Source organism: Euphorbia lathyris, chromosome 3 (assembly GCF_963576675.1).
Source record: "Euphorbia lathyris chromosome 3, ddEupLath1.1, whole genome shotgun sequence".
In the NCBI taxonomy this organism is placed as follows: Eukaryota; Viridiplantae; Streptophyta; class Magnoliopsida; order Malpighiales; family Euphorbiaceae; genus Euphorbia; species Euphorbia lathyris.
The window spans coordinates 48,262,024-48,325,045 of record NC_088912.1 but is presented as its reverse complement, the minus strand read 5'-3'; the positions used below and the strand labels follow the sequence as shown (position 1 = coordinate 48,325,045).

Below are 63,022 nucleotides of genomic sequence, written 5' to 3'. Positions count from 1 at the left end.
TTTTTTAAAATGATGAAATGCAATGACCTCTGGAAACTCAAGTGTAATTAACAATGGAGCAACATTTTAAAACTCAAGTGCCAATAATGCAGGTGATATTTTCATTTCCTTATCAATTTGGCTTGCTATTTTTTTTTCATTTTTTAACTATTTTGTTTTAGATAAATTCATCCTTATCTCTTAATTTTGAAATTGTAGATGGCTTGCAGTGAAATTCCAGTTACCCAAATTGCTGGTCAAACAAATACTCAATCTAATGCTGCTCCAAATGCTCAAACTGCAACTAAGCCCCCTTCTCCAAATGCTCAAACTGCAAGACCAGCTATTGCAGTGGTGGAAGGTGGTCAACCTGCATCAAAAAGGACAAAGAAGACATCAGATGTGTGGGAGTACTTCATTCCAATTACAGACAAGGATACTGGTATCACTAAAGCTGCTTGCATGTTTTGTAAGTATGTGTTTTCTGCTCCATCCAAAAATGGTACCTCGCATTTGAGGCGCCATTTGGAGAAGTGTCCAAAACGTGTGAACAAAGATATCAAACAGTTTTTAGTTTCTGATTCTGGTGGTAATATTTTAAAAAATTACAAGTTTGATAGTGGAGAGCTTCGTAGATGCATTGCACTTTTTGTTGTCGAAGGTAGTCATTCTTTTTTGTTGGTTGGAGAGAGGGGTTTCAGACGCATGATGTCTAGAGCTAATCCATAGTTTAATGCATTTAGTAGGCAGACGCTTAAGAGGGATTTGATGGCTTTATATAAGAGTGAAAAGGATAGGATTAAACAAATGATTTTGAATTCTAATAGTCGTGTTTGTTTAACTACTGATAATTGGAGAAATGAGTACACTAGGTAAGATTATATTTGCATTACAGCACATTTTGTTGATAGTGAATGGAAATTACAGAAGAGGATATTGAGGTTTAGGGCTTTGACACCTCCCTATGATGGTTTGTGTATTGCTGATGAGTTATTTTCTTGTTTGTCTCAGTGGAATATTGAGGAAAAGGTTTTGACAATCATAACTGATAATGCTAGCTATAATGATTCCATGATTGGTAATATTAAGCGTCGTCTTTTGGCAAAAAAGTGTCTGATTCGGAATGGAATGTTTTTTCAAATCTATTGTTCTGCTCATATTATCAATCTTATCGTGTAATCTGGTTTGGATATAATTAGAGATCCTCTTGAAAAAATACGTGAGATGATTGAGTGTGTATACATGTCACCAAAGAGATCAAAAAAGTTTTTTGAAATTGCTCAAAAGAACTTTCAATTGAAAACCACTAAGAAGTTTAGACTTGATATGCCTGTGAGATGGAACTCTACTTATATGATGCATGATAATATCTTGTATTACATGGATGCTTTGATTTATTTTGGTGGTAGGGATCATACTATGGGATGTTATGGACTTACAGGTGTTGAGTGGGAAAATTTGAGTGTGATTCACAAGTTTTTGAAAGTTTTTTATGATGTAACTTGCATTTTTTCTGCTGTTAAAACTCCAACTTCAAATCTGTATTTCAAAAGTGTTTGGATGATTCATAAAGCATTGTTAGAAGTTGTTAATGGAGAAGTTAATGTTTTGAGTGGCACTATTTCATCGATGCAGGCCAAGTTTAATAAGTATTGGGGTGAATATAATGAAATTTTGAGTTGTAATGCTCTTTTAGATCCTCGTTACAAAGTTCAGTTTCTGCATTACTGTTATGATAAGATTTATGGAAGAGATGAAAGTGTTCTTTATGTTCAGAAAATTGTTGCTAGATTGCACATGTTATTTGAGGAATACAAGGGTTCAAATGTTTCTAGTGTTAAACCTGCTACTGCTAGTAATTCTGTTGGGAATATGAGTGATCATGATGATGAGCTTTTTGGTGATTATTCTATTTTTATATCTGAGACTTCTAGTACGGTTGAAAAGTCACAAGTTGATCTTTATTTGGCTGAGCCAACTTGGGAATTGAATGAGGATTTAGATGTCTTGGACTTTTGGAACAAAAGCTCAGTGTGGTATCCTGAACTAGCAAAATTGGCTCGTGATCTTTTATCCATTCTTGTTAGTACTGTTGCATCTGAATCTTCTTTCAGCACTAGTGGTAAGATTATTACTAGCGCTCGAAGTTCTTTGAAATCTAATACTGTTTAAGCTATTATGTGTCTTAGAGATTGGATTAAAGGTGAAGGTATCATATTTTCATTTTTTTTCATATAAACTGTATTTTTCTAGATTGACATGTAATGATATTTTTTTAGGCCTAATGCACAAATAACCCCCTGAACTTGTCCAAATGTTGCAACTGCATCCCTCAACTTTCAATTGTAACAACTTACCCCTTAAACTTGTCCAATTGTAAAACATAACCCCAAATTGAGAATTTTTTTACCCCGTATTTAAAGCAACCGTAAAAAAAATTCCGGATTCGTATCACGCCAAAGATCTGATTATTATACTCAACGAGCATTGCAGATTTTGTATTTCACGTGTTTCTTCAATTGCAATCCATGTCAGCAATTTGGGGTTGTGTTTTACAATTGGACAAGTTTGAGGGGTAAGTTGTTACAATTGAAAGTTGGAGGGAGGAAGTTGCAACATTTGGACAAGTTCAGGGGGTTATTTGTGTATTAGGCCTTTTTTTATAATTTTTACATGCAGATGAACAAGCAATCAATAAGGATAATTTTGAAAGCTCTAGTGATGATGGGTCTGATGTGGATGAAGGTGAAGATTGTGGGCTTGATTTGTTTTAGGTAATTATCTTATGATTAAACATTCTGCAGTAAATTGATTAATTTTGTTGTTTCAAGTTAATTTCTCTTTACTTATTCAATATATTTGCTTTTCCAATTGAAATTTTACAGTAACTAAATAATATTATTTCATTTTTTTAATTGCAGGTTCATGTTGAAGAATTTGGATGTGGATTGAAGACCAAAAGCAATGCTTGTCATTTTGTGTTGTTGATAGTTGTAGATGATAAATTTTGGTTTTTGATAGTTTTGAGCCCTTATGTTGCATATATTGATATGGATCATAACTATTTTGGTATTTTGGTTTTTGAGCCCCTTTTTTTTTGCACATTTTCATATAGGGCTTAACATTACATATGTTTTTGATATACCATGTCTAATCTTGGTATATTTTGGTTAGATAGGAAGCATTAATATTGGATATGGTATATTAGATAGCATGGGAAGAAGGAAGATTGAATATTTGATATTTGACTGATATTGGATATATAAAATTATGAAATCAGTTATATTTTATGAATTGTTTGTTGATTAAATAAGATATGCTATAAGAAGATATGAGGTTAAATATCAGTTTGCTACTTAAAGTAGTGTGGGTTATGTGCTGTTTGTTTTTTTTTTAGCAAAATGGGAAAACAATTCAACTTTGCCATTTTATTTTCTTATAGATTTTGAAATAGTGTGGGTGGGCTGGGCTGGGCTTGGGATTTGTATTTTTGGCTCAAGCCCAGCCCGGTCCAAACCCATACTTTGAAAGTTGTGGGTTAAGTTGGGCTTGAACAGAAGATATTATTGCTCAGCTCGGCCCAGCCCATGAACAAGTCTAGTTCAAATGAGGGCTTTGAATGTAGAGTTGAATTGTGAAAATGAAGGAGTGTTATGTGCAATGTTGAAAGTGAGACCAATTCTTAGAGATAGAATTAGAGAAGCTCAGAGTCAATATGAGTTCTTGGAGAGGATTAAAGATAAAGTTGTGCGAGGAAAGTGTACTGATTACAAGATTACAATAGATGGCATGCTAATGTTTGGAGATAGAATGTGTGTTCCAAATATTAGTGATATTAAAAATAAGATATTAGAAGAAGCTCATGATTCCTCCTATGCAATGCACCCTGGGAGTACAAAGATGTACAAAAACCTTCGTGATCATTTTTTGTGAAAATGGATGAAAAGAGAAATAGCTGAATATGTGAGCAGATGTTTGAGTTGCCAACAAGTCAAAGCCGAACATCAACGACCTGCTAGTACTTTGCAACCGCTTCCTATTCTTGAATGGAAGTGGGAGCATATTACAATGGATTTTGTCAGTGGATTACTGTTGAAACACCTTTCCACATAATTTTGATTTGACAAAATTGTTTAAGTATAATTAAAAACATATTCTAAACACACTAAGTTTAAATGCTTTGATTTGTTCTACTAATGTGTTTGTTCAATGTTGAGTTAAAAATTGCTTATAAGACATAAGGATTAAAAGGCCCAAGCCCAATACAAGAGTCAAAGCTCAAGTCAAACGGTTCAAGACAACTCGGCCCGCGTATGTCAAAACGTTGTCGTTATGGACAAAACGCAATTCAGCGGAAGAAGGATCTAGAAGACCTTCAGGGAACAACTTCGGAACGAAGCTGCTGAGTTGATTCGACAAAGCGTACAAGACAGCAGCTGGCTAAGGAAAACTTCCAGACAAAGTGTTTCCACTTTGGGTAAAGTTCAGACGACACAGTATGCTGTCCAGTTGACTTTACCATAAAAGGAGAGACACTCTGCCGAGCTGACCAAAAGCTGACCGAGGACAGAAGATACTCAAATCTGATTGGCCGAGAGCTCTGAGCAAGTCAGGATGACAACGACAGGAAGCCGTTTCCCTCCAACGGTTATTTCGAAATTCGAAATGACCGATGCATCAAGACGTCTCTATAAATAGTGCCATCAGAAGCTTCATTCAACACAGAACTTGATCAAGCCATTACGCTGACCAAATTTCTACGCAAGTTCTGCAAACAAAAAGCAAAGCAATCTTACACTAAATTTCATATCTTTTGTGTAAAAGTCTAGAGTGATTATTCAATCATCTAAGGTGTCTTAGCAATCATTGTTTAGGACAAACACTTATCATTTCTAGAGATTAGAAAGGAGAGGCTGAGTACTCGGTTATAGTACTCAGCGAGAGATTAGGATTGAGTAGAGGTATAAAGGAAGGTACTCTTGTTATACTCAGTTGCTAAGATTGTAAAAGGTTTGAGGCTCTACCTTTAAAGAGCTCAGTAGAGGATTCGAAAGCTCGGAACGTGTTCCGGGGACAGGACGTAGGCTTAGAAGCCGAACCTGGATAAATCTGCTGAGTAACGCATTTTTTACCTTAAACTCCTTATATATATTGCTTGCTTAAATAACCAAAAACTGACAAAGTAAAGAGGTCAAGCTGAGTTGTGCGCATCAAACATCTGAGCTTAGGAATAGACTCTAAGTGTTATCTCCTTGTAACCCCCTCAAATTCAGCCCTCCTAAAGTGTAACTTAATCAATTTAGGACATATGAATTCATTCATTTAAGTCCTAACTCAATTAACCAATCGTTACATCTTAACGATACACTAATCGTCTACTAATCGCACGATAATCGCATTATGCATACGAAACTTCTAATGACAATGCGATGAATCTAAAATGTATGTATTCAATCATGAAAACATATATGAATGCGGGAAGATGTATATGTTAGGGTTTTAGGGATGTTACACTCCTGACTCAAGTTAAGAAACTGACCTAGTCACCAGTTGACTAAGCCAGTATCTTGCTGTTTACTCAGCGCCGCTGTTAAAACCTTTTCTCTTAAGAAAAGAAGTCTGCCCTAAATTAGAAAAAAGTTTAAATAGTTCCTAACCCCCCATTGGAACTATACTTGTAACGTTATAAGGGACCAACAATTACCTCATACGCAATATGGTAATGATGCTATATAGGTAATTGTAGATAAATTGACGAAATCAGCCCATTTTCTGCCAGTGAAGGTAACTTTCTCATTAGAAAAGTTGGCATAATTGTATGTCAAAGAAATTGTGAGACTTCATGGTGTGTCAGTTTCTATTGTGTCTGATAGGGATCCTCGTTTTACATCAAGATTTTGGCCTAGTTTTCAAGATGCATAATTGAACTTTAGTACTGCCTTCCATCCACAGTCAGACGGTCAAAGTGAGCGTACAATTCAAACTTTGGAGGATATGTTAAGAGTTAGTATTCTGAATCTCCAAAGTAGCTGGGATGTGCATTTTCCTTTAATGGAGTTTGCATATAATAATAGTTATCAGTCTAGCATTGATATGGCACCTTATAAGGCATTGTATGGAAGAAGGTGCAGGACTCCGTTATGTTGGTCCGAAGTGGGTGAAAGACAGTTATTGGGGCCTGAGATAGTGCAATTGACGACTGAAAAGGTACAAATTATCCAGCAGAAATTGAAAGAAGCTCAAGACAGACAAAAGAGTTATGCAGATTTGAAACGTGGACCAATTGAGTACATTGTGGGAGATAAGGTATTTTTGAGTCAGTCTCCCTAGTCAGCGGACTCAAATATAACTTACTCAGCGTAGCTCAGCTATGTGACAATGGGAGAAAAGTTATATTTGATGCTACTGGATGTAAAATATACGAGGGTAAAACAAATGAGTTAATTTTAACTGCCCCTCGCATAGATAATGTCTTTATGGTAGACTTAGAGAAAAAGTTTTCAAAAACTGTATGCTTAGTATCAAAGGAAGAAAATTCCTGGCTATGGCACAGGAGACTTGGTCATGTAAGCATGGACCTCCTAGCCAAATTAGCAAGAAAGCAATTGGTTGAGGGACTGCCTGAACTTAAATTTGAAAAAGATCAATTATGCCACGCTTGTCAAGCTGGAAAACAAACCAAACAATCTTTTCACAGCAAAAACATTGTCTCAACTAAGCGTCCGTTAGAGTTACTACACTTGGATCTCTTCGGTCCAGTCCAGCCGCTGAGTCTGGGTGGAAGAAGATTTTCCTTGGTCATTGTAGATGACTTCTCTCGGTACACTTGGGTCATCTTGCTGAGTAGCAAGGATGATACCTTTGAGACATTTTCAAATTTGGTTAGAAAAATTGAAAATGATAAAGACCTAAAATTGGCTCACATCCGAAGTGATAATGGTGGAGAATTCAAAAACCAAAAGTTTGTTGAATTCTGTGAAGCCAGCGGCATTGACCACAATTTTTCTGCTCCTAGAACACCTCAACAAAATGGGGTTGTTGAAAGGAAGAACAGAACTCTGGTTGAAATAGCCAGGACAATGCTGGATGAGCATAGGCTTCCAAAGTATTTTTGGGGAGAGGCTGTTAACACAGCGTGCTATATTCTTAATAGGGCTCTAGTTAGACCTATATTAAAGAAAACCCCCTATGAACTTTGGAAAGGACGAAAGCCCAACATTGGATACTTTCGTGCCTTTGGCTGTAAATGTTTTATTTTGAATACCAAAGATAGCTTAGCAAACTTTGACTCAAAAGCTGATGAGGCTATCTTTTTAGGCTACTCAACAAACAGCAAAGCATACAGAGTTTTCAATAAACGAACTCAAGTTTTAGAAGAGTCATTACATGTTGAGTTCGACGAGACTAACCCTGCAGGTAGATACCAGCCACTGACCGAGGATGATCCACACTCAGTAACCGCTGACCAAGAACCAGCTGCTGAGTCATTTACTAAAAGGCTGACCAAGAGTAAGAGTGAACCTAAGATTGTTTTCACTGACCAGTCTACTTCTGTAGAGATTGTTAAAACACGGACAACACAAGACAAAAATCTACCTAAAGAGATAAGGATTCCAAGAGGGCACTCAGAGAGTGCAATCCTTGATTCTGCTGGGAATACCCTGATGACGAGGAATCAACTCAGGAGGTACCTCAGCAATGTAGCCTTCGTCTCAGTTCAGGAACCTAAGAACTTCACTGATGCTGAGGAAGATGAATTTTGGATGAGTGCAATGCAAGAGGAACTCGACCAATTCAGAAGAAACGATGTATGGGAGCTAGTGCCACATCCAAGGAGTCAGAAGACCATTGGAACAAGATGGGTCTTCCGCAACAAACTGGATGAGCAAGGAAATGTAGTCAGGAACAAAGCAAGGCTTGTAGCTCAGGGCTACAGTCAGCAAGAAGGTATTGACTACGGTGAGACATTTGCCCCAGTGGCAAGGCTAGAAGCTATTAGGATCTTATGTGCATATGCATCTTACATGAACTTTAAATTATTCCAAATGGATGTTAAGAGTGCATTTCTTAATGGAGTTATAAACGAGGAAGTTTATGTTAATCAACCTCCAGGGTTTGAGGATCCAAAATTCCCAAACCACGTTTATAAACTCAAAAAGGCTTTGTACGGCCTCAAGCAAGCACCACGTGCTTGGTATGAGAGGCTGACCAGTTTCCTGCTAACTAGAAATTATGTCAGGGGCAAAGCTGATACAACCTTATTCATTAAGAGAAAGGGTAAAGATACCCTGCTGGCTCAAATTTATGTTGATGATATAATATTTAGTGCAACTAACGAATCAATGTGCAAGGAATTTAGCAAACAAATGCAGACTGAGTTTGAAATGTCGATGATGGGAGAACTCAACTTCTTCCTCGAACTTCAAATAAAACAAGGAAAGAATGGCATCTTCATCAGTCAAGCTAAATATGCCAAGGAGATATTAAAGAAATATGACTTGGAAAATTGCAAGCCAATATCCACTCCTATGGGCACTGACACTGTCCTCTGCGCTGACGAGAATGGTAAGTCAGTAGACAGCAAATTGTATTGAGGTATGATAGGCTCTCTACTTTACTTAACAGCCAGTAGACCGGACATTCAGTTCTCAGTATGCTACTGTGCTAGATATCAATCTAACCCTAAGGAATCTCATTACATAGCTGTAAAAAGAATCTTTAGATACTTGCAAAGCTCAGTGAACGCAGGTTTATGGTATCCCAACACTCATGGCTTTACACTCGTTGGATACACTGACGCTGACTATGGTCGAGACAAGCTAGAACGAAAAAGCACCTCTAGAGGATGTCACTTCTTAGGAAGCTGTCTTGTATCTTGGTTCAGCAAGAAGCAGGCGTCAGTAGTCTTGTCTACCACTGAAGCCGAGTACATTGCTGCTGGTCACTGTGTTGCTCAAGTCCTATAGATTAAGCAACAGCTTGAAGACTATGGTGTTCAAACAAAGACAATTGAGGTCAAATGCGACAACAAAAGTGCAATTGATCTATCAAAGAACCCAATTCAACACAATAGAATGAAGCATGTCAGCATAAGGCATCACTTTATTAGAGACCATGTACTCAAAGGTGAGATAAAGCTGACCTACGTCCCAACGGATGAGAAGCTTGCGGATATCTTCACAAAGCCACTGGCTCGTGAACAGTTCAGCATACTGAGAGAAGCCATTGGTATGTTTAATCCTCTTCAGTAAATTCCTGTTCTAAAATGTAAAGTTATGCTGAGTGAATTACTATGCTGAATGATTTATGCAAATGCATGCTGAGTGATTGTTATGCTGAGTACTTAACACAAAATACACATCAATACTGAATCAATATGCACACCGAGTAGTAATCTTAAACTGAGAAATCATCCTTTCATATACTACTGACCACTCAGAATTCAAAACGCTTAGTATTCTAAACGCTGAGTGTTAGATCCGTTGCACTTGATGCTTAAGCACGCGAACAACCACCTAGGATGACGTACGCACCGAATGTGTCATAAATGCCAGGATCTTTGTCGGTTGACAATCCCAAGGCAAAACTGACACATGGATTCGATAAGATCCACTCTTCACCGCTATAAATAATGGGTAAATCCTCATTCTTTATTTTCTTTACACCTATCGAATTCTAAGGCAAAGCTTTCTCTCTAAAAACTCTCAAAGCTTCCCAAACTTGTTCTGAAACTATGACTAAAGTTTCCGTCAACATCTCCGGTGCCGGTCACCCTAAGACCAGCTCCGATGAACCCTCCAGGCAAACTTCTGTGCCTAAAACTACCAAGGTCACTACGCCGAGTAAAGGAAAAACTGGGCAAGCTACCTCCTCTAAAGAAAAACCGACCAAAACCAGAACCTATAGCAAGGTCTTTGGTAACATTAGCGAATGGAAAGTGGACTTCTCACGATGGGTCTCTGAGTCCGTCGTGACTTCCGAGCAACCCTTCTGCGAATGGATATCGCAAAATGGATGGACCGAGCTATTCTCTATTAGGGATCACACTTATCCTGACCTAGTAAGGGAGTTCTACCACAATCTCCGTGTTGCTGATGACAACCAGGACTATCTGGCAACTGTGGTAAGAGAAAAGACCATATTCATAAACCCTAACTATCTGACAAACTTGCTGAAGTTGAAAAATGAAGGAGCAAAGCTGAGAAGATCTGGAGATCATGACGGTACTGGGTACGAAGTCACCTTCTGTAAACCTGAAGGCCACTCAGGAGAAGTCTCCAGTTCTTCGATGGGTCAGCATCAAAAGATGGCTCACTATCTGCTGACCTACTTCATTTATCCTAAGATCAACTGCACCACCTCAGCAACGAATTTTGAGCAATGCTTCATCTGGCATATGCTGACATACAAACCGATCAACATGCCAGTATTCCTAATTGCTGGGTTCCTACGGAGCACCGGAACTCTAAGGCTGGGCTCGCTCATCACCAGGATCCTCATTGATCATCAAATAGACCTAACTGATGAAGTTAAAGCCAGAGGATCTGAAATCACAGCAGCTTCCCCTGAGGGCTTTGAAGTTCAATCAGCCTCTGAAGAAAGGAAAAACTGTTGCTGCTGGTGAACAACAAGCTGAGGAAACAGCTGTCCCGAAGAAAGGGAGAAGAACTAAGGCTCCAGCTGCCCGCAAGAGGAAAGCTGTTGAGACCCCTTTAAAGAAGGCTGAGCCTAAGGCAAAGAAGCCTAAGTCAGTTGCTGAACCAGGTCAGGAGAGACCTAAGTCGGCTGAGAAAAGAAGCAGGCAAGATGAGCCTGAAACTGAGGAAAGAACAGATGCTGATGTGCAGCCTCAAAAGAAGCAGAAGTCTTCTTCACTGACTCCCATTGATGCTATCCCTACTGACATTCTTGTTCCTGGTGACTCTCACTACACACAGTGTCTAGGAACTATAGCTGAGCATCAAGAAGATGAGGTGCATTTGGACAATCAATTCATTGCACAAGTTGAGGAAGAGTTAGATGGTGACAGTTCAGAAGATGAAGAAGAAGACGAGGCCAGCGGTCAGGATGACGCTGAGGACAATGAGGAGACAACCAGTGAGGTTGAAGCTGAGCAAGCCAATACTGAGTTGGCTGCTGGAGAAGAACAAGAACATGACCAACACAATGTTGATCAAGTACAAAAACAAGCTGACCAGCTTAATGATGATCAAGAAGCTGATCAAGAAGAAACTTCTCAATCTCACTCAAGAGAGTCTATCCAAGCTGACACTCCTCCTCCTCGCAGAAGAAGATTGGTTAAGGCAGGTCAGACGACAGTCAGTGACATTCTTATTCAACAACCAACCCTTCCTGACTTTGTTATTCAGAAGCAACCAAGGACCCCTCTGCACTTAAGCCGAAATTTTTCAGAAAGCAACCATCCTCTACTCCACCGGCTTCTCTAGAAAAGCAAGCCTCTGTTTCTTCACTAAAGGAACATGCCGACTTGAATGCTTTCGCAAATTCTATGAGTCAAGTGGAATCAATTCCCGTCGATGCTGTCAATCCAAGTCTTATGCTGACTCAGAACATTCCTGCTTCAGTTAGCACCGACAGCATCCGGATTACTTCTTCTCCAATCAACACCTCTGCCGATCAATCAGTTCTACCTGAAACTCAAGTGCAGATTGGAAACTCACTTCCAGTCAATGACCATGTCATTCCCTTGACTCCTCTTCCAACGGGTCATACTGATATCACTGGACAACTTAATGAAGGCTCTCGAACCTACTTAAATGCCACTGGGTCTGGCAAAAGAATAATCGACTCAGTGCAAGCATTGATCAAAGACCTTCAACAAACTACTCCTCCTACTGCTGGGTCTTCCACTATTGAGACAACTCAGCTTTCCCAAGTCACTCAGCTTCTCAACGAAGTTAAGGGATTCAAGGATTTGCTGAATGTCATCATTACCTTTCAAGCACAGCAAGCTAAGCAGGATTCCATTGCAAAGCTGGCTGAGATCCAGCTGACAACAGTTCAACATCTCAACACTCTTCAAGAACAAGTTCAGACCTTGTCAACTGCGAACACACGCTATGCTACTTCTGATGAAGTTAAAATGCTCTTTGCTCAGCTTCACACCGAGCAAATCAAAACCAACGAGCAAATGGTCTCCTATTCTCAGTGCTCAGTGGAGCAAATTGGTGAGGCCGTTCGATTGCTGAATCTGAACAAGCAAGAGATGGATACTGACACTATGAAGCAAAATGAAATGTTGTCTATCACCAGACAAACCTTCAACCACATACGTCACAGCAATGTTCAGCGTCAATACTATGACACCTACTTACTCAAAACATTCCATCAAGTCATTGCTGGTCTGACCGATGCACTTACATGGATAGGCAAATCTCAAGCCTTCACAGTCAGCATGATCAGCGCTGCTGAGCTTAATATACCCGCCGAGGTCTCAGATAATGGAGTGGCTATTTTTGATGGTGTCAATGAAAGCGCCGATAGACTTAAAGCGCTGTCCACAGAACTGACCAGAGCCGTCTTAACCGACGCCTTTAGGATTCCTCCTCCCGATGTTGACAAAACGGGGGAGAAAGAACAAGCGAGAACACAGTATGAGTCTAGTCAGTCCAAACAGAAGAGAAAGAAATAGATATAGGCTAGCTCAGTATAGGCTAAGTATGTAGTCTCTATGCCTGTCTTGAACTTTTGTTTGTAAACGCTGACTACCTATATTAAATATCAATACTTGCATCTTCTGTTCAAACTCTGAGTTATGAATTATTTTTATACGATGCTGTGTATTATGTCATTATGTATCTTCAATTAAATCAGCTATGTTTAAAGGCTTATAAAATTTATTGATTGAACCCAATGCTGATAACATGTTTGACATTGACTTGAATGTTTATAAAACATTGTCTTATAAAACTCATTGAACAACAAATTACTCAGCGCCCTCTGAATGATAAAACCTTCCGCTTAAACACTGAGTAAAATAGAATATGTTCCATGAGCTGACCTATATCTGAAAACTGACCTTAGACTTACTCGATTAAACCTTCAATTGTTTAGAGTAAAACTAAGTCAGTAGCTCAACCCTTACAGGGGAGTTTGCTAAGTTATATTAGGTCAACTATTATGGGGGAGCTCAATACTGAGTTTTTCGCTGAATAGTTTTGCCAACATCAAAATGGGAGAGTTTGTTGAAACACCTTTCCACATAATTTTGATTTGACAAAATTGTTTAAGTATAATTAAAAACATATTCTAAACACACTAAGTTTAAATGCTTTGATTTATTCTACTAATGTGTTTGTTCAATGTTGAGTTAAAAATTACTTATAAGACATAAGGATTAAAAGGCCCAAGCCCAATACAAGAGTCAAAGCTCAAGTCAAACGGTTCAAGACAACTCGGCCCGCGTATGTCAAAACGTTGTCGTTATGGACAAAACGCAACTCAGCGGAAGAAGGATCTAGAAGACCTTCAGGGAACAACTTCGGAACGAAGCTGCTGAGTTGATTCGACAAAGCGTACAAGACAGCAACTGGCTAAGGAAAACTTCCAGACAAAGTGTTTCCACTTTAGGTAAAGTTCATATGACACAGTATGCTGTCCAGTTAACTTTACCATAAAAGGAGAGACACTCTGCCGAGCTGACCAAAAGCTGACCGAGGACAGAAGATACTCAAATCTGATTGGCCGAGAGCTCTGAGCAAGTCAGGATGACAACGACAAGAAGCCGTTTCCCTCCAACGGTTATTTCGAAATTCGAAATGACCGATGCATCAAGACGTCTCTATAAATAGTGCCATCAGAAGCTTCATTCAACACAGAACTTGATCAAGCCATTACGCTGACCAAATTTCTACGCAAGTTCTGCAAGCAAAAAGCAAAGCAATCTTACACTAAATTTCATATCTTTTGTGTAAAAGTCTAGAGTGATTATTCAATCATCTAAGGTGTCTTAGCAATCATTGTTTAGGACAAACACTTATCATTTCTAGAGATTAGAAAGGAGAGGCTGAGTACTCGGTTATAGTACTCAGCGAGAGATTAGGATTGAGTAGAGGTATAAAGGAAGGTACTCTTGTTATACTCAGTTGCTAAGATTGTAAAAGGTTTGAGGCTCTACCTTTAAAGAGCTCAGTAGAGGATTCGAAAGCTCGGAACGTGTTCCGGGGACAGGACGTAGGCTTAGAAGTCGAACTTGGATAAATCTGCTGAGTAACGCATTTCTTACCTTAAACTCCTTATATATATTACTTGCTTAAATAACCAAAAACTGACCAAGTAAAGAGGTCAAGCTGAGTTGTGCGCATCAAACATCTGAGCTCAGGAATAGACTCTAAGTGCTATCTCCTTGTAACCCCCTCAAATTTAGCCCTCCTAAAGTGTAACTTAATCAATTTAGGACATATGAATTCATTCATTCATTCATTTAAGTCCTAACTCAATTAACCAATCATTACATCTTAACGATACACTAATCGTCTACTAATCGCACGGTAATCGCATTATGCATACGAAACTTCTAATGACAATGCGATGAATCTAAAATGTATGTATTCAATCATGAAAACATATATGAATGTGGGAAGATGTATATGTTAGGGTTTTAGGGATGTTACACTCCTGACTCAAGTTAAGAAAGTGACCTAGTCACCAGTTGACTAAGCCAGTATCTTGCTGTTTACTCAGCGCCGCTGTTAAAACCTTTTCTCTTAAGAAAAGAAGTCTGCCCTAAATTAGAAAAAAGTTTAAATAGTTCCTAACCCCCCCCTTGGAACTATACTTGTAACGTTATAAGGGACCAACAATTACCTCATACGCAATATGGTAATGATGCTATATGGGTAATTGTAGATAAATTGACGAAATCAGCCCATTTTCTGCCAGTGAAGGTAACTTTCTCATTAGAAAAGTTGGCATAATTGTATGTCAAAGAAATTGTGAGACTTCATGGTGTGTCAGTTTCTATTGTGTCTGATAGGGATCCTCGTTTTACATCAAGATTTTGGCCTAGTTTTCAAGATGCATTGGGAACTAAATTGAACTTTAGTACTGCCTTCCATCCACAGTCAGACGGTCAAAGTGAGCGTACAATTCAAACTTTGGAGGATATGTTAAGAGTTAGTATTCTGAATCTCCAAAGTAGCTGGGATGTGCATTTTCCTTTAATGGAGTTTGCATATAATAATAGTTATCAGTCTAGCATTGATATGGCACCTTATAAGGCATTGTATGGAAGAAGGTGCAGGACTCCGTTATGTTGGTCCGAAGTGGGTGAAAGACAGTTATTGGGGCCTGAGATAGTGCAATTGACGACTGAAAAGGTACAAATTATCCAGCAGAAATTGAAAGAAGCTCAAGACAGACAAAAGAGTTATGCAGATTTGAAACGTGGACCAATTGAGTACACTGTGGGAGATAAGGTATTTTTGAAAGTATCACCGTGGAAGGGTTTACTCTGATTTGGCAAGAAAGGAAAGTTGAGCCCTAGATTCATTGGTTCATATGAAATTGTGGAAAGAATTGGACCTATTACATATCGTTTGAAGTTGCCTCAAAATCTTTCAAACATTCATGATGTTTTTCACGTGTCAATGTTGCAGAGGTATAGAAGTGATCCAAATCACATTATCCAGGAGCAACCAATCGAACTTTCAGAGGATTTGACTTATAAAGAAGAACCAGTAGCAATCTTGGCTAGAGAGGAAAAAGTGTTACAAAATAAAACATTACCACTAGTGAAAGTATTGTGGCACAGACATTCTCGGGAGGAAACAACCTGGGAAAGAGAAGCGGATATGAAACACCAATACCCTCATTTGTTCACTTCTTCGGGTAAGTAAAATTTCGAGGACAAAATTCTCTAAGGTGGTGAGAATTGTCACGTTCATGTCCTTAATTTTTATTTATTATACCCCGAACCCTAAGTTATATTATATTCATCTTAGGATTAGTCGATTAATTGGGTGTTACGGGTATAGTTTTGAGGGTAATTGCACATTTTTATAACAATTATAAGTTTAGGGTAAGTTTTAAAAGAAATTAGATTTTTGGAGGACCAAAGTGAATAATTATCCACTCAAATTAAGGCCTATATATAGCAATAATTCATAATTATATATCATTTGATCAAAATTCTTCCTTCTACATTGTTCTTCCTCCTCCATTCTCTCTCCATTCTCCACCACCTTCCACCACCCACCAAAATAGGGCAGCTCCACTGTTTTAGGTGTTGCCGGAGATCTAACCATTCAAATCACATAGAAGCAACTTCTGACCGGAGGGATTTTGATTTTGAGTAGTGTACAAAGAATACAGGCTAGGCAGATTTGGGATAAATTTAGGGGTTTGGTGGTGGTGTTCTCAAATTTAGGCTAAGGTAAGTAACTATCAACTAGTTTTTGGTTTGCATGTATAAATATATGTATATTGAGCTATAAATTTTCATGAATTTGTCTCCTAAGGGTTTTCTTAGAAATGATTTGAGTATTGGTTGTTGATTTGAGTTTGTGTTCAAGTTTGAAGGAAATGAGTTCACAATGGTAATTTGGACTATTTTAATTCATACCTTGATGTTAAACTGATTTTCTTAAGAGTTTGATTATTATTTGGTTCAATTGATGTTGAATTGGTTTCCTTAAGAGTTTGATTATTATTTGGTTCAATTGATGTTGAATTGGTTTTCTTAAGGGATATTTAGTTCAATTGATGTTGAATTGATTTTCTTAAGGGTTTAAGTGCTATTTGGGTTCAATTGATGTTGATTTGAATTTCTTTAAGGGTTTTAATGATATTTTGGTTCAATTGGTGTTAAATTGGATTTCTTCAGGGGTTCCATTGCTATTTTGGTTCAGTAAATGTTGGATTTCGATTTATTGATGATTGTAGTAAAGTCTGATCTATTTGATGAGAAAATGTATACAATTGAAGTTTGGTTGGATTTTGGGTAAAGTTTGTATCCATCAGGAGTAGTTCGGACAGGTGGTTTGATATTTGAAGACCATGTTCAGTGAGGAACATGACCTGTATACACAGTCTAAAGACATAGTCGGGTATTGACAGCGAAGTGTTGGGTAAGACCAATACGGGATTATGCATGGTTAAAGAGACGTCTCGATTATGTTTGCATGTTGTAGATTGATTTACAAGGGGATACTCGGTGATGGATACGATGTTGAATTTGATTCGAACTTTGATTTTTAGTAAATGTTTATATAAAAATCATTACATTTTGATTAAATTTGATTTGAGATTATTAATTAAAATTATGTTTTAATTGGATGTTGTTTACAAGTTAATAAGTTTAAGGTTTTGTTTGGTTAAATGTTTTCACAAATGTATACATATAGCTATTTTACGTAAAAACTAGTTTCTATAGTTGATAGTTGCTTACTGAGATTTTTGTCTCATATTTTCAAATGTTTTAATGTTTTTAGGCGAAGAAGTACGAGGTACTGAGGGAAGTGTTCGACACTAGGGCGAGGATTGGATACAGCCACGATTATCCAAGTCATCTTCTAGGGTATTGCATATCATTTTGTACATGTAGATATAGGTTTGTTTTGTGCTTGTGAGTGTTTAGGCACCCGAGTTGCCAATTTTGAAAGGATAAAGAAGTTGTGGTGTGTTATTTTGGTTTGAATGTCCAATTATGGTGTTAATTTGTGAGGTTAGGAAAATTAAAAGTTAACATGTTAGAATTGGGGTAATTTTCTATGTTTCAAACTCGTTTTGGTAAAACGCACGAGAAAATGATTCGTAATTGGAATTTATAAGTGATTTTCAAGCTTTTACAAATGTAAAAGTATATTATGAAAATGTTTTTAAGTTCAAATTATAATTGTATTTCTTAACATTTGATTGTGAGATGTTACTTTCGACTCGTTCACGTTTGTGGTAATGTCTCACTGTCATATCCGATTCTATTTTGGATCGGGCTTGACATATTTTATTACAAATTTAATTTATTTATTTGATAATAGTTTGTTTCCGTTATACATGATTTTTGTTAACTTTCAGCCAATTTCAATGAGTTTGTTAAGATTTGAAAGTCATTGTAAATAATTTTTAATTTTAAATTAGTTTGATATTTCGTTTAGTGTTTTAATTGAAATTTAATTAATTTTTATTGCTTCCAATGGATTTCTAAATACATATATTTGTGTGTGATTGCAATGTCACCTTTTTTTTTTTTGAAACTGTATTGAATATTAATTTCCATGTCTTATTATTTATTTTAACCCTATAAGCGAGTTATAACATATTTCATTCATTTTCATAAAATTTCAACTATTTTAATTACATGAAATGCTGAAATTGAATGAAAGTGGGTGAAATTGATGTATTAGTTACTCTAATTCATTTGATTGTTGAACTTGTTTTGCTTTTAATTATTTTAAAATATGTTGACATCGTTTTTAGATGATTTTGATTGAGAGAGTTGATGTTTTAGTAGGTGAGAATTGTTGTTTTTTCTATTATTTATGTATTTCTGTTTAGGAGTTTTTTTAACTCGATTTTATTAAAAAAAATTGTGTTAGATTTTTGTATTAAAAAATCGAAACAAGTTGAAGAAATTATTATCAAAATGTAATAATTGGATTTGAAATAGAAGATCGGTGTTCGATTGATACTTTTTTTTTTCACGAGAGTTTATATGGATAGAATTCTATTATGGAAAAAAATTGAGAGTCATTTTCTTATATAGCGTTTATATAGTGTTTGGTATTTAGTGGTTTGAAAATTGGATCGGACCGATCGGCTTGATTAATTCGACCATGAATCGGTTAGGTCTTCAATCCGGTTAGTGTTGATTTTAGATGTTGTTAAATCGGTCTGAACCGTGTGAATCGGTCCGATTAGTTTTCATCAATGTTTAATTAGAAAAAAAAATATATGTAGGTAATGAAATTCAAACTTGAGTCACTAAGTAATACTATACAATTCTTACGCTAAGATAGTTTTTCATATGTGACTAATAACAACAATATAAATCTATATATTGTGCTCAAACTAAACATAAAAAATTATAAAAATTATTTAATATTTATTTTTTTATATATTTAAAAGTTAATTTATTTTTGTAATTTAAATAAAGTTTACTCATATTTAAATTTATATATACACAGGATAAAATTTACAAATCAAGTAAATTTTATAATTTAAATTAAATTAAATTATATTATATACTTTATATGTTTTATACGGTAGTTTTCATCTGGTCAGTGACTGCCCAAGTGAATTTGGTCTGTCATCGTTAGATCTAGACTGTATAAATCTAAACCATACAATGTTTTTTTAGAGAATTTTGTTTGTTGCATAATACATGACGTTTTGATTCAATCGATGCACATTAGTTGATTTTTATCCAATATAACCTTATTTAAGTTACTTTTTTACATTGGAAATAAATACAAATTAATTAGTAGATGCAATTAATACAAGAGTAACAAAATCTTTTTGTTAAAATTAATTGCATTTATTAATTTTTGTGCATTAACCTTAAAAGACATCTCTTGTAGATCAGAGAGAAGATTATTTATGACATCATCAGATTTAACCAATTCGAATCAACCGATTGAACCAATTCACCCATGAACCAATTGTCACCCCAGTTTGACTTCCAGCCCAATTTTTAAAACATTGATATTTTAGGAATGTTGGAAAACAATATTTTACTGGAAAACAATATTTTACAAATATTGGTTTTGGTTTTCTCGTATTTATGACATTATTTTCGTAATTGGAATTTTTGGAATAAAATTACTGTTGTTTTAGGATGACAATGAGTAAGGTACCCGCAGACAGTGCCAATCCCAATACCAAACTTTTACCCATTTATTTTTTAATTATCCTAACGAGTATACTTTTTGCATCTCATACCCGTCCCATTTAATTCGTGGGTACACACGAGTATCCTTACCCTACATAAAACAAAAATATTACAAATTTAACAAAACATAGATTTAATAAATTATCCATAAAACATCACAAATTCTAAAATTATAAAATTCTTCCACTAGGATACGAATGATTTAGGATTTCTTTTATATTTTGATTGAAATTGATAACCAGCTCAGTATATTAAGTTATATATATTTTAACATTAATAAATAAGAATAAAATAGTTTGGTCGTATCATTCAATGTTGAAGTATAATAATATTTTTTAATACACAAAAGATTTATAATGGGTACCAAGTACCCTGTGGGTATTTTTATACCCGCCACAGGTAATGTTTTTGATCTTATACACATCTCATATCTTTTTATATAAGATACGGATAGTCCCATTAGGACCGGGTAATATCAGGTAAGTGAATCCAAAATAAAAACTGTGAGTGTTGAAATTATCATGGGTAAAATACATGAATATCATAATTAAGTAAAAAATTACAACTAAATCATATCAATAAACTTAATTCTTAATATGTCATTATTCTCTATATATTATGATTTTATACTATAATTTAAAAAATTTAGACTTCAATTCATAAATCATAAGCCCTAGAAAATATATTCTAGACTTCTAATTTATAAATTCTAATTCTTAAAATATATTAAAAGTACTAATGTGACATAATAAAAAAATTATGACTTACATAGTTGTAAATAGTTTTTAAAAGATGAATTTCTATGTCATTTTCCCAATTATTATCATTTGATTAATAATCTTCAGTTCAAATTTGAAAAATGGATCCGGTTCATTGGGCCTACAGTAATCTAAATAATTGCTGTGAGTGTAAATTTAGCATTTGCATTTCCCTCCAAAAGATTGAACTCTCCCTCTCTCTCCCTCCAAACCGCAAAATCAACGCCACAAAACCTCTCAAATCCGTGGACCATTCCTACAGTTCTAAGATGTCAAGCCATGAAGAGGATCTTGACTTACTCCTTTCTCTCCAAGATCGAGTCTTGGAAACCCCTCCTGCTTCTCCATCGAATCTCCATTCTTATTCACCAGGTATTCCATCTCTATTTCATTATAAACACTATCTGCCTCTCTTTCCCTCTCTTCAAATTTTCCTCAATGTGTTGTTAGCTCTTTCCTGGCTTTGTGTAAACTTGAGACCCTCTTCTGCAGTCTCTATTGTTAATGGGTTTAGTTTTCATTAAATTTTGTAATATTTTCCCTTAGGGCAACCGAATGTTCTAATTCTCTTACGCTGTATTTGGCAGAAGAACCCTAGAGTAAATTGGGATAATGTTTGATTGTGTTTATTATCAGGGAGACGGATAATGTTTTGCTAATGTGAACTTTGATGGTTTTGAACTTAAGGATTCTGATGATTTCAAAAAGTTTTAATTAATTCATTACATATTATCTTTCAGAAACTAGATAAGCTATTAAGCTTTTTATGGTTTGAAATCGCCACTTAAGGTTAAGACCTCAATCTAGATAAGCTATTAAGCTTTAATGGGAGTTTACAAGTATTAGATGACTATTTCAGTTTCTCATTTTATGTTGTGGATAATAAGTGGCATCCGTAGTTCCTTACATGATGAGAAGTTGAGAACTAATAATAATTTCACCCTAATTGCTTCGATCTTGAAGGATATCTGTCAGATGATGAATCACCAAGGAGAAGAGGGCAGGCGCAGGCAGATTTGTCTGTCTTTAGAGATGCTGTTCAAGATTGCCTTCATGATGAGCCAAAACCTACTAAGAAACCTGAAAAGTTGAAGCAGTCAAAGAACTCAAATGACGCTCATGTTGAGAAGTACTCAGGTTTTAGAATCAGGTTCGCTTAGACCTTCTGTAATTCATGGCATTTTTAATATGATGTGGTTTATGATTATCCTCAATTATATCAGGGATAATGAACTATAACATTTATTTAATGAATAAAAATCTACTTGATATTGGTTATTTGTGTTTGTTGACTTATAAATCCATCTGCTACTGTAAGAGCTCAATCAATACGTGGAACTCTGATAATTCTATCAGCAACTACACATAATTCTATAAAATTTTACAAGAATATCTTAGTTTCTTCATTACCCTGTTTGATATTTAATTTGTTTCAGGAATCAATTGGTCACCCCTGCAGAGCTCAGTCAACGTCTCTCAGATATCCGTTTTGTCCGTTTACCAGCTATCAAGTAATTTTCTTTTTCATCATATATGATCATCTTCAAATGTTTAAAAATGTTAAAAATTGTTTGATACCTTTAAGGAACAAAAGTGTTCTTTTCCCACTAATTATTGACTCTGCAGTGACATCTTAAAGTGAATTCACTGGCTTTGAATTGCAATGAAATAATGTTTTCTGGATATTGGGACTTTGTAGAAATCAATTGGTTGGAGACACTATTACAGGATTGTGGGCAACCGTTGGAGTATTAACTGAGAAGGGACATGCAAGGACAAGTTCTGCTGGGAAGAGCTATGGGATATGGAAATTTGGGAGTTTGGATGAAAACACAATATCAGTTTTCTTATTTAATGATGCTTATCAGCAGAACTGCGAGGAACGTGCAGGAACTATTTTTGCACTATTCAATTGCAATGTACGCAAGGACAATATGGTATGAAATTGGCATGCCATATTTTCATTTCCTCTGGATTCTTCTTTGTTCTTAAAGATTTGACTTTCTTTTTTGTCTTTTGTAGGGAGGTTTTTCTCTAAGTGTGTATACTCCAAATCAAGTATTAAAGATCGGAGATTCAATTGATTATGGAGTTTGCAAAGGAAAAAAGAAGGATGGGATGCCATGCACACTAGTCATAAACAAGTATGTTACTTTGAGATTTCTACATTCAACTTGTTTTCTTGGGCGAGGTGTTAAATTTATAAAAGATAAAAGTGTTAAATTTATAAAAGATAAATGTTCTGAGTAGTCTTGTTATTAAAACATGACAAACTATTAGATATGTTTAGTTGATTCTGATTTAACAGACTTGTCCTTTGTTTGATTTTGATGCTTTTATCTGGCTTGAATTGGCATCAGAGTGAAATCAGCCACAAAAACCAAGTTAACTGAGCTATGTTAACAATGTATATTAAGTAATGAATGAAATGATTACCTGAACACAGATGTAAAATAGACTGATCAGCTTATGGTTAAGAACTAGAGACTTGCATGCACAGATTGGTTTGCAAGGTGTAAGGAACAATATAATTTGGACAAACTGATGCCATGGCCTTGAGTAAAATTTAGTCTGTTACTTGAATCTGCTGCTTATCTGGACCCAATTTGTAGACAGTAGTTTGTTGGTCGGGGGCAGAGGTATCACTGGTTATCTTTTTTGCAGCAATGTTTATTAGAAAGTTGTCATTAAACATCCAGGGTATTATTCAAAATGTTAATGATTTGTGTCATGGAACCAACCAATTGAACTAAAAGTTTAAGTTGATAGCTAAAAGTTCAATTCATATTAATATCTGACACACCCTAAAGACAATTGTGCTACTTAAGATTGTATTATTAATCACAGGTATTTATACATAATTACAACCCAAACCCTAGAGTATATAGTTACAATTATACCATATTAAGTATCAGGACTATCACAATTATACCACAGCATATATAAACCTATCACCCTCCAAGTTGAGCACGAGGGTGATTGAGAGTGAGTTTATTGGGGATTGAGGAAAATATGACAGTGGATAGAACGGAGTGGAGAGAAAGAATTTATGTTGCTGACACGACTTGATTTCACGGTTTTGTATGACGGTTCATATTAGCCGACCTTGAATCATTTCGGGACTAAGGCTTTGTTGCTGTTGTATCTGACAGGTTGTAAAACAACTTGGACTTGTAATGCATAAAACCTCGGAGATCATAAATGAAGCTACTATCATGTGCTATCATCACTATTTTTCTTGAAATGGATAGTGTTATACCATTTCAATTGATCTATCATGCTTCTTCTCATCATTGATTATTACATTAACAAACATATGAAGTTTTTATCTGTCCCAATATTTGGTCATATCATGTTTTGCCATTAATATGTGCCTTGCATTCACAAATGTCTAATATGAAGTGCTAAGATCTGTAATAGCCATTCTCCATGACCATGACACATCAAACATTTGTAAGTTTCTGATAGAAAACATGAATGTATAGAGCAAATAAGGGTGGTTGCTAGTTAGGAATTAAAAGTGAGACGTGGCTCTTAGCTGGAGTCTATTACGCCTTGGAACTGGTGTGAGATTTTGGTTGTTATGTATAGGAGGTGTCGGAAAAGAATGACAGCTTTTATGGCATTGGTTTTGGGCTTTGATTGAAAGTTTGGGAAGGGGTTCTTCCCAGTCATATTAGTTTCTCTTCTGTTCATTTTTATATATTTTTTTTATTTTGCTGGTTTCTTTTTCTTTCTTCCATTAATCTTGTTATCACTTCCTGATTAAAGTGGTCTGGAGTTTATCAATAAAGTTCTAACTCCTATTTCTGTGTTTGGTGAGTTCTGTCAGTTTCTCAATTATCTTGCGAAAATCGCTGGACTATGAAATATGTAGTATTGATTTTTGGTATACTAACTTTCGGTTTTGTTATTCTAGACGACAAGGAATATACTGCAAATTCCACAAATCAGTGAGTATGCATTTCAATTCTGCAACTTCCTCTTCTTTTTAATCTAGAAAATCAACTTACGCTGTATCTGTATGATTACAGAAAGCATCAGACATATATTCTACAATGCGAACAGAACTAAAGGGAGGGTAGGTGATTGGAGTTAGAAATCATTTGGCAATTCGTAGTTTCTACTTCTTAATATAGTTTTGCATGAGATAAATAATTTATCTGCTTCATATATATTTTACTTTTCCCAGGAACATAAGAACAGCATTCAGAGAACCTCTCAACTCAAAAGGCATATACGTGGTTGACCCTGACAAAACAAGCACCAAAAAGCCTACACAACCAGCGAAACTATTCTCTGTGGAAGCGCTTAAGAAGGCATTGAGGTTTGTCTGCAAATAATCCTACTTAGGCTCGTTTGTTTGTCGGAAAATATTGTGCATGAAAATATTTTTCTGATTTTCAACGTTTGTTTGCTTAGAAAAACAAGTCAATGTAAAACATTTTTCTAAGCTTTTGGAACAGTACTACATTCTTTCTTATCTTTTTGAAAATAGTAACCACCCACCACTTCGGGTTTTCCGGTGTTGTGGCCAAATACGGGAAAATATTTATTTTGCAATATTTTCCTTTACCCAATATTTTCCGAAAACAAAAGGGGACTTAATGTTCATTCTGAGTATCTGTAAATTTGCTAATATCCTTGATTTTTTAACAGAAATGGAGATAAAGTGACAACAAATACATACTCACAGGGCATAAGATTTCTTAATGAAATAACAGGTTTCAGATGGTTAACATTCACTGTCTTTTGAGTTGCTATTGTCAATCAATGTAATGTGCTGAGATGATGTTATCTTGAATTTACAGGGACAAGAAAACCAAAAAATTCTGATAAAGTATCTGCAACACCAAGTCAGAAAAATTGTAGCTTGGACAAAAGGTGAATCAATGATGAGATTTTTGGAATATCTCATTTCTGATTCTAACTCAACATTTTTCTCTATTATACTGTAGGAAATCATGTACAATGAAAGTGGAAGCAGATCAGAAAAGGAAGAAAAGTGAATGTTCAGGAGAGCAGGCAAAACAGGGAATGGGAAAGATGATTGTAATAGATATTTTTGGTTCAGACGAAGAAATATGAGACGTCTATTCTGCTTAATTTAATTTAATTCAGGCCAGAGAGGGAGCAAAAGCTTCAGAAACTGTTCCACAATCCCACCTCAAAACCAGAAAATCAATTATTGATCAGCCCTTCAACACTTTGCACTATTTCTATTTCAAAGTGTTTGTCACAATGATGCCTTGTAATCAAAACTACTTTTCATATGAAATGAAATGTTGTGTGATGAGATAGCCAAATGCTATTTTATGATGGAATTGCCATCCTACACCATATTCTGACCTGAGTGTTAAAAATCTATTAATGTAGTAAATTAATCTTTCAGTTGTAAAAAATATCAGTTAAACGCACATGTGTTAACACATCTTTGGCATTTAACTTACTTTTTTACAACCGAGTGATTAATTGATTACATTTATGTAAGTTCATGTACTAATTGAACATTTTATGCAAGTTGAAACGGCTATCGGGATATTTTGAAAGTTCAGGACAAACAACCTTTTTAGGTAAGTTAGGGAACAAATGATGTATTAAGCCTTTAGTAAATTAAATTATTTATCACTTTGATATTAAAAGCATCGATTATCTCGGATGTTAGGTTTGAAGGTTTAAAAATTTCACTTCAATTTAATTATGAGTAAATTACACCAATGGTACCTGAACTTTACTCTAATTCACACTTTGGTACTTAGATTACATTTTGTCTCAAAAATATACCCGAAGTATCGATGACCGGACAATTAAGTATATTTTACCGGTTAATGGCCGATCAATGCGATTTTGATGAGTAAATTACACTGATGGTACCTGAACTTTACCCGAATTCACATTTTGGTACCTAGATTTCATTTTGTCTAAAAAATACACTTCAAGTAAAGATGACTCAGTATTTTAGTATATTTGACCGATCAGTGATTGATCAACCCGAGTTTGACCATTTTAAATTAAAAATTGAGACCAATCATACACTCAATTAACATAAAATTATAATATTGTCATTTAGCTCATAAATGACAATATTATAATTTTATGTTAATTGAGTGTATGGTGAGTCCCAATGTTTAGTTCATGTTACCCGGTCACTAACCGATCAAATGAACTAAACCTTTCAGTCACCTTTACTTGTGTTATGTTTTTAGAATAAAATAAAATCCAGGTACCGAAGTGTGAATTATGGTAAAGTTCGGTTACCATTAATGTAATTAACTTATGAAACTCGCGTTGACCGGTCATAACCGGTAAAAATATACTAAATTGTTCAGTCATCGTTACTTCAGGTATATTTTTGAGACAAAATGTAATCTAGATACCAAAGTGTAAACTATGTAAAGTTCAGGTACCATTGGTGTAGTTTACCCATTTAATTATGGAAAATGTCATTTTGATTATTTCTTTTTGCTATTTTCTTCAAAGCTGATGTTGAGTATCAGTATAGTACATGTAGGATGTCCACATTGTTGGCCATATAATTTCCACATTGAACACTATTTTTTCGAAAGAAGAAAATTTCTCTTTCCTATGATGCTAATACATCTCCTCTACGTGCTTTCTTTTTCTCGTTTTATCCTTCTGTATATCTAAATTGATTTGTAAAAATAAGGGTTAAATAATTATTAGTCTTTTAAAAATAATCAGGAAATTATATATATATATATATAGATGAGAGATCAGATGTGACACATTTTTTATGGTGTAACAAGCCTTATTGTGTGATAAGGACCAATTTCGTAATTAACCAGGAGAAGGGGACAAATTTGTAAATAAAAGGAAAGAGAAAATTGTTTTATTTTTTTATTTAAAATGCATTTTTCCGACTTTTCCAACCTCGTTTTTCAAAAACTTTTATACCGTTGGACTCGTCTTAATTAGACGGTCATTTTAAAATCCTAGAAGCTCATGTAAAAAAAATTCCGGTGAATAGAATCCGGCGATTTGTTTTTCTGTGAGAAACAAAATGCCTAGAAAATTTTTAAAAAATTCCAGAAAATGTAAAACATTATTCTGAGAAACTTTAATTCTTGACTGAAAGTGGGATTCTTTACGGTTTAGTCCCAAATCAACGGAATCCGGCGATTAGGTGGGCGTTTTCCGGTGAGAAAACAGAAAGTACCCAGAAAATTCTCAAACAATTCCAGAAAATGTAAAACATTATTTTGAGAAACTTTAATTCTTGGGTCGAAGCAAGATTATTTACAGTTTAGTCTCAATAAAATAATTTCCTTAATTTTATCCATTTTACATGCTTCAACAATTTATTGGGTCAAAACCGTAAGAAATCTCGTTTTGAGCCAAGAATTAAAGTTTATTAAAATGATGTTTTACATATTTTAGAATTTTTTGATAATTTTCTAGGCATTTTTTGATCTTACCTTTCAGCACTATCACTATGTGTTGCAATATTTTGTTGGAACAATATAACAATTCTGTTGGAACAATATAAGTATTATGTTAGAACAATATTACTATTATGTTGGAAGAATATAAGAATTAAAATTATTTTCTAAATAATATAACTAATATAAATTTTGAAGATACTGTATTAAATACTAAGAAACAAAAATGAAATTGAAGACATAGATAATAAAATTGATTTGGAACAATTGGTAAACTGATTTATTATGTTGGAATAATATAAGTATTATGCTAGAATAATAAAACTATTTTGTTGAGAAAATTGGTACGCTGATTTATTCTGTTGGAACAATATAAGTATTATGTTGGAACAAATGGTACACTGATTTGGAACAATTTCGTACACTGTCGGAACAATATAAGTAGGATAAAACAACGTGTCCAGAAAATTATCAAAAAATTCTAAAACATCTAAAACATCATTTTAAGAAACTTTAATTCTTCGCTCAAAACGAGATTCCTTACGGTTTTGACCCAATAAATTGTTGAAGTATGTAAAATGGATAAAATTAAGGAACAAGTTTTATTGGGACTACACCGTAAGAAATATCACTTTGACCCAAGAATTAAAGTTTCTCAGAATAATGTTTTATATTTTCTGAAATTTTTTGAGAATTTTCTGGGCACTTTTTTTCGCCAGAAAACGCCCACCCGGATTCCGTTCACTGGAAATTTTTTTACTTGAGCTTTAGTAGGGATGGCAACGGGTAGGGTACCTGCGGGTAATGTCATTCCCAAACCCTTACCCTTTTATTTTTTAATTACCCGTACCCGTCCCATTACCCTAACGGGTATACTTTTGCATCCCATACCCTTCCCATTTAATTCGCGGGTACCCGCGGGTACCCTTACCCGTTAAGAATCAATAAATCAAAAAAATATTATAAATTTAACAAACTATAAATTTAATAAATCATCAATCTAAAAATTGAATAAATTGAACATTAATTAATAAGAATAAAGTAGCTTGGTGGTATCACTCAATTGTTGAAAAATAAATGGTTGGGGTTTAAATTTTATGTATTACATCTAAAAAACAATGATATTTATTAATATAATTTTTTTTATGACGGGTAACGGGTACCGGGTACCCTAGGGGGTATTCCCATACCCGTCCCATTACCCTAACGGGTAATGATTTTGATCCCATACCCGTCCCATACCCTTTTATACAGGGTACGGGTAGTCCCATTAGGATCGGGTAGTGCCGTGTACCCGCGGGTACACTAACCGTTGCCATCCCTAAGCTTCAGGGATCTTAAAATGACCGTCTAATTTAGACGAGTCTAATAGTATAAAAATTTTCGAAAAACGAGGTTAGAAATGTCGGAATAATGTATTTTAAAGAAAAGAAATAAAACAATTTTCTCTATCCTCTCTTTCCTTTTATTTACAAATTTACCACCTTGCCCTTTTCAATTATCAACAAAACTACGTAGTTTTGTTATGTCATACAATAAGCTCCTTGTCACACCCTAGCCCTTGTCACATTGGATCTCACCCTAACCCCTTGTCACACTGGATTTCACCCCTATACATATATATGAAAAACAAAGAGAAATATTCTTAAAAAAAACAGAAATAAAACTTTATACAAATTGAGATTAGAGATGATACAAATACCCCACACAAAAAAACTATAAAAAGGCTAGAAAATCCATAAAAGAGAAATTTATAGCCACAAAAAATAGTTGCAATCCAAATTTCGTTATTGATATCATTCCATACAAATGTATTAATCTTTCTAAAATCATACAGACATAATCTATATTACATATAAAAGGCGTGGAATGAAATCAAGATTGCCTTAGGATGATTGTCTTCTAGAGACTGGAAGCAACTAGAACATCTACACTTGACAGGGGAGGTTGTAGATTTTGAATGCTTTGCTTTAAGGACCATAATCCTCTATTTATAGAGAGAACCTAATTGTTGCAATTACTATTCTTCCCATCATAGAATTAGTATATTGCAACTGAGTATCTACACATATTTAAACTCATATCCATTATATATGTCTTAGATCCATAAACTAAATTAGATCACTTAACAAACTATTACTCCCTTCATTTTTAAATATAGGACGTTTAGAGGTTTGTAATTTGTTCCTAAAAAGTTGACGTTTGTAGTTTTCTATGGTGCCATAGGTATTGTTTGCCAACTTTGCCCTTGGCAATAAAAAAGAATAATGGGCCAAATTCAGTGTATGTGTTTAACGAGGAGAAAATCTAGGGTGGTTTTTGTCCTTTTAGCAACCTATTAATTATTTTCTTAATATTGGTGAAAGATCATTAAACGTCCTATATTTAAAAATGGAGGGAGTATATGATAGTCCATAATTTACTATATTATACATGTAACCCTCACATTATGGATTTTAATCCAACAATCTTCCACTTGAGTAAAACATGTATATCCTTGAAAATTATGAAACATTTATGATGTCAAAATATGCTATCATATTTACTATAGGCATATATCAAAACTTCTGTCCATTAATCATGCCAACATAGAACCAAAGCAGAACCAGTTACCTTTTAGTCTAACTTTACTAATAATGATCACATATATTAGCATAACCAAATGATATGAATTAAGTATGGATGTGTAGCATGGACATTTCATGTAATGTGATCTCAACATGCCTATTTCCAACTGGTCCAATTTTAGTGAGATCGAACAATAACATATCAAAATGGAAATGAATAAAGAACTTTATTAACTCAATAAACAAGAAAACATAATGTGTTAAATACAAGCACCAAAAACATAAACTCCAATGAGCTCAAATTTTATCAAATGTCGCAACACTCATATGAGTAGTGTGCTCATTAAACACCTTAGATGGTAATCCTTTAGTGAGTGGATCCACTACCATGGAGTTAGTCCCAATATGCTTTATTGACACTTGTCCATTCTGAATTCTCTCTCTAACTACCAGATACTTGATATTTATATGCTTATTACTTATAGAACTTCAATTGTTATTGGAAAACATGACTCTCGATTTATTGTCATAATATATCTTAAGTGGTCCTTCTATACCATTCACAATACACAACTTAGTGATAAAATATGCATGACCGGATGCCTCGTAGCATGCTATGTACTCTACTGCCATAGTGGAGGAAGTAATAAGCTTTTGCTTAGCATTTTTTCAAGAAACAACTCCTCCATCCAATAGATAAACGTAACTAGAAATGGACTTGAGGGTATCTTGACATTCAACATGATCAAAATTAGTGTACCCCATGATCTCTAGTTGGTCTTATTTTCAATATGTGAGCATGTAGTCTTTTGTTCCCTATAATTAGAGCAGTACCCTTTTGGTTGCTTTCCAATGATCCAGACTAGGATTGCTCAAATATCTTCCTAGCATTCGAACTATGAACGATATATCTAGATGTGTACATACTTGAGCATACATAAAGCTCCCTACAATAGATGAATAAGGAAACTTTTCCATTTCCTTAAGCTCAAAATCATTCTTAGGGCACTATTTGAGACTAAACTTGTCTCCTTTAGCCACATAGTTGTCTCTTGGTTTGCATCCTTGCATGCCAAACCTCTTAAGTACTTTCTCTATATAACCCTTTTGTGATAATCCAAGGAGTGATATATTTGGATTCCTAATACAAAAGAGGCACCACCAAGATCTTTCATCTCAAATTGCTTAGATAGAATTTCTTAATCTTATGTGGTAGAGTCAAGTCATTACTAGCGAGCAATATGTCATCAACATATTGTTGGTTTAGTGTCCTATAGACAATTATTTTAGGACACAATTTATTAATAAATGAATTATTCATTATTAAGTTATTTGATTCATTTGATATAGTAAGTTTAACTATATAAAGGCAAAAATTTTTGGAAAAACTCCCGTTACCCCGCAGCTGCTAGGGTTTGCTGTTCATACCAATTTACCCTACCTTAGGGTTGACGTTACATTGATCTCCCGCGATATCCAAACCCCATCACAACAATCTACCACAGCCTTGATAAATTTACCAGAAGCAGGAAATCGAGAGCACTGATTTTTGAAAATCCAATCCGGCCTACCGTAACTGAACAAACCGCAAGATAGCACATCTCTGTTAGTAGCAAACCAAACGATGGATGATATATCAAACGCTTGTCTCAACCTTTCTTTGGCAGAGGAAGAGGAAAACGTGACCGTAGCCTAGGAAGATGTTGAGTTACCCACCTATGACCTACGATGGAGTTGTGTAGGGCGTTTTATCACTGACAAACCGATTAACTCTGAAGGGATGAAGATTACCCTCTCTAAACTCTGGAAGCCAGCAGGTGGAATGGCGATAAGCGATTTAGACGAAGGCAGATTCTTGTTACAGTTCAACCATGTGTTCGACCTTAATGCGGTCATGAATGGAGGGCCTTGGTCTTTCGAGAACAAACTACTGGTTTTGCAACGAGTAACCCGAAAAGAAGATTTCTATACGGCTCAGCTGAATGAAACCGCATTCTGGATTCAATTACACGACATCCCCCCAGGATTCTGTACTGAAAGAGTGGTAAGACAATGTGGAACAACAATCGGACAGGTGCTTAAAACAGATCCTAGAGACTATTCAGAACCATTCGTAGGATATCTCAGGGTCCAAGTACTAATGGACGTGAGGAAACCGTTGAAGAGGAGAATGAAGCTAGGTAAGCCGACAAAGGACTGGACATGGATCAATTTCAAATACAAGAGACTCCCGCACTTCTGTTTCTTCTGCGGACTGTTAGGGCATAACGATCGAGACTGTAAAGAATTCCGCGCACTGAACGATCCTGATCTCATCACACTGTATGGTCCGTTCCTCCGCGCTAAGCCCAGGCGCTTCATGCAGAACTCATCCCCATGGCTAAACACAACACCAATCCTGGTCCCAACAAATGCAGACAGTAATGAGCAGGCTGAGTCAGAAACACTTAAACTGCAGGCTAAACAAACTATGGACAACATCAACCAAGTGGAGGAAGAAATCCATATGATGGCGGAAATAAAAAGAAGGAGAACTGACAATAGTAGTGATCCCCTGACAAACAAAGACAAGATGGTCACAGAAGAAGAGATATCGGCAGATCCTATCGATAGGATCATCCGGAAGCTATGATCGGCCTAAGCTGGAACTGCCGAGGAGTGGGCAACCTCGAGACAGTTTGCGAGCTCAAAGAGCTAATTCAAGCCCACAAACCAACTATTATCTTCTTAATGGAGACAGTGGTGGGTTCAGCTACAATAGATAATCTGAAGAAATCAATTGGTTACGACAGAAGCTTTATAGTAAACAGTTCAAGAGGAGGAGGCGGGCTAGCGCTACTCTGGAAGGAGTCGATTGGGGTGAGCTTACAGAAATATGGAGTAAACTTTATCGACGTGGTGATAAAACAAGAAGAGATGGAAGAGTGGAGATTTACGGGTTTTTATGGTTTACCAGAAAGAAATAGAAGAGCGGAATCATGGCTGTGTCTGAAAACTCTATCAAGGATCTCAAGCTTGCCGTGGTTGGTGATGGGGGACTTCAACGACTTAGCATTATCAGCAGAAAAACGTGGCAGACGTAGACATCCCGAGGCGCTATTAGCAGGTTTCAACGAAACTCTTGAATACTATGGCCTTTTGGACATTCGGATGCAGGGCTACCAATTCACCTGGACAAGAATCAGACAGGGCCAAATAGTGATGGAGGAAAAGCTGGACAGAGGGGTGATGACCAACTCGTGGCGGGATAGATTCCCAGAGGCGATTATTCAGAATGTCAGTACCACCCAATCGGACCATTCAGCTCTGGTCCTGAAGACCCACCAGGAATAGACCCGCAACCCATACGTCTTCCGATATGAAAATTCATGGGGTTTGGAAGAGAAATGCAAACAGATAGTGGCGGAGGCATGGGGTGTGTCTGAAATGCAAAACATTGAAGCAAAAATAAACAAGTGTCAACAGGCTCTTCAAAAATGGGGAAACGAGCAGCGAAACAAGTTCAAAGGCCGAGCAAAACGGCTACACAGAGAATTGGAGGCTCTAAGGGGTACAACAAACACAAGTGAAATTGAAAGAGTGACATCAGAGCTAGAAAAAGTCCGCCTGGAGCAAGAAATCTACTGGAAACAGAGATCGAAATGCAAATGGCTACAGGAAGGAGATCAAAACTCCCGATTCTTCCCTAACACGGTGCAGAATCGAAAACGGAAAAACGACTTTGGGAGCCTAATACTAAGTTCGGGACAGCAGCACACTTGGTCGACTGGTTTAGCAGAAGGTATACAAAACCACTTCAAGGATTTGTTCATTTCAAATGGCTGCAACGGAACGGAGTTTTTGTCGGGCATACAAGGCCGAGTTTTAGAAGATCAGCAGCAGCGCCTCGTTCGGCCGTACACGGTAGAGGAAATAAAACAAGCGACATTCTCGATGCACCCGGACCCGACGAACTGAATCCGGGCTTCTATCAACAACACTGGCCAATGATTGGCAACTCAATTGCTTCCTATTGCTGCAACTGCCTCAACACAGGCACTTTCCCTGCTCACTTAAATCAGACGAATTTGGTCTTAATCCCAAAGAAGAATCCACCAAAGGCAATAACAGACCTAAGACCGATAGCTTTGTGCAATGTCCTGGTTAAAATAATGACAAAGGCGGTGGCTAATAGACTGAAAAGGGTTTTAGACTCCATTATATCTCATGCTCAGAGTGCTTTTATCCCAAAACGAGCCATCACAGATAATATTCTGATCGCGCAGGAAGTGGGGCATGCAATTAGACTGGGTAAGGGAGGAAGGAAAGGGTATTCAGCACTAAAGGTGGATATGTCAAAAGCCTATGATCGGGTTGAGTGGGAGTTTTTAAAAGCTATTATGGTTATTATGAATTTCCCAAGGCAGTTCATTGAACTCATTATGACATGCGTAACAACGGTAGAGTACCAAATTGTAAACAAGAATGCAAAATTCCCGACCTTTAAGCCATCCCGGGGGCTCAGGCAGGGAGACCCGCTGTCCCCATACCTATTCATACTATGTATGGAGGGACTGACCACCTTATTAAATCAAGCAGAGGCTGAAGGGAAGATACACGGGTGCAGAATATGTAGAGGGGCTCCACCTATATCCCACCTGTTGTTCACCAACGACAGTTATTTCTTTTTCCAGGCAACAAAAGAGGAATGTACATCCATTAAGAATATCTTTCAAGCCTATGAACGCGCCTTGGGCCAAAAGATTAATTTTGAGAAATAAAAAATAACTTTCAGCTCGAAAGTTACTGTGGAAAGAAAGGCGGAGTTGGCGGATTTCATGCAAGTTTCATAAGTAGACAGACAAGATACATATCTGGGACTCCCGTCGGTGGTGGAAAGAAATTGCTCAAGCACCTTTGACTACATAGTGGACAGACTGAGGAAAAGAATAACTGGCTGGAATGCAAAGAAAGTGTCACAGGGTGGCAAAGCAGTACTAATCAAATCAGTTGCCCAAGCAATCCCGGCCTATGTGATGCAGGTTTTTCTCCTTCCCAAAACCTTATGCACAAAACTTGAAACTATCCTTAATGGGTATTGGTGGGGAAGAGGCATTAGGTGGAAAGTGTGGAAGCAGTTGTGCTACCGAAAATCGTGGGGCGGGTTAAACTTCCGACAGTTTTATGAATTCAACTTGGCCCTTTTAGGCAAGAAAGCATGGAAATTCCAAACTAACCCACAGGCCATGGTGTCTAGATTGTTCAAAGCACGCTACTTTTCGCACACAAGCTTCAGCGAGGCTCGGTTAGGGGCAAATCCCAGCGCAACATGGGCAAGCATCCACAAAATGCAAACAATGATAAACAAGGGTACACAATCAAGGATAGGAAATGGTAAAAAAACAAGGGTATGGAAAGATAGCTGGCTTAATTCAGACTCGGGACTGCCAGAATCAGTACCTCTGTCACCTATCAGAAACTGGACAGTTGATCAACTAATCCTAAATGGGGCGTGGAATCAAGACAGATTAGAAGCTCATTTTTCAGAAGAGGATAGAGAGAGAATAAACAACATACCTTTACCGTCAATGGAAATGGAAGACAGCATGCTGTGGAGGGCAGAGAAGAAAGGCCGATACAGTGTTAAATCAGCATATTACTCATTGATGGAATCTTACCCGAAGCCAGACGAAGAAATATGCAACACACCGTGGAGCAAAATATGGCAAATGGATTGCCCACCAAAAGTCAAGAATTTCTTCTGGAGAGCAGCCTGGAACACTCTCCCGACGCGAAAATCCTTACACAACCGCAGAATGGAAATAGGGGTTCACTGTCCGCTGTGTTTAAACCAGGAGGAAACAGTCACACACATCTTCCTCAAATGCCCGATAACGGTAAGAGTCTGGAATACATCACGCCTAGCGGAATTTTGACACAGTAGCACATGGGACTTCCATTCCTGGTGGAGAAATCTGTTAGAAACCTGTTCAAAAGAAGTAGCAGGGGCTTGTGCAAATTTACTCTGGTACATTTGGTACTGGAGAAATAAGTGGATCTGGGAAAGGAAAGCTTTGGAGCCGGAACTGATGGCGGAGCGCGCGAGCCAGCTGCTCCTAAATTGGTGAAAGGCACAACAGCTCTTAAACAGGTACAACGACACGCCTACGAGAGGAGAACAGGAAATCTGGATCCCGCCAACGAGAGGAGTAAAATTAAATTTTGATGCGGCAACCAGCGAGGAGCAGAACAAAACTGGGTTCCGGGCTATGATAAGAGATAAGTAGGGTAGGCTAATTGCAGCTCGGTATGGGTCCATCCGGGGCAGTCTACCACCAGTGATAGCGGAGGCTCTATCATGCCGTGAAGCTCTCAGCTGGCTAAAGGATAGGGGAGAGGAAGAGGTTTGTGTAGAAGGGGACGCTCAATTGGTTATTAATGCGATAGTTTCAGACGAAGAGGATGATTGGTCACACTTTGGGATGCTGATCTCAGAGTGTCGGGCAATAAAAGATTCACTCGCCAGCTGCTCGTTTCTCTTCTCAAAGAGAAGCACAAATAAAGTAGCCGATGAATTAGCAAAGTTAGGATTAGCCTCTTCATCTATTACTATAACTACTCATGCACCCCCATCAGTTGTAAGCCTTTTAGGCATTTGATTTAATGAAATATTCAAATCTTTCAGTCAAAAAAAAAAAAAACTATATAAAGGCATATTATCTTTTATCACAACTAAACAGTTAGATAGAAGTAATCCCTAGTTTACAACAGTAATCGTAAAATGTTCATACAAGAATGAAGTGAGACCATATTTTATGATTCTAATTAATTGATAAACTTAAATAAACCCAAGTTAAGTATTATATTCTGAGATTAACATAATACAATAGAGACTTACATGTAACAATGTCTTCTGTTCCTAAACATAAAGTTGATCTCACAAGCTTTAGATATGTGGATACCTAGACATTTACATGGATCAAATGAAAGAGTTCATTAGGGTTGGGACCCGACTTGAGATAATAGGATGGATGGATCTATCTAGTGTCACCTGCCTTATCTCAGATGTATTAGTAGGTATAACTAATCTTCAGACTCAAACAATCATTAATTAGTGATTCTTGATTATATAGTGTGATGCTTTGACTCTGTAATTGCAAAATAGTTAATGATAGATTGAGCATTCATCACACCTGATAGATGAGAGATATATCCATGGAATCTTGTGGAGAATTGACTTGAAATCCTTACAAGGTGATAAGGTTAAGAGATGAAATGGAGATTTTACTTAACTTATCTATTTAGAGTTAATTTTACTTGGACAAGTAAAACAAACATCTATGTATATGTAACTTAATAGTTTCCATAGTTATGGTTTCTTTAAGGATATAATTGATGAAGGGTCGTATTGTACTGCATCTAATATAGAAAGGTAAACGTCAGAATCAACCTGACTTCTTATGGCTGACGGTTCTGATAATACAGTATGCACACTCATTCTGTTATAAGTTTTAATTTAATTGATTTGATTAAGTTAATTGCAATAAACATATACGGCTAGTTGTAGTAAGAACCTGATGACTAGTGGAGAATTTCCGATTAGCTTCCGTCCCTGTGGGGGCATCGTTGGGTTCGACGGGGGGAAGCTCCGATGTCAAAGTCAGTATAGAATATGGAGGGATAAACTGAATTGACAAACTAGGGTTGCTAGGATTGTGAGAATGTGTACCTTGATAGCTTGAGATGCAGGTTATATATAGTCATGAAGTTGTAACATTTAGTAACTAGAAAGTCTCCATTAATGCTCCATTAATGGCGGTTACTGGTTTCCTTTAAGTATGTCCGTTAGCTCATTAATAGCTCATTAATTGCCTTCATTGAGGAATCGGCTCAACTGACGGATCGAAGGGTGATGGCGAATCTAACGTAGGTTTGACTACGGATCTTGTGTGGCGGAGCTTCGGTGATCCGCCTATCGGATGTCGTTGCTTGATATGCCATGGCCTTCTTTGACCGGTTCAATATGCGGTCGTTTGGGTAAATATCTCCTTTGACCCCTCGGATAATATCCCAATGTTATCAGAAGCCCCCCTAAAGTTCCTTTAAAGTCCTTTAGGGCTTTTGAGCTTCTTCGCGCGCCACCATGATGATTCACATTGATGACTACTCTATTTAATGCCATACGTTGAGTGACAGGTGTGATAAGCGCACTGCTCGAGGGAAGAGAAAACGCCTTCTTCCCCTTCCCTTTTCTCTTTCTTCTTCATTCACGTTTTTCCCTTTCGTCTTCCTTTGAGCTTTTTACAGAGCTTTTTTTCGGAGTTCCAGAATCCTCAAAGCCTTTAACTCTCATGTAAGTGAATCCTTTTGCTCTGCTTTCTGAATGTTTAGGAGTTCTTCTTCTTCTTCTGAGTCTACTTTCGAACTGTTTAATTTGACCACTTCTTCTGAAACTGAAATTAGCTGGACTACTTCTTTGGAAAATTCCGATTCTTCCGAAGGTACTCCCAGTTGTGACCTAGCCAAGTTGTGTAACTCGGCGTGTAATAACTATAGAACTCGTTTAGGTAGGACTCAAAATCTTCCCGTCGCTGTTTCTTGTATTACTCCGGCAATAGGTTCTAGGAAGTTTTCTGGGATGGAGGCTTCTTCTTCAGCTCCGTCTAGGAAAAAGGCGCCACGTGCGGAGTCCACTCCGTCTCGTATGAGCGCCGCGGATCTAGCGAATCTGGCGGATCGCTTTCCGTGGATTAAGAATTATGAGACCCAGTTGGCGGCTGCTCATCAGCGACCCGCCTGTCCGCCAAGTGGATATTTTTCTGTGTATAGTTGTCATGTAGAAAGAGGGTTCTGGCTTCCTCTTCCTAAGATGATGGCGGACATCTTGGCATACTTTGGGATCACTGTTTGCCAGCTGCATCCGAATGGCTGGTTAGATCTGGCTCTGGATTGTTATTTGGCTTCGAACTTAGGGATAGTATGTAACCCTCGTGTCTTTCGGTCTCTTCACAAACCAATGAAGCGAAAGGCTGAATCTTTCCTCACTTTCGCTAAATTCAAAACTTATTCGCCCTTCTACGGTAAGATGTCCAATGTCCATCTTTGGGACGAAAATTTTTTCTTTGTAAAGATAAGAGAGGGCGAATCTCTAGGATTTCCGTCGGTTTGGAATGCCAAACCTTTGTATATGGCTGGAGACATGCGTATATTGACGGACAGTGACGAGGAAGTGGCGGATATCCTGAAAAGTATCAAGGCAGATGCCTGGACATACGCCGATGCCTTGGACTTTATGATGAATGACATTCCTTTGATCCACCGGGAAGGGGACAAGATCTCTTACGTGAAGTTTACACAACTTGATGAAGGTAACTTTGTTTTTCCTTGAACCTTGATTATTTTATTGTTCCCTTGTTAGGGGTTTGTCTGAGGCCAGTCGCGCCCTTGTAGAGATACGCAAGAAACAGAAGGAGGAAGAGGCTCGAAAGAAGGGGAAGGTAGCAGATCCCTGTAAGAGTGCTGAGAAATGACCTGTTTTCGATTTGGTTGATCCTCCTCTCCCTAAAAAGAAGAAGTCTGTGTCTAACAGTGGAGGGAAGCTACTGGCGGATGCCATAAGAGCCGAGAAACCAATGGTGAGGCTTGAAGAGGTGCGTCTATTTTATTATTTGCTCTTCTTTTACTTGGATCTTATTTTCTGCTTTTTAATGCTTGTATAGTTGGTGAAGCCGGACTTAGGAGGTTACTGGTCCGCCAAATATGGCGACAAAGGATCTCTAAGGAATGAATCCGTCATCAATGATCTGGATGAAGCTCTTGGTCAACTAGGGGAGGTCCGGGAGAGCTAGAATAAGATCTCGGGATCAGCCCATGTCCAGATGGGGAAGACAGAGCTTCTCACGGTAAGTTCCTTCTATCCTTTTTTGCATTTTTTGGATGAAAGAGTGATCTCCTTTAGGGAGAGTTTGCTGTTATTCTTTTGCTTGAATTGGCTTTTGCCTTGATAGGTATACACCCATATGCGTGCTATGGAAGCGGATCTCCTTTAAGGAGTGGCGGACAAGGCAACCATAGAAAGGTTGGAGAAGGAGGTCGCTGTTGCCAATGCGAACGCTGCTTCCGCTATTGCCCTAAATGAGAGTAAGGATGCTGAGATCCTTAGATTGAAGGAGAAGATAGATGCGGATGCTGAAGCGCATAAGGCTGCCTTACTCGACACGGAGATCCTGGCAGGGGAACGAGCTTACTATTATGGCGAGTGGATCATGGCGTATGTTCAACTTGCTCATCCTGAGATTGATTTTACAGATCCGTAGTACGTGGTTCCTGACGTGGAGGTTTGCCTTAAGTATCGCAAAATTCCAAACGTCAAGGATTACATCCGTGATCACATTCGCAAAGTGATGAATGGATCCGTCGAAGAGAGTAAACCCCTTGTTGATCTTGAACCAGAGGATCTTGATGAAGTGTCTCAGAAGGCGGGTGACAAGAGTGAGGAGCTGATAACTGATTGTACCATTCCTCAGGAGGGTACTGTTTCTATAGAGAAGGAAGCCTCACTAGAGGGCGCATCTAGTGTAAAAGATGCTAAGGAGGATACTCCTTTAGTTGTTTATTTCTTTTGTAAAACTAAGTACAATTTTTAATCCTTGCTATAACCATTTATCATTACTTTACGCTTTATGTTTTTCAGCAAGTAAATCAATAGATTTTTAGGATTTGATTTTGAAGTAGGTGGCCAGCCGTACCTCATAGTGTGAGCCTTTATGAAGGCTTGGAGCTTTTATTCATTTAGAGGAAGTTAAGCTGCCTTAGGCGATCGATTGGCTTCATGTCTTTGAGGTGAATCGATCCGCCACTTAGGAATTTGGACTCTTTTTTGGAAAGAGTGTATGAGAGTGTAAAGATCTCACGTCTGAGAAATGTTTTAACTCTATCTCTGACGGGGATCAATTTGTTTCCTATCTTTGAGGTAGATAGATCCGCCGTTGAGATTGTTCTCCTATCTTTGAGGAGAAAGCAGTTTACGCCATGATAGCATTATCCTATGTGTGGGAATGCGTTTTGTTGGCCCCCCTTCTTTTTTAATCTGGAATATTTATATTGCTACAAGAAAATACTTAAAAAAGAATTGATAGGACAAAAGTTGCTTTTTATTGAATGGCGATGTGCCTTATTACAGCAAGTGGGTCTTACATGTGAGCCTCATTAAAACCTTTAATAAGAAAAACCTCATGGGATAAAAACTTACTAAAGGAAAAAGAGTACTCAAGACCTTGATTACATTCTATTTTCTGGTGAAATATTTGCGGAGGTTCTGGATGTTCCACGTACGTGGCAGTGTGTTCCCCTCCATGTCTTGAATTTTAAACGTGGTGGACCCAATCTTGGTGATTATTTTGTATGGACCTGTCCAGGTGATCCCCAGCTTTCCTCTTCCTTCCACAGATTGGATTTTATCCGCCCTTCGGAGCACGAGATCTCCTACATTCAGACTTACAAGCTTTGCATTTTTATCATGATAAGCTGCTATCCGTTGCTTGTAGGCTGCCATACGTACATACGCCTTCTCTCTTTTCTCCTCCACTTGATCGAGACTTTCTTTCAACCTTTGGCTATTCTCATCCTCGCAATAGAATGCAACTCTATCACTGGGGACCTGTATTTCAACAGGGATTACAACTTCCACGCCGTGAGAAAGCGCGAATGGTGTCTCGCCCGTGGCCGTTCGTGGAGTGGTCCGGTATGCCCATAGGACGCTCATTAACTGATCCGCCCATTTTTTATCATGCTCTCCTAATCTTTTCTTTATTCCTTTAACGATCGTCCGATTTGTAACCTTGGTCATCCCATTAGACTGGGGATAGTAAACAGAGGCGAACCTGTTCTGAATGCCCAGCTTTTCACAGAAAGTTTTGAACTCTCCACAATTGAATTGCGTCCCATTATCAATGATAATCGTATGGGGAACCCCATACATTCCAACGATATTATCTTTGACGAACTCCACCATTCGTTCGACGTTGATAGAGGAGACAGCTTCGGCCTCTACCCATTTAGTAAAATGATCCACAACCACCACCACATACTTTCTTTGTCTTTTGGTAGGAGGAAAGGGACCAACGATATCAATCCCCCAAACTGCAAAGGGCCGACCTTCGATGATGGGCCTTTGAAGGTGTTTAGCGGTGTGAGATTCATTTGCATGAACTTGACAATTATGACAAGACTCCACTAACTTTTGTGCATCAAGTTCCGCCGTGGGACAATAAAATCCTGCTAACCTGGACTTCTTCAAGATGGAGGCAGATGCCTCATGGGCTCCACATGTGCCTTCATGTAATTCTTTGAGGATCTGTTGTCCCTCCTCTGTCACGATGCATTTCAACCAGGGGTGGCCAAAAGACTTTCTGTATAAGCAATCATTTATCATGGAGCAATAGGCGGCCTTCCTTACTGTCCATCGAGCTTCTTCTCAGGGTGCCATCTATCAGGTACTGGCAAATAGGTGACCTCCAATCACTTTCAACAGATGCAAGTAAGGATACCTTTTTTGAGGCGAATGCCGGTGCTGTCTTGACCTCGAACGGGCACTGTAGATCCGCCCAATACTCCTTGCTTGAAGCCATTTTAGCTAGGTGATCGGCCTCGGTGTTAGATCCTCGGGGAACATGGATCAGTTCCCACTTGGTTTCTTTGGCTTCGAGATGGTTCAGCAATTTCTTAACCTCTTCAACATATTTGGCCAGAATGTCATCTTTCACCTCAAAATTTTTGATTACCTGGTTGACCATTAATTTGGAATCACTGTAGATTACGATCCGCTCGGGAGTGATTTCCTTCAACAGGCGTAGTCCCAATATTAAGGCCTCGTACTCCGCTGCATTGTTGGTTGCGAGGAAGTCCAATTTTGCTGCGGAATACAGTTTTATATATTGGGGACCTTTGATCACGATGCCTATACCTGCGCCTTCTGCCGAAGAAGCCCCATCTGTATACATCGTCCATTCTTCGACCTTAGATTTGGGGAGATTCATACCTTCTTCAGTGAATTCATTCACAAAGTCTGCCAAGACTTGACTTTTCAGAGCAGATCGACTTTCATAACGAACATCAAATTCGCCTAAGTGAATCGCCCACTCCATTAATCTCCCCGAGGTTTCTGGCTTTTGCAATACTTTCCTTATGGATATGCTGGTGCGGACTATGACAGTATGTGCCTGAAAGTATGGCCTGAGACGTATTGAGGTGGTGACAACGGCCAGTGCCATTTTATCCAATTTGGAGTATCGGGTCTCGGCGTCTTTTAACACTTTACTCACATAATAGATTGGATACTGCTGTCCATCCTCTTCTCTGATCATGACTGTGCAGACAGCTTTATCTGTAACTGAAATATACATGTAGAGATTCTCCCCTTTCAGGGGCCGACTCATCAGAGGCGGTTCCGTGAGAAATCGCTTGATCCCTTTGAAGGCTTGCTTACAGTCCTCATTCCACTCAAATGTCTTTTGTTTTTTGATTACCTCATAGAAGGGTTGACATTTGCGAGCCGAACAGGAGATGAACCTGCCCAAGGCCACGATACGCCCATTCAGATGTTGCACTTCTCTGATGTTCTGTGGTGTTTTCATATCCAGGACTGCTTTAAATTTCTCCGGATTTGGACTCACTCCTCTCTGGCTGATCATGAATCCCAAGAATTTTCCATATGTCGCCCCAATGGTACATTTCTCTGGATTCAGTTTAATGTTGTGGTGTCGGAGTACACCTAGGATCTCTCTTATATCATCTGCGTGCTTTTCCACAGTGGAACTTTTGATGATCATATCATCCACGTAGACAGAAAAGTTATTACCTTTGCTTTCTTCGAATATTTTGTTCATCATCCGTTGGTAGGTAGCCCCTGCATTTTTAAGCCCAAAGGGCATGACCTTGAAGCAGTAGGTGCCTTGGTGAGTCACGAATGAAGTCTTGATTCTGTCAGAAGGCTCTATCGGGATCTGGTGATAACTCGACTTCACATCGGTGAAGGAATACATGGCGTGTCCCGCGGTCCCATCTACTAAAATATCAATACATGGCAGAGGGTAGTTGTCTTTGGGACAAGCTTTGTTGAGATCGGTGAAGTCAATACACATGCGGTATGATCCGCCTACCTTTTTGACTAGCACCACATTCGCCAGCCATTGTGTGTAAAGTACTTCTTCGATGGCGTCCGCCTTCTTAAGCTTCGCAATCTCTTCTTCTATTACTTTTTGTCTTTCGGGACCATGATTCCTTCGCTTTTGTGCTATTGGGACAGCGTCCTCGGCAATATTGAGCTTATGAGTGATCACATCCGGATTAATTCCTGGGAGGATCTCATCTTTCCAAGCAAAGACATCTTCTGACTCATGGAGAACCTTTGTAATAGCCTCTTTAATCTCACCTTTTAGTCCTTTAGCAATTCGTACCTGCTTTTCATCCGCTATAAGGTACATCTCTGTTTCACCCAGAGCCATTGTGACAAGTTCTTCTTCTTCCTCATCTTTAGACTATGGGCGAATCATCAAGGATGCCGAATACGTCTCCTGAGCAACTTTTTGATTTCCTCTGACCATTACTCCTCCTTTGGCCGTGGGGATGTAAATGGTGAGATGGCGGATGGAGATGAGAGCCGCTTCTTCGGAGATGAAAGGCCGACCCAGGATGATATTATAGGTCAATTGACCATCTATAATGGAGAACTCCAGATCTCCCTTCCAGGTTTGATCTTCGTCAGCCAACTCGCAATCTAACGTTACCTGTCCCTTCGTTTGGATTGTGTGCACCGTTACTCCTAGGATGTCCACAATAGTGGTTTCCACTTGGACAAGATCGACCATAAGTTTGGCGAATGCTCCTCTAGTAATGACATTGCACGAACTTCCAGTATCAATCATTACTCTTTTCATTTCCCATCCTTCTACCATCATGGTAACGACTAGAGCATCTGCGTGAGGGGGAACCTCCGGGCCTACATCTGCAAAAGGGCGATTGAGTGATGCCCTATCCAGAGCGGTGGTCTTTGCCTTCTTCAGCACAAGTTGATATCCTGGTCCGCCTGCTATGACATTGATGGTCCCCTTTGCCTTCTTTTTCTGATCATCCCTTGACTTATCATTATCTCCTTTCTTGTTATCATTTTGGACGAACCTGTCTAGCTTTCCCCTTTCTATAAGCCTTTCTATCTCCCTGGCCAACTCCCAACATGCGTCAGTATCATGGCCATTCTTCCTGTGGTACTTGCAATAATTTTTGGGATTTTTTGCTGTGTTGGTGTACTCCCCCCCTTTTGGTTCGGGGTATGAAATGCTCCGCTTGTGCTGGCTATTTTCTATTCACATCAGCACTTCGCTTTTGGAGGCGTTTAATGGTGTAAATGATGGTACGTATGCCGATTTGTTCTTAGAGCCTTTGCACCTGCCTCTGGATGACGATTCAGGATGTTTGTCCTTTTCTTTATCCCGTCTACGAGATTCGCCCTTGTCCCTCTTAGGCGGAGATACTGACTCCCTGTGGATGTCGTCCACCTCCATGAAATCCTTGCATCTTTCTATCAATTCTGCCATATCTCTGGGCTTCTTTTTGATTAAATCTTCCTGCAAGCTTTTACACGTGGTGTTTTTCACTAGAGCTTCCACCGCCATAGAGACATCCACATCAACAATTCGTATACACAATTTGTTAAAATTGTCAACATATTCTCGAAGGGGTTCATTTGCTTTCTATTTCAATTCAAAAAGCTTCCGTGATTTGACCACTGGAGGGATGCACCCGGCAAATTTTGCACAAAACTCTCTACTCAATTGATCCCAGCCGTCTATTGATCCTAGAGGTAAAGATTGGAACCAATAGGCGGGACCACCAAGAATGGTGATAAACATCCGACACAACACTGCTTCACTGGCCCGGTTAAGGCTGAGCAACATGCGGTACTTCCTAGCATGGGCTTCAGGGTTGTCCATGCCCGTGTAGACTGGGATATTAGGAATTTTAAAGTGCCTATCCATTTCTTCAGCTTCGATGCATGCTGTAAAGGGCGAATCCCGATTGGCGAATGAGTTATGTCTCACATTCTCTTCATTTTGGCGGCGCACCTCATCCCTGATTAGATCCTCTATATTCCTGTGATTCTCCCTGGAACGTCCTCTACGTGGGGATCTACTTGGAGATGATGAAGAACTGGAATTGGATGAAGGATCCGATGGCGAACCACTTCCTCCTCTCCCTCCTAGCGGACCACTTCCTCCTCGCCCTCCTGGCGGACCACTTCCTCCTTGCTCTCCTAGTGGAGCTGGCCCATTAGCTCCTGGATTAGGAGGCGGATGCTGTCTATCTTGACGAGGTTCCTCAATTGGTCGCTTACTCCTTCTGCGCTCTGGGGGTGGAGGAGACCTTCTGCGTTCTAGGGGTGGAGGAGATCTACCTCTCCGGGAGGATCTATGCTTTGGGCGAGATGGAGATTTAGATCGTCCTCTTCCCATCATCTTCCTACGCTTTTTGTGTTTTCGACCTTCCGGTCCACCCTCTGGGGGATTAGACCTAGCACTATTGAGAGATTGAGTCCCGCCAATGTTAAGCCTTGGGTTTGCAGGTCCCTCAGGAAAAGCTTGATCATTTCTCTAACTCCCTTCCGCTCCATCAGAAAACAGTCACCGATTTAATGGCGGGCCATCGGCTGCCACAGAAGTAATTACCGTGGAATTCGCAGGTTGAAAGTGAAAAAACGAGGAATCACGAGCGTTTGGTCCTATAGTGATATTTTGCCATTGGGATGCCGTAGAAGTTGGTGCTGTACGTCGAAGCGGGGGAATTAACATGTACGACCTTAAGCGGCTTTCCATCTCAGGGCCAAACTCTTTTCCTATGGATCCTGCACATATTTCAAGAAATGTGTCAGGTGACATACTTCCCTCACCATGTACCGTAGGAGCTTCAATCCCTGAGGAGGGATCAACGCGAACAGCGTTCGTAACAGGATTGGATGATGGGGTTACTAAAGGCATTTCAATCCCTGAGGAGGGATCAGACCCTCCACTCGTCATGTCTTATAATGTGAACGAAACCCTTATTTGGTTAGAGTTCCATGATCACCGCACCAATTGATGACTAGTGGAGAATTTCCGATTAGCTTCCGTCCCTGTGGGGGCGTCGTTGGGTTCGACGGGGGGAAGCTCCGATGCCAAAGTCAGTATAGAATATGGAGGGATAAACTGAATTGACAAACTAGGGTTGCTAGGTGTAGACACCGATTCGGAGGACCTGTGACGAAAACCTGAAAACAAGACGGTTGAAGCGATTGATTCCGGAAGTTTCGAAAAAAATAAAATAAATAAGTTACAGTGGGTCGCTGTTGTGATATGCGTAGTGCGAGTGCTTAGCGGCAGCCGATGCGCGTTCGACGACAGTCGGACACCCGCTCGACGACGCAAAGCGCGCGCTCGACGCTCGTCGGACGCACGCGTCCAACCACGAATAGCACGCGCTTGACGTCCGAGCAATGTGCGAGCTTGGCGACGCGGGGCTCGCGCTCGTCGACCACGGGACGTGTGCGCCCGGCAGCGCGAAACATGCGTTCGGCGGTAACAACGCGTGGGCGCCCGACGGCGCGGAACGCAAGCTCGGTGGTCACGACATGTGGACGCCCGACGGCGCGGAGCATGAGCTCGACGGCAGCGGGGCATGCACGCCCGACGGTGCGAGACGCGCCCCGGCGGCCGTTGGGCGAGCGCCCAACCGCGTCGGGCGGACGCCCAACGCTGTTGGGCGACCGCCCAACAATCGTTGGGCAATCGCCCAACCATCGTTGGGCGGCCGCCCAACAATGTTGGGCGGTAGCCCAACGCGAGGTTGGGCGGCCGCCCAACGCAAGGTTGGGCGGCCGCCCAACATGCTTTGGGCGGCCGCCCAACCCTTTGGGCGACGCCCGATTTTACTCGGGCATCGCCCATTGGTCCGGGGACCCGTTTGCCTATAAAAGGCACGGATCCCCATGCATTTTGAGGGGGGGGGAGATTTTTGGAGCTTTCTCACTCTAAACATTTTTAGAGAGAGAAAGTCAATTTTTTGGAGAAAATATTTTTTTCCCAAAAAAAATCCAAATTTTTCCAGAGTTAAATTTTTACTAAAAAACACAAAAAAAAACAGAAAATCATGACTCGTGGAATCAATCGGCTTCAACTGTCAGATACCGAACTTGAGGTATTATCCGAGGACTAGACTCGCTTTATTTGATTTAATTTATTTCTTTCCTTTATTTATTTTTATGTTATAGTTTTTATTTATTTAGTTATTCATTTATTTTAACACGTTTTATTCAATTTTGCGTATTTATTTAATTTTCGTCTCGTGTTCAATAAAATTTGGTTTTGTTTTAAAATAAAAAACCTCGTTTGGATATCCCAATACGAACCGTGATCCGATAAAAAGGTAGTTCGGGTATTAAAAACGTTGTAATTATAAGTTTTAATTTAAAGAAATTTTCAAATAATGTTTTAAAATAAAAACGTCGTTTTAGGAATTTCCGTTATTGACTATGATCCATTTTTGGTAGTTCGGAAATCCAAAACGATTGAATTAGACTTAATTTAAAGCTTTTGAATAAATATGGAAACAGTTGGAGTAGTTCTGTAATTTTCCGTTTCTGTAGTAATTGCTGTTTACCGACGGATTTTCCGTCGGTAAATCTGCTGGAATGTAAAAAATGCTGTTTTGGTCCCTCTTTCTCAACTTTTAAGCTTTTAATCCTTGGTACATACATGTATTATTATGTAATATTTGCTTTCAAGTTATTTTTAAATGCTTTATACATATAGTTATTTAATGTGTTTATAAATTATTTTCAATTAATTAGACTTAATAAAGTATATACATATATATATATAGATTTTTCTTCTCATTTCATTTAAGTTATATTGGGTTTTATTTTAAAATGTTATTTACTTGGGTATTTTGAGGTAATTAATTAGTAGATATTTAGAGGATAAATAGGTACTATTTTAATGTTTAATGTATATTTGGGGAAAGTAATTTTCTATATATTACAATAGACATTTTGGGATATAGAGTTTATTTTCTTATTAACAATGAATTTTGTTTATTATTTTACATGTTTTTTTTAGTAAGGTAAAAGTATATTTAGTATCTTTCATTTTCATTATTATGAATATATTTAGCTATTGCATCCTTTACTTGGTTTTCTAAAGTTATATGTATATCATTATTTTCAAATAAATGTATATATATATATGCCTATATTATTTTCTTTATTCTTTGGACATTTATGGGTCCATACTTTAAATGGGTTTTATTTGGAGTGAATTTTGATTTAATATGTTCATTGTTGTAATTATGACAAGTAAAGAGTCTATTGAGTAAAAAGGGGAAAATAAATCACAAAAAGAGTTTTCAATTTAATTATTTAAACCAAAGGTTTTTTAGAGGTTCCTAATGTAAATAAATAGTGTCTTCTTGACATTTTAAATCATTTCTTAAAACATCACGTTTTAAAACCTTAGTCCGTTCCAACGACGGATTAAGTGAACATTGTAATTATAATCGTTTTTCATTGTAAATAATAGAGTTTTGAATCGTTTTCTTAAATGATTTGTACAAAATAAATTGACTTGTATGCTTAACCACGTTTTCTTATTAAAGGTTTTTTTACCTTAACGTTTTCAAACGCTTGAGTCGTTCCAACGGCGATTCGGGTGAACTTCATCAAACGGGGTTTTGAAACGCACCTAAATCGTTCCAACGGCGATTAAGGTACGAACCATGTAAATAAACTCGTTTTGGGGAAATGAGTTAGTATAGAATTAACACGCAACACGACATGTAAATCCCGTGGTAAATAAACCACTTCTTTCTTCCTCCCCTCTCTTAGTATGTATATCAAATTGATGTAAATGGGTGATTCTTTACTAAAGTGGCTTTTCAATAATATATGCTCAAAACGGTTTCCAAAAAGAGAAAGAAAAGGTTTCAAATGAATTTTAAACTTAAAGAAGTATACGATTAGTCCGTTATCGCCTAACATGCTGAGTAGGAGGCCGGTGGTTCATAACCGGGCGATGTCGGGGTGCCTAGTAGCCTTTCTCCGGAAAGGAGCTAGCCTTCTCGGCTCGTACCTAAGTTTCCCGAACCCACACCGGTCTCCCGCAAGGGATCGGTGTTCATTTTCCCATTCGTGGGTGGCGACTCTTCCATATCTCCGAGCTCCGGTCCTGCCAAGCAGCTTGATTCCACGATTGGTTGCTTTCGGCGCCAATCACCGCTTACGTCGCCATGAGGTGTCCACCCCCCGGTCCGCCCGAGAGATTAGGCCGCGACACCTCGTCTAACAAGTGGCGACTCTGCTGGGGAAGCGAGAAATTTGATTCCGGAAGGCGTGTATTAAGCCCTTAACGGGGACAGATCGTTTTACTTCTTTTCGTATGCATTCATGTGCATTATTGCAAACCCTTTGGGTAATTTCCGTGAAACCTCTAGCGAGAGTCCATTCGTCGCTCGAAAGAGGCTAGTGTAAGTTCCCCCTTATAGTAAGGCGCCAAAGGGTCCCCATCCATTCGTTAGGGGCGAATTTGTGCGGTCCTGTGAGGTCCCGCGGTCAGCCGTGTCAGCATATAGTAGCCTTAGAAGTTGCCATAGGATCACCCGTTACTATTTTTGATGTGATAAATGAATCAGTTCGTGTTTTCAAACCGCCATGATACGTGTCTAATCCTAAAGTATGTAAAGAAAATGAGACGATGCGTTAATATATACTCATGAATCGACATACTAATTACCCTAAAACATCGAAACGATTTGAACTAAAGACGACTTAGTTATCTCATATGAATGAACATGTGCGACCCGCCTTGTCCCTTTCGGTGTCCCGACGAAGGCACGTGTTCAGGAAATGCGTTATGACGTAAGCACGTATTAGTATGAATCGGTTCGGTGTTAAGGATAGTTACATTTCGATACAAAAGACTATATTAACAGTAGCCGTTATTCACATTCTTTAGATAAATTGGGATAAAACGAGATCACGACGAAACGAAAACGAAGAACATTTCTGTCTTGAATGACCCTGTCGTAACGTGAAAAGTTTCGCACAAGTAGCCCGTCCCTTCCGAATAAAAGACGAGCTTTTACGTTATGCCTTGTGTCGTTCTTAAGAGAAATGGACGTGTCCGCAGAAGTGACTAAGAAAAGAAAAGCGAAAAATGAACTAAACGACCAAAATCATTCCGAATTTACGATATATGTCAATCCAAAGCGTAGTTAAAGAAAATAAACCAATGTCGTTGAATACGTGCCTCGAACGAGTGTATACCCCGTTTAAAATCTCGAAGCCGAATTAAGCCAAACCATATAATTGCGCCATATGGACGAGACTGCGGGCTTTGACTAACGACTCGATCATTTCGACCGTTACCAAAACTGCAAGAAATATGGCCCGATGTACGTGTTTGCTTAAGTCGTGCCTAATGGAAAGAGAACGGTGATATCCTCGCTTTGAATAAGCATGCGATTCAACGAAACGTTAATTTTCTATAACCACACTAAGATGATATATCCCGTGGATTGGGAAGAACAACGAACTGTTGCTAGCCGAAAGGTTACCGTGCGCTCAAAATAAGACTCGTCGTCTTTTCACGTAGCTAAAATGAGCAAACGGATCCTCGACGCTAAGAATAAACGCGTTACGCGATGAGTCCGTTCCCTAAAATAAAATCCAAAAGTGATTCCATCACTAAATAAACACGTGGTTACGTCTCTCGATAGATCCAAAAGATCCCGTTGTAATCCAAAAATCGAGACACGAACCCGCGCGAACAAAAGGGAACGAGTCATTGACAATAACGAACGATTGGACTAGAAGAATAACTCGTACCACGTCTAAAAAACTGAGATGCGCTCAAAGGGAGTCAAAACCCGAATTAATGCGTCTCACGAAAGGACAAAAGACGAGTCATTCCGAAGGAACAATCTCACTTGGTCAATATCTTAGTCACTGAACGCTGATACGTCAAAACGAACTGTATTGTCTGATGGATGATTTACTTTTCCGTAATAATCAACGGCATCACGCGTCCCCTGGACCGCAATGTGAGCCCCAAACCAAAATCTTAGGAAAGAGACTTGGACCATCGAGTGCATGGAGGAATAAGGGTGGAAGAGAGATGTTGTGATACATGTAATTAGACTGACGTTTGTTCTTCTTATCTTATATATCCGTAAATAAATAAACGCACACACCACGACTCATGCATATAAATCATGCATACATATTGAAACGAGTGTTGCTTACGCAGACATCATCATTAAGCGGTTGTGGTTCCGCAAGAGTAATCGGCTAGTCGGACAATTTGATCAGTTACAGATCGTCAGTTCCAAATCAGCAGTTGTGACGTCCGAATCATCGTTGTCCGAATCAGCTCAGTATTCGGTCAGTATGTCTACGCCAGATGAAAGAATATCAAGGTTAGAAAGAGTGGTAAACAACCTCAACGATCAGTTAACCGCAATTTTAGTCCAGCTGGACGAGCTTGCAATTAAGAGTAACAAGAGTAGCAGTAAACCAGCTGAGAACATTGTGAGCACGGGTCCCCGTTTTGGAGATAACTATCAGGATTGTGTAACAAGCAGTTTGGGGAAGAGAAAGCAAAGGGAAGAGGAACGGAAGCAGCACATCACTCTGAAAAACTATTCATCGGCAACGGCTTTGCCTTTGAAGTTTCGACTTCCCAACATGAAGAAGTTTGATGGAACTGGGGATCCTACCGCCCATGTGAACCAATATGTGGCAGCAATGGAGCACACAATTCTGACTGAGGAACAGATCTTGGGGCTGTTCAGTGCTTATCTGGAGGGGGGTGCCCTCGTGTGGTTTCATGCGTTGCCGCTGGTGACAAAGAGGGATTGGAAGGAGTTAGTAAAGTCATTCATCGCCCAATATAGCTTCAACACTATGTTTGAGGTCACTTTGAGGGAGCTAGAGAGCACCAAGCAGCAGGCTGGGGAGTCTTTGTCCGACTTTGTGAGTAGGTGGAGAGCTAAGGCGACAATTATGGAACAGAAGCCGTCGGAGCAGGACCAGATCCGAGCGGTAATCGGTAATACGTTGCCGTATATTAGGAATGAGCTACGATGTATGCCTTTCACCGATTTTAATCAGATGTATGGCTATGCTTTAACAGTTGAAGGGGATGGAGAGCCGAAAAGAGCCTATGCTAAACGGACGAAGTTGGGGTATAGTGCCGGAGGGCCAAGTTCTAATGTAGAACCTGCCGCGGTAAAGGTGATTGAACTCAACGCTATCGGGAAAAGGCAGTTCGCCCAATTTGATCTGACCTACGCGAAAGTTTTCGAACGGTTGCAGAAAAAGGGGTTGTTGAAAGCCCTCACTCATTATAACAAGGCACCGCCCGCTCCGCAGATACAAGCTAGGGGATATTGCGAATTCCATAGCAGTTATGGGCATACAATTGAGAATTGTGAGAGGCTGAAACATGAAATCCAAGATTTAATTGAGGAGAAGAAGATAGCTGATACTTCGTCAGCGAACCCTTCCGTTAGGCACAGTCCATTGCCTAATCATAGAGTGAGTACGATCGGAGTTGGTTTGACAGAAACTGTAGTGATGGAATCCTTCGAGGAGAATGTAGAGGAGTTGTTGGACTCCGATGAAAAGGGCAATGTGGGAAAGGGGCTGTATGTGTCCTTCCTGAGTGAAGAACAAGAGGATGAACCGATGGGGGAAGGGTCAGATGGTGGAGCACCGTATGATGAGGATAGTACTGAAGAGACCGGAGAAGGGTCGTCTCGGACTGTTGTACCAGATTTGGGTTTGTTTATTGGAGGAAGGGATCCCGAGGCGCACTTGCGTGAATATATGCACGACATGTTTATTGAATCCTTCGGAGTAGATGAAATTGCCCAGTGGTTCCACCATTCGCTGGTAGGCGAGCCTCTGGAATGGTTCCATTCATTACCCGACGCTTGCAAGCATGATTGGGATCGGTTGTCGGATTTGTTTCTAGAAAAGTACCAAAGAGCTGAAGATAGAACTGCGAAGCGCTTTGCGATGCAGATTGGACCCATCAAACGTCCGCTACCGAGGGTTAGTAAGTATAATGGCAATAAGGACCCTATGGAGCACCTTCACTTCTACTTGTCGGCTATGGCACCCTTGGGTTTTAAAGAGGAAGAGATCACTAGCTTGTTTTGCAATTCATTGATGGGTGAGCCGTTAATGTGGTACATGTCATTGCCGATGTATGTTAAGACCGATTGGGCGGCAATGACGAAAAGATTTATCAAGGAGTATACAGTATGGATGCTGGCAGAGCAAACCCCGGATTCCCCGTCTTACCAAACACCTGATGCGGTGTTAGCGATGCCTAGATATGGTGGATACCAGGATCCTGTTGAGCATGCGAGGTTATTCCGCAATCATATGTATGACGCCGGATTTTCGCAGGGTGAGTTGCATGAACACTTTCCGGAAACCTTGATGGGTGAAGCCCTATTGTGGCATCAGGGTCTATCAGAGGAAGAAATGGGTCATTGGGTACCACTTCGAAGTGCCTTTGTGGCAAGATATGAGATGTACATTCCGTGGACGGGATCCCTGGACGATCTGGATAGGATTAGGCAATTCCCCGAGGAACCGTTTGTGGATTATGCTAGAAGGTGGAGGCACCGTTATGAGCAGTGTCATGAAACAATGAGCGATAAGGTGCAGCTTATGTGCATACAACGAGGTGCTATTCCGTTGGCCGCCAGAAGGATGAGCAGAGTGTCCCTCTGGATTATGATGAGTTGATAGGTTGGGCCTTGTATGGATCGGCGGATCCCTTTTACTTGAATCCGAATGTTCCTCACGTCATGGATTTAATGGTTGTGGACATTTGGGAGAGTTCTTCGGATGAGGAAGATGCCAATCGGAGGGTTCCTATTAACATTTGGGACGAATCGGATGATGAGCCGGAAATTGCGATAATGACGAGATCAGGCCGTGTGGCCGAGGGGAAGGCACCTATGATAGAAACCGAGATTGGATAAGGGTCGGCTCCTAAGCCCGATGACCAAGTTCTTGAGCAGTTGAAGAAGACGCAAGCTAAGTCCACAGTCTGGGAAGTCTTATGCCATTCTAAGTACCATCATGAGAACCTGATGAAAGAGTTGCAAAATCTGGTTATTTCCACCGATACTGAGCCGGCAGCGCTAGTGGGAGCAATTATGGCTCGAAAGAAAACTGAAATCACATTTACCGACGAGGATCTCCCAAAAGAGGGGAAGGCTCACAATAAGCCTTTGTACATCCGAGCAGAAATCAACGGGAAGAAGACTAGCTGTGTGATGGTCGATGATGGATCAGCTATTAATGTTTGTCCGTTGAAACTCTTGTCGAAGTTGGGAGTTGAGAGGGGAGACTTGACAGCCTCTGAAACCGTGATTAGAGCATATGATGACAGCCGTAGGCATATTGAAGGAGTCTTCAAGGCCAAGTTGAAAGTGGGGCCGCATGAGGAAGAAACTGAGTTCACGGTGCTGGATATCCCGGTAACCTTTGTTGTACTGTTGGGACGCCCTTGGTTCCATAAGTTGGGAGGTGTGCCCTCCACGCTCCACCAAATGATTAAATTCCCCTTCGGGGAGGAGATAGTGACAATCAGAGCTGAGAAATTGAGCTCGGTGGCGGCATTGGGAATTGAGCCTCAACTTTTCTCCGGATTCCAAGTCTCCGGGATTTATGAGTCCAGCATGACCACCGATGTGGTGAAGATGATGAAGGGAGGTTTCATCCCAGGAATGGGCTTAGGAGCACACCATCAGGGGTTGCCAGAATTTCCAGACTTTAAGAGTCAGAAAACCCGGAGGGGTTTGGGATATGAGCAGGGAGGTCGATCCAACGCAAGTGGCGAAGGAAAAGTGGGCCTAAGGAAGTACTTCGTGAACGAGGGGCATGGAAAGGCGTATTCAGGGACCCCCGAGGCATGGACTAGCACAGAAGGGAAGATTCTGCCGGGGTTCGAAATCTTCAATGATGTTGCCGACTGGGGCAAAGGAAAGGCGAGCTGCTTTGTCGAGGAGATTATGATGCTGGATTTGAATACCGAGGAGCAAGTCATCACCATTGAAGCAACTGCAGGAGCGGGAGATGAGCCTAGTACCTCTAAAATTCATGAGAAATCCGAAGACCCTGATGATGAAAATTGTATTACTGCTTTGTTTGAATCAGATGATGTAATCACCCATGCTATTAATGAAATGAATTCTGATTTTGCTTACTTGCTTGATGTTGATCATGATCATTCCATGCATTCTCATTCATATAACATGCCTACATTTGAAATCAATGCAATAGAAATGTCAACTTTCAATCTTGGTACGGATGAAAATCCTAAACTTATACAAATTGCTCAAGAATTAACTATTGAAGAGAGAAAAGAATTTGAGAGAATAATTAAAAAATACGAAATAGTGTTTGCTTGGACATACGAAGACATGCCTGGAATTGATCAATCTATCGTAACTCACCGCATTCCAACTTATCCCGAAGCAAAGCCCGTAAAGCAGAAGCTCCGACGTATGAGACCCGAATGGGCAGATAAGATCAGGGAGGAGGTGAAAAAGCAGTTAGAAGCATGATTCATCGAAGTGATCGACTATCCCCCTTGGGTCGCAAATGTGGTGCCAATCGCAAAAAAGGACGGCAAAGAAAGAATGTGCGTTGATTATAGAGATCTTAACAAGGCATGCCCCAAGGATGAGTTCGCATTGCCTCATATCGACGTATTGATCGACAGTGCAGCGTCAAGCGTCTTACACACGAATGTGGATGGTTTCATGGGCTACATGCAAGTTCAGATGGCCGAAAAGCACAAAGCGAAAACCTCGTTCACAACTGAGTGGGGAACATACTGCTACAGGGTAATGCCGTTTGGTTTGAAGAATGCCGGGGCAACTTACCAGCGAATGGCTACAGCACTGTTCCATGATATGATACACAAGGAGGTAGAAGTCTACGTGGACGACATGATGGTCAAATCGGAGACAAGAGAAGGGCATTTTGCGCGCTCGAGAAGTTTTTGGCCCGAATTGCAGAATTCAAGCTAAGGTTAAACCCGAAGAAGTGCTTTTTCGGCGTTTCGTCGGGGAAAATCTTAGGCTATGTAATCGAAAATAAGGGAATCGAGGTGGATCCTGATAAAGTGAAGGCTATACAGGAGATGCCGGCGCCGAAGAATGAGAAGGAAGTGAGAGGGTTTCTGGGGCAGGTTCAGTATATCAGTCGGTTCATAGCGAGACTCACCGCAATCTGCGAGCCAATCTTTAAGTTATTAAGGAAAGACCAACCCACTATTTGGAATGATAAGTGTCAGCAAGCTTTGGAGAGTGTCCGGAACTATTTGTCTAATCCGCCAGTGCTGAGACCGCCTAAACTGGGAAAGCCGCTTCTCCTCTATGTAGCAATTGAGGAGCGATCTATTGGGGCAATGTTGGCTCAAGAGGGAGACACCGGTGTGGAGCACGCGGTGTATTATTTGAGTAAGAAATTCCTGGAGTACGAGCTCAAGTACAACATGATCGAAAAGACATGTGTGGCAGTAGTATGGTTGACAAAGAAACTGCGGCACTATTTCCAATTGTATAAAGTGACCATTATTTCTCGGATGGACCCCGTGAAGTACCTATACCGAACTCCATCCTTGACGGGGAAGTTAGCCAGATGGTTGTTGCTTTTGTCCGAGTTTGACATTGAATATGTGACGAAGAAGGTTATCAAAGGGAGGGCCGTGGCAGAATTTCTGGCCAACCAACCCCTGAATGCAGAGGAAGAAGAGATAAGCTATGATTTCTCCGATGAGCACTTGAACGCAATCGAAGTTATACCGTGGAAAATGTTCTTCGACGGAGTAGTTAATTCGAATGGAGTCGGAGTAGGAGTACTACTTACCTCACCGGAAGGAGAAAGGATCCCGATGGCCAAGAAGTTATCCTTCCCTCTCACCAATAATATGGCCGAGTATGAAGCGTGCATTTATGGTTTAGAGTCATTAGCGGCACTGGGAGCGTCATATGTCGAAATTTGGGGTGACTCAAAATTGATCATCGAACAGGCACAAGGAAACTGGGAGGTAAGAGAAGAAAGACTATGTCCGTACCTCGATCAGCTAAAAGGGTTGGCACAAAGATTCAAAGAATGCCGTTTCTATCATATTCCTCGAGCACAGAACCAGGCGGCGGATGCCTTGGCCACTTTGGTGTCAGTTTGGGACAACCCCCGGAACCTTGCCTCGAAACCGTTGGTATTGAGGAGATCTCACAAACCATGCTATGAGAACGTAATGCTGTTAGGGGCAGATGAAAAACCGTGGTATTTCGATATCGTGAACTTCATGAAGCATGGAACATATCCGGCAGAGTCAGAACCGAGGGATCAAGCTGTGATTAGAAGGTTAGCCCGGCAGTTCGTCATCCACAACGATTTGCTTTATAAAAGGCACACCGATGGGTTACAACTGAGGTGCTTGGATGCGGAAGAAGCCCGCGAAGCAATGGAATCAGTACACTCGGGAATTTGCGGCGCCCATATGGGAGGAGCAGTACTAGCTAAGAAAATTATTAGGCAAGGCTTCTATTGGCTCACCATGGAAAGAGATTGTAACGAGTATGCAAAGAAATGCCATGATTGTCAAATCCACAGCGATTGCAGTCATCTTCCGGCCATAGAACTACATGTGCTAGCACCTATTTGGCCATTCGCTGCTTGGGGCATTGACATCATCGGCGAAGTAAGGCCTAACGCTTCAAATGGACATAAGTTTATTGCTGTCGCCATCGATTATTTCACCAAGTGGATAGAAGCAGAGTCGTTTAGCAAACTGGGATCCAAGCAGATGAGAAAGTTCATTGAAAAACACTTGATCACCAGGTTTGGAGTGCCTCATCACATGATTACGGATAACGGGGTCCAGTTTCAGGGGGAAGTAAGAAATCTTTTCCGAGAATATGGCATTGAACATCACAGGTCTTCTCCGTACCGTCCACAAGCTAATGGAGCAGTAGAAGCAGCTAATAAGAACCTTAAGAGGATTCTCGTAAAAACGGTGGAATCACATCGGAATTGGCATGAGCACCTCCCACTCACGTTGTGGGCTTATCGCACGACAATTAGAACCTCAACTGGGGCAACACCATTCTCTTTGGTATACGGAACAGAAGCAGTCCTGCCGATTGAGATCGAAAAGCGATCGTTGAGAATCGCAGTGGAAGCAGGAATCCCCGAGACGGAATGGGTGAAGAGGCGATGTGAGCAGTTGGCTTTAGTTGACGAGAAAAGGATGGAAGCCCTTTACCATGTACAGTTATATCAAAGAAGGATGGCTCGGGCTTTCAATAAAAAGGTCAAGACTAGTCCTATCAAAGAAGGAGATTTGGTGCTGAAACAGATTCGTGTGACGCACACCGACCCTAGGGGCAAGTTTAAACCTAACTGGGAAGGGCCATTCGTCGTGAAGAAGATACTAAGCAAAGGAGCGGTGAAGTTAACTACCATGGACGGCATGGAATTCTCCGAACCTACCAACCTGGATAGGCTTAAGAAATATTTTTCGTAAAAAAAAAAGAGAAAAAGAAAGAAAAATTCCCGATAGGTTGAAAACCCGCAAAGGGCGACCTATGCAACAATAAGGAAAATCCCAATGGGTGAAAACCCGAAAGGGCACTCATTTAAAAATTCCGGGATAGTAAAAGGAGAGGAGAAAAATCGCCGGGATCCGAAAACCGAAAGGCGGGTCCTGGTAACAATAGTTATGACTTGAGCAATTACAAAAAACAATGTATAAGAGACTAAGTATTTCTGTTGTTTGTAAATAAATAAAGGCATGAATATATTTGACGAGAATGATTGGAATCATCATAATCTACTGAATGCATGGTAATATGAATCACGAGTTATACATTTCCTATCCTATTTTTCACAAAAAGCCTACCTACTATCCACCCCACTCCCTATACATCAGCTATACAGCAGGGAAACTCCAATAAAAGCTACAAGGCAATAATGAAAGCTACAAAGCAATACATAACGAGCCTAATACGGAGGGAAGTCCCAATAGTCCTCAAAATCTCTCAAGTGTGATGCCCGCTCCGCAGATAGTGCCTCCTCGGCAGCTCGCGCTCGCTCATCAGCAACTCGTGCTCTCTCATCGGCGACTCATGCTCTCTCCTCGGCAGCGAGGCGTCCGATCGACTCATCGCGTGCCCTCTCCTCGACGGCAAGGCGACCCTCAGTCTCCCGTCGCATCATCCCTGACCAGTGGTCATTTCTCTCCTGATACACCTGACCGACCCGGGCATCGGCCTCCCGCACCAACTCGCTCTGCCTCCGCTCGTGGGCATGCAGATCGCTCTAAAGCAAAAGAAAGGAAAAACAGATAAAAATAAGAAGCAGCGTAGGCACGAACATAAATCATACATACATGCATACATTCCACTACACTAAAGTAAAATAATGATACATACCAGGTGATCGGTGCAGCGCAAGCTGAGGCGATCTCGGAGATAACCAGACAGCCCCACGTAATCCGTGCAGGTCTCCCTCGTAGTCAGAGAAGCATCTGAGGGATCAAAGGGGACCCTCGAGGTGAAGATAGGAGGAGCTGTCTCAAATCCCGCATAAGCTGCCCCGGACTCGTCATAACAAATCGTGGCAAAATCTCGCCCGTAGTCTGGTAGGGGCACACCTAGGGATGAGCTCTCTGGTCGGGCAGCGCTGGAGGACTCGCCGACATAGTAAGGCTGCTCGCACACGGGTGTCTGAGCTCGAGTGCCGTCAAAGAAATCAGATAAATGGGCACTCCTCCAGGATCCCTCCTGCAAAAAAACACACAATAAATACCGCTAACCATCTCATGAATAAAGGGTAAAAAAGCGGAACCACTCACCGGGACCTCCTCCTGACCAAAGACTGCCGCAACAGCCTCCCTCGAAAATACATCTGCCACCGGATCCACCTCCATCGCTGCCACCGGGGCATCCCTCGCGCTCAGCAGAGTAGACAAGTAAAGCTCACGGCCCCCGACGTGAACCCACACCGCTCTACCAACGAACCGACGAGACAGGTCCCGACGAACGACCGATAGGGGCATGGTCCGCACCGCAAACATAGAGACGGGGATCTCACCCGGTGTCCAATATGCGTCACTAACTCCGGTGATGCCTCGGTCCCCCAAATACCACGCCCGCACGCAGGGGCCGGTGAGCACACACTGCTGCTCCTGGATCATAGATACATACGTATAATCGGGATCGAAGTCGAGGTCGTCCCACCTGAACTTAATCTAAAAAATACACAAAGAGAAAGTCAGAAAGGCTCAAACAAGAATCTAGCACGACTAGGCAACATCTACCTGTCTGAGGGTCAGCGAGTCGATCCAATCTAGGAGCCGCGGCACCGTCCGTATCCTCTCGGCACCCAAATCGAAATCTCTCCACCGGGTCATGAAAGGCGGCCTCGGTACTCTCGGCCGAGGTCGAGACCGGCTAGGAAGGATATGCCTCTCATACGCCCACACCTGCGGTAAAAACAAGGATTATGAGTGTGAAAGATGTGAAGAAGATAAGACGGGCAAGTCAAGAAGGCGTCACGTACCAGCAAAGCGAAGGTGTAACCACCGAAATCCTTGCGCTTCCGGCAAGTCAGATCCAAAAACTTGTAGAGAAAGGCTAAGCCTGCCCCCGCCCAATCATAGGAAGCCGCCGCATCCAGATCGCTGAGTGCCTGAATGAGACCCGCGTGTACCTTCCCGCCCTTCGTGCAGAAAATCGTCTCACTCAGAGTATATACCAAGAAACTACAAACCGCCAAGTCGGTATCGTCAGTCTCGCAAAAATCTCGCCGACTCAAAAGGCTCGCGGTGGAAATAAACTTCGCCGGAGTAGATTTGGCGCATGGGCGAACTCCTGGTCCAATCAAAGCAGCGAGCCTAGCGAGGTCGACCCGCGGTCGCATCATGTCGAAATGAAGAGGAACGGGAGTGCTGCTCCCTCGCAATCCTGTCAACAGTGAAAAATCTCTGGGCGAGATGGTCATCTCCCCGAAAGAAAGGTGGAAAGTGTGGGTCGAGTCAACCCACCGCTCACATAAGGCGCGTAGGCCAAAACGGTCACATACCCCGTTGGTACGGGGCAACGCTGCAATGAAAGGCTCAAAGCCCAACTCGCGCACGTGGGCTCTCGCCGCGGCACCCAGCCTAGCATACCACGAGTGAATCTCGGCGGTGGTCCCATAAATCTCAATAAACTAGAAAGAACAAGACAAGAAAATTTAAATACAGTTCCTAAAGCATGCAATTAATGAAGACACGTTAAGACTAGGCATTCTTTCATTATCTAACCTAGAGACATCCCGTCAGTTAGGACCAACTTTCTGTAAAAATCTCTCCTTTAGGGTCGTCCATGTAAGGT

The 63,022-nt window shown here is 39.9% G+C and overlaps 1 protein-coding gene across 1 annotated transcript; it reads left to right on the top strand.

Moving 5' to 3' along the window:
* The first annotated feature begins 20,757 nt into the window (after window positions 1-20,757).
* On the top strand, window positions 20,758-25,918 carry LOC136223477 (uncharacterized). The gene is made up of 11 exons (XM_066011502.1): window positions 20,758-20,955; window positions 21,547-21,733; window positions 22,020-22,094; window positions 22,283-22,520; window positions 22,606-22,727; window positions 24,503-24,536; window positions 24,618-24,664; window positions 24,776-24,910; window positions 25,243-25,307; window positions 25,395-25,467; window positions 25,542-25,918. The coding sequence occupies exons 1-11, from the start codon at window positions 20,853-20,855 to the stop codon at window positions 25,669-25,671; spliced, it is 1,209 nt and encodes a 402-aa protein (XP_065867574.1). The 5' UTR covers window positions 20,758-20,852; the 3' UTR covers window positions 25,672-25,918.
* The last annotated feature ends 37,104 nt before the right edge of the window (window positions 25,919-63,022 follow it).

Coding starts and splice junctions, on each gene's coding strand:
- LOC136223477 (XM_066011502.1), top strand. CDS start 20,853: ATGTCAAGCCATGAAGAGGATCTTGACTTACTCCTTTCTCTCCAAGAT. Junction 24,911..25,242: donor GCGCTTAAGAAGGCATTGAG/GTTTGTCTGCAA, acceptor ATTTTTTAACAG/AAATGGAGATAAAGTGACAA. Junction 25,308..25,394: donor ATTTCTTAATGAAATAACAG/GTTTCAGATGGT, acceptor TTGAATTTACAG/GGACAAGAAAACCAAAAAAT.